The 72089-nt window shown below is 46.4% G+C and overlaps 1 protein-coding gene and 1 long non-coding RNA gene across 3 annotated transcripts; both read left to right on the top strand.

Annotated features, from left to right (window-relative positions):
* Positions 1-32394: 32394 nt before the first annotated feature.
* On the top strand, positions 32395-35172 carry LOC120969585 (homeobox protein knotted-1-like 2). Of its 2 annotated transcripts, XM_073502953.1 has the most exons (3): positions 32395-33479; positions 33578-33711; positions 34559-35172. In XM_073502953.1, exon 1 carries the CDS (start codon positions 32619-32621, stop codon positions 32922-32924), a length of 306 nt encoding a protein of 101 aa, XP_073359054.1. In that variant the 5' UTR covers positions 32395-32618; the 3' UTR covers positions 32925-33479; positions 33578-33711; positions 34559-35172. The 2 variants fall into 2 exon arrangements, with proteins under 2 accessions (XP_073359054.1, XP_073359053.1); XM_073502952.1 differs by having other exon boundaries at positions 33578-35172.
* Positions 35173-49564: 14392 nt separating this feature from the next.
* LOC123494738 (uncharacterized) lies at positions 49565-52230 on the top strand. Its single transcript, XR_006666405.2, has 2 exons — positions 49565-49687; positions 50226-52230. It is a non-coding gene; the product is annotated as an uncharacterized lncRNA (long non-coding RNA).
* Positions 52231-72089: the final 19859 nt, after the last annotated feature.

The raw sequence follows: 72089 nt of genomic DNA, 5'->3' as shown, positions 1-72089 counted from the left end.
TTTGCGTAGGTAAGAAACGTTCTTGCTAGAAACCCATAGCAGCCACGTAAAACATGCAACAACAATTAGAAGACGTCTAACTTGTTTTTGCAGGGTATGCTATGTGATGTGATATGGCCAAAAGGATGTGATGAATTATATATGTGATGTATGAGATTGATCATGTTCTTGTAATAGGAATCATGACTTGCATGTGGATGAGTATGACAACCGGCAGGAGCCATAGGAGTTGTCTTAATTTATTGTATGACCTGCGTGTCAATGAAAACGCCATGTAATTACTTTACTTTATTGCTAACTGTTAGCCATAGTAGTAGAAGTAATAGTTGGCGAGACAACTTCATGAAGACACGATGATGGAGATCATGGTGTCATGCCGGTGACGAAGGTGATCATGCCGCGCCTCGAAGATGGAGATCAAAGGCGCAAGATGATATTGGCCATATCATGTCACTTTATGATTTGCATGTGATGTTTGTCATGTTTACATCTTATTTTCTTAGAACGACGGTAGCATAAATAAGATGATCCCTCACTAAAATTTCAAGAGATGTGTTCCCCCTAACTGTGCACCGTTGCGAAGGTTCGTTGTTTCGAAGCACCACGTGATGATCGGGTGTGATAGATTCTAACGTTCGCATACAACGGGTGTTGACGAGCCTAGCATGTACAGACATGGCCTCGGAACACAAGCAAAACACTTAGGTTGACTTGACGAGCCTAGGATGTACAGACATGGCCTCGGAACACAAGAGACCGAAAGGTCAAACATGAGTCGTATAGTAGATACGATCAACATGGAGATGTTCACCGATGATGACTAGTCCGTCTCACGTGATGATCGGACACGGCCTAGTCGATTCGGATCATGTATCACTTAGATGAGTAGAGGGATGTCTATCTAAGTGGGAGTTCATTAAATAATCAGATGAACTTAATTATCATGAACATAGTCAAAAGGTCTTCGCAAATAATGTGGTAGCTTATGCTTTAGTTCTACTAAGATATGTTCCTAGAGAAAATTTAGTTGAAGGTTGATAGTAGCAATTATGCGGACTAGGTCCGTAAACTGAGGATTGTCCTCACTGCTGCATAGAAGGCTTATGTCCTTAATGCACCGCTCGGTGTGCTGAACCTCGAGCGTCGTTTGTGGATGTTGCGAACATCTGACATACACGTTTTGATGACTACGTGATAGTTTAGTGCGTAATGTTGAACGGTTTAAAATTGTGGCACCAAAGACGGTTTTGAAACGTCGCAGAACATATGAGATGTTCCAAAGACTAAAATTGGGATTTCAGACTAGTGCCCACGTCAAGAGGTATGAGACCTCTGACAAGTTTCTTAAGCCTGCAAACTAAGGGAGAAAAGCTCAATCGTTGAGCATGTGCTCAGATTGTCTGAGTACTACAATCACTTGAATCGAGTGGGAGTTAATCTTCCAGATGAGATAGTGATGGTTCTCCATAGTCACTTCCACCAAGCTATTAGAGCTTCGTGATGAACTATGACATATCAGGGATAGACATGATGATCCTTGAGCAACTCGCGATGTTTGACACCGCAAAAGTAGAAATCAAGTAGGAGCATCAATTGTTGATGGTTAGTAAAACCACTAGTTTCTAGAAGGGCAAGGGCAAGAAGGGATACTTCATGAAATGGCAAATCAGTTGCTGCTCTAGTGAAGAAACCCAAGGTTGAAACCAAACCCGAGACTAAGTGCTTCTGAAATGAGGGGAACGGTCACTGAAGCAGAACTACCCTAGATACTTTGTAGATGAGAAGGCTGGCAAGGTCGACAGAAGTATATTGGATATACATTATATTAATGTGTACTTTACTAGTACTCCTAGTAGCACCAGGGTATTAGATACCGGTTCGGTTGCTAAGTGTTAGTAACTCGAAATAAAAGCTGCGTAATAAACGGAGACTAGCTAAAGGTGAGATGACGATATGTGTTGGAAGTGTTTCCAAGGTTGATGTGATCAAGCATCGCATGCTCCCTCTACCATCGAGATTGGGGTTAAACCTGAATAATTGTTATTTGGTGTTTGCGTTGAGCATAGACATGATTGGATTATGTTTATCGCAATACGGTTATTCATTAAAGGAGAATAATGGTTACTCTGTCTATTTGAATAATACCTTCAATGGTCTTGCACCTAAAATGAATGGTTTATTGAATCTCGATCGTAGTGATACACATGTTCATGCCAAAAGATATAAGATAGTAATGATAGTACCACATACTTGTGGCACTGCCACTTGAGTCATATTGGTATAAAACGCATGAAGAAGCTCCATGTTGATGGATCTTTGGACTCACTCGTTTTTGAAAAGATTGAGACATGCGAACCATGTCTATTAGTATATATGCATGAAGAAAGTCCATACAGATGGATCATTTGGACTCACTTGATTTTGAATCACTTGAGACATGCAAATCATACCACATGGGCAAGATGACTGAAAGGCCTCGTTTTCAGTAAGATGGAACAAGAGAGCAACTTGTTGGAAGTAATACATTTGATGTGTGCAGTCCAATGAGTGCTGAGGCACGCAGTGGCGTTATGTTCTTACTTCACAGATGATTTGAGTAGATGCTGAGAATATTTACTTGATGAAACACAAGTCTGAATTATAGAAAGGTTCAAGTAATTTCAGAGTGAAGTTGAAGATCGTCGTGACAAGAGGATAAAATGTCTGTGATATGATCATAGAGATGAATATCTGAGTTACGAGTTTGGCACACAATTAAGAAGTTGTGGAAATTGTTTCACGACTAATACCGCCTGGAACACCATATTGGGATGGTGTGTCCGAACATCATAACTGCTCCCTATTGGATATGGTGCATACCATGATGTCTCTTATCGAATTACAACTATCGTTTATGGGTTAGGCATTAGAGACAACCGCATTCACTTTAAATAGGGCACCACGCAATTCCATTGAGACGACACCGTATGAACTATGGTTTAGAGAAACCTAAGCTGTCGTCTCTTAAAAGTTTGGGGCTGCGACGCTTATGTGAAAAAGTTTCAGGCTGATAAGCTCGAACCCAAAGCGGATAAATGCATCTTCATAGAATACCCAAAACAGTTGGGTATACCTCCTATTTCAGATCTGGAAGCAAAAGTGATTGTTTCTAGAAACGAGTCCATTCTTGAGGAAAAGTTTCTCTCGAAAGAATTGAGTGGGAGGATGGTGGAGACTTGATGAGGTCATTGAACCGTCACTTCAACTAATGTGTAGCAGGGCACAGGAAGTTGTTCCTGTGGCACCTACACCAATTGAAGTGGAAGTTTATGATAGTGATCATGAAGCTTCAGATCAAGTCACTACCAAACCTCATAGGATGACAAGGATGCGTACTACTTTAGAGTGGTACGTAATCCTGTCTTGGAAGTCATGTTGTTGGACAACGATGAACCTATGAGCTGTGGAGAAGCGATGGTGGGCCCGGATTCCGACGAATGGCTCGAGGCCATAAAATCCAAGAGAGGATCCATGTATAAAAACAAAGTGTAGACTTTGGAAGAACTACTTGATGGTCGTAAGGCTGTTGGGTGCAGATGGATTTTAAAAGGAAGACAGACAATGATGGTAAGTGTCACCATTAAGAAAGCTCGACTTGTCGTTAAGATGTTTTCCGGCAAGTTCAAGGAGTTGACTGCGATGAGACTTTCTCACTCGTAGCGATGTTAAGAGTCTGTTGGAATTATATTTAGCAGTTACTGCATTATTTATGAAATCTTGAAGATAGGATGTCAAAACATTGTTTCCTCGACGATTTTCTTGAGGAAAGGTTGTATGTGATACAACCAGAAGGTTTTGTCAATCCTGAAAGATGCTAACAAGTATGCAAAGCTCCAGCAATCCTTCTAAGGATTGGAGTAAGCATCTCGGAGTTGGAATGTACGCTTTCATGAGATGATCAAAGATTTTGGGTTTTTACAAAGTTTATGAGAAACTTGTATTTCCAAAGAAGTGAGTGGGAGCACTATAGAATTTCTGATGAGTATATGTTGTTGACATATTGTTGATCGAAAATGATGTAGAATTTCTGGAAAGCATCCAGGGTTATTTGAAAAGTGTTTTTCAATGGAAAACCTGGATTAAGCTACTTGAACATTGAGCATCAAGATCTATAAGGATAGATCAAAACGCTTGATAGTACTTTCAAATGAATGCATACCGTGATAGGATTTACAAGGAGTTCAAAATAGATCAGCAAAGGAGTTCTTGGCTGTGTTACAAGGTGTGAGTATTGAGTGAGACTCAAGACCTGACCACGGCAGAAGAGAGAGCAAGGACGAAGGTCGTCCCCTATGCTTTAGACGTAGGCTCTACAGTATGCTATCCTGTGTACCGCACCTGAAGTGTGCCTTGCTATGAATTAGTGAAGGGGTACAAGAGTGATCCAGGAATGGATCACATGACAGCGGTCGAACTTATCCTTAGTATCTAGTGGACTAAGGAATTTTCTCGATTATGGTGGTGCTAAAAGAGCTCGTCGTAAAGGGTTATGTCGATGCAAACTATGACACTAATCCGGATGACTCTGAGTAGTAAACCGGATTTGTATAGTAGAGCAGTTATTTGGAATAGCTCCAAGTAGTGCGTGGTAGCTATATCTACAAGATGACATAGAGATTTGTAAAGCACACACGGATCTGAATGTTGCAGACCCGTTGACTAAAACCTCTCTCGTAAGCATAACATGATCAAACCCTAGAACTCATTGAGTGTTAATCACATGGTGATGTGGACTAGATTATTGACTCTAGTAAACTCTTGGGTATTAGTCACATGGCGATGTGAACTTTGAGTGTTAATCACATGGTGATGTGAACTAGATTATTGACTCTAGTGCAAGTGGGAGACTGTTGGACATATGCCCTAGAGGCAATAATAAAATGGTTATTATTGCATTTCCTTGTTCATGATAATTGTCTGTTGTTCATGCTATAATTGTATTAACTGGAAACCGTAATACATGTGTGAATACATAGACCACAACATGTCCCTAGTGAGCCTCTCGTTGACTAGCTCGTTGATCAACAGATAGTCATGGTTTCCTGACTATGGACATTTATGTCATTGATAACGGGATCAAATCATTAGGAGAATGATGTGATGGACAAGACCCAATCCTAAGCATAGCACAAGATCGTGTAGTTCATTTTCTAGAGCTTTTCCAAATGTCAAGTATCATTTCCTTAGACCATGAGATTGTGCAACTCCCGGATACCATAGGAGTGCTTTGGGTGTGCCAAACGTCACAACGTAACTGGGTGGCTATAAAGGTGCACTACGGGTATCTCCAAAAGTGTCTGTTGGGTTGGCACGAATCGAGACTGGGATTTTTCACTCCGTATGACGGAGAGGTATCTGTGGGCCCACTCGGTAATGCATCATCATAATGAGCTCAATGTGACCAAGTGTTTGGTCACGGGATCATGCATTACGATACGAGTAAAGTGACTTGCCGGTAACGAGATTGAACAAGGTATTGGGATACCGACGATCGAATCTCGGGCAAGTAACGTACCGATTGACAAAGGGAATTGTATACGGGATTGATTGAATCCTCGACATCGTGGTTCATCTGATGAGATCATCGTGGAACATGTGGGAGCCAACATGGGTATCCAGATCCCGCTGTTGTTTATTGACCGGAGAGTCGTCTCGGTCATGTCTGCATGTCTCCCGAACCCGTAGGGTCTACACACTTAAGGTTCGGTGACGCTACGGTTGTAGAGATATTAGTATGCGGAAATCCGAAAGTCGTTCGGAGTCCCGGATGAGATCCCGGACGTCACGAGGAGTTCCGGAATGGTCAGGAGGTAAAGATTTATATATGGGAAGTCCTATTTTGGCCACCGGAAAATGTTCGGGATTTTTCGGTATTGTACCGGGAAGGTTCTAGAAGATTCCGAAGTGGGGCCCACCTGCATGGGGGGACCCACATGAACGTGGGTAGTGGGGGCAAGGCCCCACACCCCTGGTCAAGGCGCACCAAGATCCCACCTTGGAAGGAATACGATCATATCCCGAAGGGATAAGATCAAGATCCCTAAAAAGGGGGGATAACAATCGGTGGGGAAGGGAAATGATGGGATTTCTTTCCCCCACCTATTCCAACGCCCCAATGGACTTGGAGGGCAAGAAACCAGCCCCTCCACCCCTTTATATAGTGGGGAGGCGCATGGGAGCAGCACCCCAAGCCCCTGGCGCCTCCCTCTCCCTCCCGTGACACCTCTCCCTCTCGCTGAGCTTGGCGAAGCCCTGCCGAGATCCCCGCTGCTTCCACCACCATGCCGTCGTGCTGCTGGATCTCCATCAACCTCTCCCTCCCCTTGCTGGATCAAGAAGGAGGAGACGTCTTCCCAACCATACGTGTGTTGAACGCGGAGGTGCCGTCCGTTTGGCGCTCGGTCATCGGTGATTTGGATCACGACGAGTACGACTCCATCAACCCCGTTCACTTGAATGCTTCCGCTCGCGATCTACAAGGGTATGTAGATGCACTCTTTTCCATCTCGTTGCTAGAAGACTCCATAGATTGTTCTTGGTGATGCATAGAAAAATTTGAATTATTGCTACGTTCCCCAACAGTCTGCAACCATTACAATGTAAAGAAACAGCTCAAGATACAAACCCTAAGAGGCCCTGAGGAACTAAAGTGGACAAGCGAGAGCCAAAGATGTGACCAAGGCGATGATGCCACTGCTGGAAGGACGCAGACGAAGAGGCAGCAAGAGCATGGGAGCCGGCAGAAGTGGTGGCAGCGGAAGGAACACAAAGCCAGTCAACCTCCCAAAGGCCCTCTGACTCACGGCGCCGTGGGCCAGCACCAACCAAAGCCTTGGTGCGACGATCTTGAATGGAGCAAGACTCGGTATCAAGAATGACACGACAACCAGAATCAGTAAGTTGGGCAGCAGAAAAAAGGTTCATGGTAAGGCGAGGAACATGTGAAACACTAGGAACAGAAAAAGATGGAGTGGAAAGAAGACCACGACTAGCAACAGGAAGAGGTGTGCCATCGGTGGTAAGAACATTAACAAGCGAATCAAGAGGTCGGAGAGAAGACAGCACGGAAGAATCAGAGGACATATGGAAGGAGGCTCCAAAATCCAGAACCCACGAAGATGTACCTGACTATGTAGATGCCTGCGGTGGTGGAGAAGTGGATGCAGTCACAGCAGCAGCGGAACCAGTCGACGAGGAGCCGGAGGAAGCAAGTAAACGATTTAGGCGTACAATGTCCTGGTCAGTGAGTGATGGAGTCGAGGAAGACGTTGGAGTGCTGTTGGAAGAGGAGCGCCTCTGGTCTCGCTTCTTCTGGCGACAATCAGACTCTGGGTGACCTGACCGAGAGCAGTAACCACAGAATGTGCCACAGCGCGACGTACTCTTCTCAGCATAAGGAGGGCGACTCACCCCCCTTGAAGGAGTAGGCGTGAGTGGTGGAGCGGTGAGGCGAGTAGATGACACAGGAGCTCGGGCGGCCAATAGTGAAGGAACCACAAGTAACCCAGCAGAGCGAAGGCGGGTCTCCTCAGCACGAAGCTCAACAAGCACCTCCGAGATAGGAACACGACCACGAGCAAGCAAGTGAGCACGTCGGGGCTCAAAATCGGAGCGGAGACGAGATAAGAAATCATGAACCCTCTGAAACTCCAAGTCAGACCGTGTAGTCTGACAGCAACAGCAAGTGTCACAAACAACTGTCTGCAGTGAGTCAAGAGGACGCCAGATGGCAGAGCACTGAGAATAGAACTCATCAACAGACGAGTCACCCTGCTGAAGAGCATGCTCCTGACGCACCATAGAAAGGTATAGAGCATTGCCAGAGAGCTGATAGCGCTGACAAAGGTAGGACCACATCGCTGCAACAGTGCCAAGGCCCATGAATTCCGAAGCAAACTGAGGGAGGACACTCGCAGTGCCAAGGCCCGAGCATCATCATTGCACCACTGAGTGTAAGCAGACAGATCATCCCGGTAGACAGAAAGAGCATCAGAATATGTGGATACCTGCTGATCATAAGCATCAACTGCAGCATCATCAAGAGCCTTGGCTGCATCCCAATCAGCCTGAGAAGCATCAGCAGCAAGCACCGGCGGTACCGGCGGAACAGGAGCCACCGGAGCAGCAGGGCAGGGCGGACAGGGAACCTCGCCAGAGAGAACGCCCCACAGAAGAAGACCCCGCATATGGATGCGCATGAAGCCCACAAACTCAGCATAGTTGGTGCCGTCGAAGATCACTGAGCACCGAGGAACAACAATATAGCCCGAAGAAGAGATGAGGAGTCTCTGGCCCCCTTTCTTTTGGTCAACCTTCAGAGAGGACCCGATCTGGATCGGGAAAACAACAGCAAACGAGCGACAATGGGCTCAGCTGCGGGAGATCGATGAGGAGGGGCCAGGGGCGGCCTGAGCACAAGAGTTGCCGGAGGTAGCCGGGCTGAGGAGGGGCCGGAGCGGCTGGGCGGAGGAGTGGCCGGGGGCGGCCGGGCGGAGGAGGGCCCGAGGGTAGCCAGGCGGAGCAGGCTGCAACGGAGGCGGCCAGGCAGAGCAACGGCGGCCGGGAGAGGCAGGCAGCCAGGGAAGGCAGACGGCCGGGCCGCCGGCAGCTCGCTCGTGCAGCCTGGACAAGGCGGCCAGCGAAGCTAGCTGAAGGAGTGGCAGCGAACCAGCAGCAGGAACCAGCTACGCGAGGAGGAGCTCGTTAGAGAGCGTCAGATCCGGGCGGGAGCGACCGGCGACGAGCAGAATCGAGAGCACGCACGGAGTTGCATCGTGCGGGAACGAGAGGCTAACCTAATATCTGATACCATGTTAGATGAACAACAACTAGTATTCACCGAGGGCCAAAGGCCATTACATATACATGTGTGTTAAAATGCAGGAAACCCCTTATACAATGGGGATATACCAAAAAGGGACTACACACATCTAACACAGGGACGGGGGCATGCAGATTTGCGGTTGCTTGATTGCCTCATGGTACGTAAACTGGTTTACTATTTGCATGCTTTGGATGGTGTCCATGCGTGCAGCTTTTGGGAGCTCCACATATCCCGCATTTCATGGTTTTTCTTTTGACTTCCAAATTTGAATCTAATATACCTTTTGAACTGAAAATTCTATTTATATTCCATTCGTATACTCTTCTTTTTGTGATGAGAGCTTTCAAATAAGATCCATTTTTAATACATTTTGACGAGTTCTTAAAATTTTTTAAGTTTAACTGCTGAAACTCGGTATGAGCGAACGATGAAATTGTAATTTTTATAAACCGGGACTTAAAACTTGGTGTGCCCTTGTGCGGAATCCAACGATTTTGCGGATCACGAGGCAAATCGAGGGGTTCGGCAAGTTTTAACTACTAAAACTTGATAGGAACGATGATACATTTAGCAAATTTCAAAAACTTAAACTTAAACCCTAATGCGTAAATTGTAAACCCTAAGCCTTACACTGATAACCCTAAAGTCCTAAAAGCATATGAAACTTGGTAACACTTAGTACAGCTTAATGTTAGGACTATCATGTTTCAATATTTGAAACTTGAAATTTAGAAGTCCTCGTCGTGACGAACACAAATATGCAAACGAAATTACTTTGGACTTTCGGTTAAAAAGATATAGTAGATTGAATTAAAAGATTAAATGAAAAAGGCGTGAGAGGTTAGCTGGATGGCACATGTAGGTATGACAAAAGATGCTAAAACCATGTATGAATGGACCCCAGCCTACAGTAATCAGATGCTTTGAAGCAAACATGTTCAAAGAATTTGAAGCAATTCGGCAACTGCATGCATGCGTTCGTCTGTCCTTGCTTGCTTCTGAGAGTTTCCGCTACTTCAAGGGTATCAACGTTGTGTCATGTGTATTCATCTGCATGTCCCAATACCTCCCATTTCTACCGCTCGCACAAATGGTTAGGCCAAGGAGCTAAAATACAGATGATAAAGTGGTGAGAGATCCGGGACGGCAATGAAGCTAGATGGACAACTTATAAATAAACGTGAGGAAAACATGAAAAAAGAGTAGTTGAAAGTTTAATAAGAGAGTAAAGAAGGAAGGGATTACGTATTTGAGTAAGTATTGAGGAGTACCAAGTAGGACATTGCGATATAATGTAAGACTAACCGGCGCCAAACCCCTGGCCGGTCTCATCCCATATGTACCATTCGTTGCCTCCCAGCCGTCAGATCAAGCCTCCAAGTCATTTTTTTTCTTTCCCCAATAGATTCGCGATTCACACGCGCACAAGACCGTTCGCCCCACGTCTGTCAAGAATAAAAAAGACTGTTCACCCCACGCACAGTGTGGTTGCTCTTTTGTCGCCCTCCCCCACCTGGTGTCCTCCACGCACTAGTAGAAAAAGGGGCTTTCGTTCGGGCCTGGCCAGCCCATTAGTCCCGGTTCTGCCATGAACTGGGACCAATGGAGGCATTTGTCCCGGTTCGTGAGCCCAGGGGGCCGGCCGGGGCCTCGTGGGCATTGGTCCCGGTTCGTCTGGGCCCATTTGTCCCGGCTCTTGGCACGAACCGGGACCAACGAGCCTCGCTCCTGGCCCACAAACATTGGTCCCGATTCGTGGAAGGAACCGGAACAGAAGGATGGCCTTTAGTCCCGGTTCTAGCCACGAACCGGGACAAATGAGTTGCCTATATATACCCCATCGCCGGCGAGCAGAGCACTCCACAGTGCTCTGTTTTTTGCTGGCCGACGAGGAAGGGCATTTGGGTGCTCTAGCTCACCTCTTATGCATGTGAGGTGTTCGATGAAATGCCCGAGCCACACTAGTTAAGCTTTCTCCTCTCGAAGCTCGACCCCCGACGACCATTTTTTCCGAGATTTGTCTAGGTTTAGCGGTCTGTCACGCCCCGTCCTCGTCTTCACCGCCGTCGATCGGCCGCGCCGATCTCGTCGCCGGCACCACCGTGGTGAGCCTCTTGTTCTTATCTTCTTTCTGAAAGAAAAAATATCTTACTTTAAATAGATACTTGTCTAATTTTCTTACTTTTGACACACATAGTTATATATAATGCACGCAGATGAACCGGCAATGGATGTACGGTGACAGACACACCTCTGAGTACATTAAGGGCGTGCATAATTTTCACGAAGTGGCTGAGGCAAACAAGCAGAATGGTTTTATGTGTTGTCCATGCCCTAATTGTGGGAAAACGAGGTCTTACTTTGACAAGAAAATCCTTCACACCCACCTGCTTTATAAGGGTTTCATGCCACACTATAATGTTTGGATGAAGCTGGAGAAATAGGGGTTATGATGGAAGACAGCGAAGAAGAAGAGGACGATGACAACTATGTGCCCCCTGAATACGATGATGCTGCAACGGGGGAAGCTGAAGATCAAGAGGAAGCTGAAGATCCAGAGGAACCAAACGATGTGCCCGATGATGATCTCCGCCGGGTCATTGTTGATGCAAGGGAAAAGTGCGAAAGTGAAAAGGAGAAGCTGAAGTTCGATCGCATGTTAGAGGATCACAAAAAAGGGTTGTACCCCAATTGCGAACATGTCAACACAAAGCTCGGTATCATACTTGAATTGCTGCAGTGGAAGGCAGAGAATGCTGTGCCTGGCAAAGGATTTGAGAAGCTACTGAAAATATTGAAGAAGAAGCTTCCAAAGGATAACGAATTGCCCGACAATACGTACGCAGCAAAGAAGGTCGTATGCCCTCTAGGATTGGAGGTGGAGAAGATACATGCATGCCCTAATGGCTGCATCCTCTACCGCGGTGCGTACAAGGATTTGAATGCATGCCCGGTATGCGGTGCATTGCGGTATAAGATTAGACGAGATGACCCTGGTGATGTTGAGGGCGAGCCCCGCAGGAAGAGGGTTCCTGCGAAGGTGATGTGGTATGCTCCTATAATACCACGGTTGAAATGACTGTTCAGAAACAAAGGACATGTCAAGTTGATGCGATGGCACAGTGAGGGCCGTAAGAAAGACGGGGAGTTGAGAGCACCCGCTGACGGGTCACAATGGAGAAAAATCGAGAGAAAGTTCTGGGCTGAGTTTGCAAGTGACCCAAGGAACGTATGGTTTACTTTAAGCGCGGATGGCATTAACCCTTTCGGGGAGCAGAGCAGCAATCACAGCACCTGGCCCGTGACTCTATGTATGTATAACCTTCCTCCTTGGATGTGCATGAAGCGAAAGTTCATTATGATGACAATTCTCATCCAAGGCCCTAAGCAACCCGGCAATGACATTGATGTGTACCTAAGGCCATTAGTTGAAGAACTCTTACAGCTGTGGAATAGAACAGGTGTACGTGTGTGGGATGAGCACATGGGAGAAGAATTTGACCTAAAGGTGTTGCTGTTCGTGACCATCAATGATTGGCCCACTCTCGGTAACCTTTCAGGACAGACAAACAAGGGATACCACGCATGCACGCGCTGTTTAGCTGACACCGAAAGTATATACCTGGACAGATGCAGGAAGAATGTGTACCTGGGCCATTGTCGATTTCTCCCGACCAACCATCAATGTCAAAAGAAAGGCAAGCATTTCAAAGGCGAGGCAGATCACCGGAAGAAGCCCGCCATGCGTACCGGTGATCACGTACTTGCTATGGTCTCTAATTTACACGTAATATTTGGAAAGGGTCCCGGCGGACTAGCAGTTCCGAATGACACTGAGGGATGCGCACCCATGTGGAAGAAGAAATCTATATTTTGGGACCTACCCTACTGGAAAGAGCTAGAGGTACGCTCTTCAATCAACGTGATGCACGTGACGAAGAACCTTTGCGTGAACCTGTTAGGCTTCTTGGGCGTGTATGGGAAGACAAAAGATACACCTGAGGCACGGGAGGACCTGCAACGTTTGCACGAAAAAGACTGCATGCCTCCAAAGCAGTATGAAGGTCCTGCCAGCTACGCTCTTACCAAAAAAGAGAAGGAAATATTTTTTGAATGCCTGCTCAGTATGAAGGTCCCGACTGGCTTCTCGTCGAATATAAAGGGAATAATAAATATTCCAGAGAAAAAGTTCCAGAACCTAAAGTCTCATGACTGCCACGTGATTATGAAGCATCTGCTTTCGGTTGCATTGAGGGGGCTTCTACCGGAAAACGTCCGATTAGCCATTGTGAAGCTATGTGCATTCCTCAATGCAATCTCTCAGAAGGTGATCGATCCATAAATCATATCAAGGCTAAGCAGTGATGTGGCGCAATGTCTTGTCAGTTTCGAGCTGGTGTTCCCACCATCCTTCTTCAATATCATGACGCACATCCTAGTTCGTCTAGTCAACGAGATTGTCATTCTGGGCCCCGTATTTCTACACAATATGTTCCCCTTTGAGAGGTTCATGGGAGTCCTAAAGAAATATGTTCGTAACTGTGCTAGGCCAGAAGGAAGCATCTCCATGGGCCATCAAACAAAGGATGTCATTGGGTTTTGTGTTGACTTCATTCCTGGCCTTAAGAAGATAGGTCTTCCTAAATCGCGGTATGATGGGAGACTGACTGGAAAAGGCACGCTAGGAGCGGACTCAATAATATGCAGGGACGGGCATTCTTGGTCTCAAGCACACTACACAGTTCTACAGAACTTTACCTTGGTGACCCCGTATGTCGATGAACACAAGAACAGTCTGCGCTCCAAACACCCGGAGCAGTGTGACGACTGAATTACATGTGAACACAGCAGGACTTTCAGCAGTTGGTTGGAAACACGTCTCAGAGGTGACACCACTGTTTTTGATGAGCTGTACTCGTTGTCCAGGGGACCATCTTCGACTATATTGACTTACAAAGTATATGAGATAAATGGGAATACATTTTACACGATCGCCCAAGATCAAAAGAGCACCAACCAAAACAGTGGTGTCCGCTTTGATGCAGCAACCGAGAGGGGAAAGGACACATATTATGGTTACATAATGGACATATGGGAACTTGACTACGGACATGATTTTAAGGTCCCTTTGTTTAAGTGCAAATGGGTCAATCTGTCAGGAGGCGGGGTACAGGTAGACCCACAGTACGGAATGACAACAGTGGATCTGAACAATCTTGGGTACACTGACGAACCGTTCGTCCTAGCCAGTGATGTGGCACAGGTTATCTATGTGAAGGACATGTCTACCAAACCAAGAAAAAGAAAAGATAAGGAAGCGAATACATCATACGATGAGCCAAAGTGCCACATAGTTCTTTCAGGAAAAAGGGACATCGTGGGAGTGGAGGGCAAGACAGACATGTCTGAAGATTATGAAAAGTTTCATGAAATTCCTCCCTTCAAAGTCAAGGCTGACCCAAGCATCCTGATAAACGATGAAAATTATCCATGGTTACGGCAAAATAAGCAATTCACACAAGCGAAAAAAAGTGAAGACTTTCTCTCCACAACTATTATGATAATACCATGCCAACTTTTAACCTTTTCGTAGTTCATTTGAAATGCCTGTTGTAACAGACGAGTTTCCGTATGAAATCCTGATACTTCGAAACAGATTGTCCGTTTTGTACATGAAGTGCATCCAGTTTTTGCCGTAACCCTCTCTACTTTCTTGCACATGCTATGTGGGTGAAATGATGATACCATGCCAACTTTCAACCTTTTTAGAGTTCATTTGTAGTGCTTTTCAATTTTAGGGTCTTATAGCTCAAAATAATCGGTAAATGCATAGAAAATAACAAATATCATAAAATAAAATAAATAAGTAATTAGAAACAGAATAAAATAAACTTTAATAAAATATATAAGTAGAAACAAAATAAAATAAACTTTAATAACATAAATAAAATTTATGAAACTAAAATTATCAACATATTTTCTGTTCAAAACATTATAAGCAACCTCTTGTATTATTGAAACTAAAATTATATAAAATTGATGCAACTAAAATTATCAAAGTTTGTTCTGTTCAAAATCATTTAAAGCAAAAAGAATTTTCATAAAGAACTTTTTTTGTTAGAAACTTTAATAGCAAAAAGAATTATCATAAAATAGAATAAATAAGTAATTAGAAACAAAATAAAATAATAAAATAAGTATTTTGTTGTAAGTAGAAACAAAATAAAATAAATAAAGCAAAAAAGAAAAGAAATAAACTGGGAAAAAATAAAAAAACAACCTACTGGGCCACCACGGCCTGAATACGACTAGAAACCCACCCATGGGCCTGGATTCAGGCCCGTAGAAGGCCCAATATAGATAGAGTGTGTTTAGGCCCGAAAGCCTGCATTTGAGAGGAGCTCGAGAGGGCAGCGGGAGTGGGGCTTATTGTTGGGAAACGTAGTAATTTCAAAAAAATTCCTACGCACACGCAAGATCATGGTGATGCATAGCAACGAGAGGGGAGAGTGTTGTCCACGTACCCTCGTAGTCCGACAGCGGAAGCGTTATTACAACACGGTTGATGTAGTCGTACGTCTTCACGATCCGACCGATCAAGTACCGAACGCACGGCACCTCCGAGTTCTACACACGTTCAGCTCGATGACGTCCCTCGAACTCCGATCCAGCCGAGTGTTGAGGGAGAGTTTCGTCAGCACGACGGCGTGGTGACGATGATGATGTTCCACCGACGAAGGGCTTCGCCTAAGCTCCGCAATGGTATTATCGAGGTGTAATATGGTGGAGGGGGGCACCGCACACGGCTAAGAGATCTCAAGGATCAATTGTTGTGTCTCTGGGGTGCCCCCCTGCCCCCGTATATAAAGGAGCAAGGGAGGAGGAGGCCGGCCCTAGGAGGGGGCGCACCAAGTGTGGAGTCCTACTAGGACTCCCTAGTCCTAGTAGGATTCCACCTCCCATATGGAATAGGAAAAGAGGAAGGGAAAAAGAGAAGGAAGGAAGGGGGCGCCCCCCTTCCCTAGTCCAATTCGGACCAGACCAAGGGGAGGGGTGCGGCCACCCTTGAGGCCTTTTTTCTTCTTTCCCGTATGGCCCAATAAGGCCCAATACGTATTCCCGTAACTCTCCGGTACTCCGAAAAATACCCGAATCACTCGGAATCTTTCCGAAGTCCGAATATAGTCGTCCAATATATCGATCTTTACGTCTCGACCATTTCGAGACTCCTCGTCATGTCCCCGATCTCATCCGGGACTCCGAACTCCTTCGGTACATCAACATACATAAACTCATAATAAAATTGTCATCGTAACTTTAAGCGTGCGGACCCTACGGGTTCGAGAACTATGTAGACATGACCGAGACACGTCTCCGGTCAATAACCAATAGCGGGACCTGGATGCCCATATTGGCTCCCACATATTCTACGAAGATCTTTATCGGTCAGACCGCATAACAACATACGTTGTTCCCTTTGTCATCTGTATGTTACTTGCCCGAGATTCGATCGTCGGTATCTCGATACCTAGTTCAATCTCGTTACCGGCAAGTCTCTTTACTCGTTCCGTAATACATCATCCCACAACTAACTCATTAGTCACAATGCTTGCAAGGCTTATAGTGATGTGCATTACCGAGTGGGCCCAGAGATACCTCTCCGACAATCGGAGTGACAAATCCTAATCTCGAAATACGCCAACCCAACAAGTACCTTTGGAGACACCTGTAGAGCACCTTTATAATCACCTAGTTACGTTGTGACGTTTGGTAGCACACAAAGTGTTCCTCCGGTAAACGGGAGTTGCATAATCTCATAGTCATAGGAACATGTATAAGTCATGAAGAAAGCAATAGCAACATACTAATGAGGTGATCTCGTTAATCAAATGACAACTCATGTCTATGGCTAGGAAACATAACCATCTTTGATTAACGAGCTAGTCAAGTAGAGGCATACTAGTGACACTCTGTTTGTCTATGTTTTCACACATGTATTATGTTTCCGGTTAATACAATTCTAGCATGAATAATAAACATTTATCATGATATAAGGAAATAAATAAAGCAAAAAAGAAAAGAAATAAACTGGGAAAAAAATAAAAAAAACAACCTATTGGGCCACCACGGCCTGAATACGACTAGAAACTCACCCATGGGCCTGGATTCAGGTCCGTAGAAGGCCCAATATAGATAGAGTGTGTTTAGGCCCGAAAGCCTGCATTTGAGAGGAGCTCGAGAGGGCAGCGGGAGTGGGGCTTATAAACCACTCTCGAGCTCCCTTAGCTAGCAAGGTGGGACTAAACTTTCGTGCCGCGATGCGGGGAGCACAAGGCCTTTAGTCTCGGTTGGCGCCACCAACCGGTACTAAAGGCGTACATTGGTACAGGTTCATGCCAACAACCGGTACCAATGCGCACCCTTTAGTCCCGATTTGTGCCACCAACCGGGACCAAAGGCCTCTGCTTCCCGCCCTTTGGGCTGCTGAAAAGCGACCTTTGGTCTCAGTTGGCGGCTACAACCGGGACTAAAGGGGTGCTTTGGTCCCGGTTGCTGCCACGAACCGGGACCAAAAGTCTGTCTTTATAAGCCACACTTGTGAAATTTTCGGTTCAGTTCTTCTTCCCACTGCCCCGACGCCATCGCCGCATGCTCCCCTGCCCCGACGCCGTCGCCGCAAGCGCCCCTGCCCCGACGCTGCCGCCCCCTGCCCGAACGCCGTCGCCGCGCGCCGCCCCTGCCCCGACGCCGTCGCCACACCGCCCCACGTCGTCACCGCCCCGGTCCGCGCCGCCCTGCCCCGACGCCGCCCCCAGTGAGCCCCGGCCCCCGCTCCCCTGCCCTGCCCCCCGCCGCCGCCGCCGCCGTGGCCGCCGTAAAAAATATATGATTAGATGATTTTTTTTTATTCATAGATGTGATTTTTTTGTTCATATATCATATGATGTTTTTATATTGTTCATAGATGATCAATCATATTTGTTCATATGTATGCAAGCGAAGTCGTTGTAGTTAGGGTTAGGGTCGTCGAGAGGGTTAGGGTTGTCGAGGAAAGAAATTAAGGACAGAAGAAAAGAGGAAGAAGGAAGAAGAAGAAAAATAAGAAGAGGACGAAGAAGAAGAAAAAAAGAGGAGAAGGAGAAGGAATAGAGGAGAAGAAAAAAATAGATTAAAATCTATTTTTTCTTCTTCTCCTCTGTTCCTTCTTCTTCTCCTTTTTTCTCTTCTTCTCCTCGGACATGTGATGAGGGGGGAGAGGAAAAGGGAAAATAAGAAGAGGAAAAGGAGAAGAAGAAGGAGAAGAAGAGGAGAGGAAGAAGTGGAGAAATAAATAAGAAGAGGAAAAAAGAAGAAGGAAAAGAGGAGAAGAAAAAGAGGAGAAGAAGAAAGGAATAGAGGAGAGTTCTTCTCCTCTATTCCTTTCTTCTTCTCCTCTTTTTTCTTCTTCTTTTTTTCTTCGATCTTCTCCTCTATTTCTTTCTTCTTCTCCTCTTTTTTTCTTCTTCTTCCTCTTCTTATTTTTTATCGGGTATGTCGTTGTCGATATACCCCCTCCCCGATAACTTCGACATGAGGGGGGGTCGATAAATAATAGAACTAGTTAAACAAGTTTATTTTTAGTAAGTACTACTTTATTTTATTTATAGTAAGTGCTTAGTAGTTGAACAAGTTGATTTAATAAAACTACTTTATTTTACTATAGAAGTAGTTTATTTTTAGTAAGTACTACTTTATTTTATTTATAGTAAGTGCTTAGTAGTTGAACTAGTTGATTTAATAAAACTACTTTATTTTACTATATATAGAAGTAGTTTATTTTTAGTAATTACTACTTTATTTTATTTATAGTAAGTGCTTAATTAGTAGTTGAACTAGTTGATTTAATAAAACTACTTTATTTTACTATAGAAGTAGTTTATTTTTAGCAAGAAAATTAATCGAACTAGTTTATTTTTTTTGTTCAAGCAATTATTCCCGCATCGACGTTGACGATGCCTATCCCACATCCTCATCGTTGACTCGGCGGGGAGGCCGGCTTGATCAGAGGGGCCATGTCCGGGACTGGGCTCCGCCGGGCTGGTATTGGGAGATGCTACCTTCCGGGGGGCGTAGGTTGGTGAGGAGTCAGCCCGTCGTTGACCCGATCCTTGTTTGGTGACGGTCGCGTGGGCCAGTGACGGTGCCTAGGCGTCCGGACACCGCGGAGGTGGTACGTCACCGTGTCAGCGAGGAGGACGAGCACGTTCGTCACTACATGGTTGCGTTGGAGGGCAGGTTCGACAATACCTGGCAGGTTCTTCAGGGATCTCACTGGAGCTATGATCCTGTGATGGTTCCTTTCCTTTGGGTGTCCACCGCCCGCGCCGATACCCGTCGGGCGCTACGGTTCTAGCTGTACTAGCGATGCTATATATATGTATGATAGTATTCGAGGTGTATTAGTGATAATATTCGACGATGTATGGACGGAAGAGATGATGTAGTTTTGCTTATAATTGAATGCATGCTAATTTGAATACTACTTTATTTTACGATTTGGTTTTGCTTATTGAATGCTCAAATTGGAAAACTACTCCTACTTTGAATGCTAAAATTGGAGAGCACTATGCAAGGCGTATGCATATGATTAGTTGATAGCTTATAGGGTTTTTGTTGTCGTAGAAATCTAGGAGCCCCCCTCCATCATCCCCGCCGTCGTGCCCGTCCCCGACCCCCTCCGACCTCGAGGTGAGACCAGCCAAATCCTTTTTTAGAAAGATAATTAAACGATATTTCGGGTTGACTTTAAGTCTGTCGAGTTTCCACCATATATGAGAGGACGAAGAATCCCGACTGTTGTCGTGGGGTAGCTTCTCCTTCGTTCCCGTGTGCTAGACAATTTGGTGTAATGCACTCGGGAACAAAAGGAGGAGCTACCATCACCGACGGTCACAAATGTCAGAGAGGAATCAGTGAGGGAGAGTTTCACCATATATATATGAGAGGACGAAGAATCCCGACTGTTGTCGTGGGGTAGCTTCTCCTTCGTTCCCGTGTGCTAGAAATTTTGGTGTAATGCACTCGGGGACAAATGGAGGAGCGACCATCACCAACGGTCGAATGTATACACCACATGAGCTGAGAGTTTTCAAGAAAAGACTCGACAAACTGATAGTCAACCCGTGATAAATAATAATGATCTAATTTAGTTTTTGTAGTACATATATTTAATTGTACAAGTTTAATCTTTGAATTATGAACGTAGGAAATGTCATCATCGGACGACGAAAGTCTCCCGGGGGAGTCCGGCTGGTGCCACAACGATCGAGGTTTGTGCAACAGGCCTCACTTGGACGATGATCGGCGCTTCAACATTAAGCTCGAGGAGACCTTCGATGTTGAAACGGTACGCAATGGCGACAAGTGTTTTTTCGTAATTAAGCATGACTTCAACTATTTCAACGTGTAATTTTCATCTTTCACAATTCGAGTACAGCTTATCCCATGCCATGCAAGACGCTATGTCTTTGAGAGTATGGATTTTGAAGACCATGAAAATTTTGAAACGAAGAAAATTCACATAAGGACCCATCATGATGTGGATTTTGAAGTAAATCTGTATAATGCTGAGAGCGTAACCCATTCTGGTTGCAAAAGTTGGGAAGCATTTTGCAAGATGTATGGTTTTGATGAGGGTATGCTTGTCACCATGGATCTTGGTGATCCTGACATCGACGGAGACAATATGGACATTTGGGTCCTTGTTGACACGCCTCAGTTCTGCCGCTATGTGAATTTCTCAAACATAGTTAATCATTAACTAATTTATATTGTTTATTTCAAAATAGTTGACAGCTTATTTCCATTGACAGCTTATTTTGATTGTTCAAACAATGTGCAGAACATGGTAGACAAAACCCACTACACCGATGGCTCCGAGTTAACTTATCAGGAGAAAAATCATCTGGTCGTATTTTGTACTGATCTTGAGAATTACAATATCTACAATCAAACTCCTCAACATTATGGTCAATACATGCCACTAGTGCACGTGTTGAACTACGGTAACTACCATGGAGATACCATGGTAAGATTTTTTACTATTACGACATCCGTGCATCTGTTGCATACTTCTAAAACTAGTACATCATTGCTAACTATGAAGTTATTACTATGTTTTTCAACAGAGAATCCCAGAGGATTGTGTGCCTCATTTGATGTATCAGAATGGCAGCCTTCGTGTTTTGAACATATATCCAGGTCATCCTACGAATCTCAACAGTCCTTACCGGATTTCTAAAAGAAATGGAGACATGCTAATCAGAGAATGGAAAAAATGTATGGACAGTCGTAAGGAGGTTCTTGGAAGCAAAAGGAAGCGCCGCGCAAGAATTGGAGACAGGATGATCTCCATTCTCCATAATGGAGAGTCGGGGTCTATATTGTTTTATGCTATTTTACCTTAAATAGGGTATTTAGGTCCTTTATAATACTGATGATCATGTGCTAAAAACAATTAAGTAGGGTTAGTTCCATGACTATCAGGATGATGATCATATGACTTGTTATTAATAACGAGTAGAAGTTGTATGATGATGATTAGTAGGACTTGTTATTATGATGATGCATGATGCGAGCATGAAGAGTTATTATATATCTGTGGGTGAAATGAACATGGATTGGATTGAAGTGAAGGCAACATGCATGTGGTGCATGTCGAAAGTAGTACAATCCAAACTTGATCAAGTTAGGATTAGTATTACTTTCGACATGCACCACATGTTGCCTCACTTCAATCTAAGTTATGTTTAGGCATAGCAGTAGCAGTAGCACGGAGATAAGAGAAGACACATCTCTCTATTAGCTACCTATAACAACCTAAATTAACCCCCAAAACCCCTAAACCAACTCCTTTCAGAAAAAAAAACAGCCCCTGAAATGCTGACGCGTGGAAGCTTATTGGTCCCGGTTGGTGCTACCAACCGGGACCAAAGGCCCTCCTACCTGGGCTCGCCGGAGCGGCCACGTGGAGGCCCATCTGTCCCAGTTGGTATAAGAACCGGCACTAAAGGCCTAGGGCATTAGTAACGACCCTTTAGTCCCGGTTCCCCAACCGGGACAGATGGGCCTTATGAACCGAGACAAATGGCCCTTTTCTACTAGTGACGACAACCACGCTCACCGCCGCCGCCATCATCACAACTCTTGCACCACCATCGCAGCTTCTCACCTCACCCTTCATAGCATCGCGCCACACCAGTCATAGCTTTTCACCGACACACATACACAGCACCACTAACTCGCTGTCCCGTGGCCTCTCGGCATCCACCGGGGCCGGTCGAACCATCACCGTGTATGGTAACAAATAACCGTCGCCATCGGCGCACCGATCGCGATCACTTGTAGAAAACGTCGTTGCATCTCCGTGCATTGGCAGTAGCAGCCTGCTGACTCAAGTAGCAGCCTCGTCGCAACTCTGTCTCTGCTGGGTCCAGCAAATAAGCTTGTTGGTTCTAGCATGTGGTCACTAAGCTTGCAACATCTCGTGTGTCGATCCAGATCTGCAGTGCGCTAGTTGCAACCCAATAAAATCTAGCTCATTGTAGCTTCATCTGCCACTGGTCACAGCTTTCCTCGTGGACGGTTGCAACTTTTGTCAATGCCGGTTACAACCGTTGGAGAATATATCTGTCATTCCATCGCATTAGTCGCATCTCCCCATGTTACCGGTTCGTAGCTTTCCTCTGGTGCCATATGTAGCTTTCAACAACACCTGTTGCAGCTTTATTGACACAATCAGGCATCAGCCCTGGTTTGTAGCTCCGCTTGTTGCCGGGTTGAGGCATGGGACGTCGCCATTATCAGCACGTCCTCTATAATTGTAGCAGGTGACCGTCGCTGTTACAGCACCACTCGGCTGTCACGGCCGACATCGGGGCGAGGGCGATGCACAAGAGCTCGAACGGCAGCTCGTCCAATGTCTTCACAGAGCCAAAGGTAGAAGGCTACATTCCAATGACCTAGCCACGTTTAGGGAGGAGAAGGAGGAGGACGGAGACGTCGACTAACTACTTGCACTCTATGGTGCGAATGACGGTAGGAGATGAGAGATGGTACGATATGCTCGGGGGCAACCGTTAGGAGATGAGAGATCGTACGATATGCTCGGGGACAACTGATGGCTGCGCCTGCATTAATGAACACAAGGAAAGGGGATGGCTGCATGGGGAACGAGTGGATGAAAGCACCGTTGAGATAGAAGGATAAGTGCATCTTCAACACTGACCCGCAAATTCTCTCTCGCATCTGTCCGCGGACAGCCCACGAACAAGAATGCGGGAGCCGGTCATCCAACGCTGCCGGCATACAATAAGCCGGGTTTCAATTAACACGACAAAATTCATGCAAGCACGGTGGGTTTCCATATAAACCGGAGCACACTCATTATAATTCAAACACTTTTCATATAAATCAGACAAAATTCATTACAATTTGGACCATTTGTAACTAAACCCTACTCTAAAACTAATCTAAGTGATCGTTGGTGCCCGTTCGCCTCCTTCCCCTAGTGTTACCAAAAGGTCTAGCACAAGAAAAAGAAGGAGAAACGACCCCCCCCAGGACAACAGTCGGGATCGTTCCACCAAGAACATCGATCTACCACACAGGGAGTCCCATCAGACTGGAATTTAACCCTAAGCATCGATCAACGTTATATATAACAGGATGCACACAAAACAAATGGACCATGATTTTTCATACATGTGGCAGCATTTTCATAGATCATCTCTTTTCGCTGTTGTGGCAATGTTTTCTTTCTGTTATCGTTTTCCCAGTATAGGTACTCCTAGTTACTCCTAGGGTAGGGCACTTGATAGCACAAGTCGTGCATAAAAAATTTCGGCACGACCTTCGCTAAAATAAAACATATCGAGTGCTTTAAATTTGCCGAAACGGAAATGAATCAACATTCCGGCAAAACATAGGCCTCTCCCTCGCTAAAAAAAACCAACTGTGAATTACTAACGGTTGCGTTAGTGTGCTGCTGCTCCGAGGATCGATATAGGAGCCCTCTCATTTATTGATGCAGCCTAATGCTATGATCCACGTGGTAGGGGAGTGCAAGAGACGGGCCCCTACTCGCTCTCATCATTCATCCGACCACCTCACAACTAGAAAAAAAACCTATTGGCAGCCACCTAATAGCAGCGCCGCATAAAGGGTCTGCGCTATTAGTAAGTAGTAGTAGCGCGGGGTGAAATACCGCGATGCAGGTAAACTTTAGCAGTAGCGCTGGCACAGTGACCCCGCGCTACTTCTAAGCGGTCCCCACAGTGCCCCAGGGGGCTGCAGCGTTGGGTCTAAAACCTGCGCTACAGCTAATAAGATAGTAGCAGCGCGGGGCATAGGTCCGGCACTACTGCTATGGATACACGAGTTTAGCTGGTGGGCCCCACTTAGTAGCAGCGCTAGCAACACGCCCCACGCTACAACTAATGGGCTAGTAGTAGCGCTGGCCAGTGCCCAGCACTACTACTAAGCCCAGCACCCTCTTATACTCTTACTGCCCGTTCCTCACTCCCCTCTCCTCACTCTTTCTCTCTCGCCGTCACTCCTCCTCCCGCCGCCACAGTCGCCCGTCGTCGGTCCACCTCCTGCCGTTGCCCCCTCCTCCCTCCTTCCTCCGCTTCCTCCCCTTCCTCCACTCCTCTTGCCCACACTCCCTCCCACATCGCCGCCGCTGCCGTCTTCCTCCCTCCCACGTCGCCTCTGCCCGCTCCCTCCCTCCCACGTTGCCGCCGCCGGAGAGTAGCAGCTTCATTTTTTTTCAAATGTTGGCTTGTAGTATTGATTTTATTTTTTCAAATGTTGGCTTGTAGTAATTTTTTTCAAATGTTGGCATGCAGTAGTATTAATATGTGACCATACCATGTGAATTCATTGTTAAACATGAGGATAGAAGAAAGAACTACCAAAATATGCGAGTTTGGATAGAGTACATATACTTCGTACACTAGTGTGTACAATTTGGTAAAAAAAATGTGTGTCCGAGGTGCGATTCAGTCGGTCGGTTGTTCGTTAGGTAGGTTGTGTTGCATGCATGGGTACTGTCAGCTACCGCCAAGTTGAAGTGAGCTTTGGTGGCAATAAAGAGATCACGGTTCAGCTGGGCCGGGATGATGTACCGATGAATGTGTGTGGTCATTGATGTAGCGATGAATGTGTGTGCCCATGATACATGATTTTGCGTGGAACACCTCCGAGTGGCCTATGTTTTGCCGGCATGTTGATTCATTTCCGTTTCGGCAAATTTAAAGCACTCGATATGTTTTATTTTAGCTAAGTACCAACTGTGAATGCTTAGTTTTAGATTTTCGATCTCGTGCTCTTGGCTACATCAAGGACACCATATGGGAGGAGAGCGTGTTCCTGACCATCATGGACGCCATTGCGTCGTGTCGCTATGAGCTGTAGAGGTTCAAAAGCAAGGAGGGAGGGACCGAGGGAGCGAATTATAGCAGCGTTCCTTCCCAACGACCTACCTCGGCATGCCGATTAGTGATGTCCGCCTTCAAGTGAAGGATCTCCGTCCCGTAGTTTCCAAGCTCCAGCACAGGGTGGAGCCTTGGTAGGGGCGGTGGCTCTCCAAGGCGGCCAGGGTGGTTCTTATGAACTCCTCCCTTACCAGTTTACTGATGTACCTCATGGGATTCTATAGTTTGTAGGAATCCCTTCATCAGGAGATCGCGAAATACCTATCCCGGTTCTTCCACTACTAGGAAAAGGCTTATTAGTGGCGCACCAGTTTTGGCCATTAATGGCGCAATACAGGTGCGCCACTATCATCATGCCACTAGTAACATATACTAATGGCGCACCCGTGCACCATTAGTATACCATACTATAGTGGCGCACCAGGCAGTGCGCCATTAGTAAGTCACACGGTGCGCCATTAGTATGCCTCCCAGGGGGCCATATTTACCTTGTGCTCTGGGTTACTAATGGCGCACTAACAGATAATGCACCACTAGTATTTTTTATAGCAGTGTGCCACTAATGTGCTGTATGGTGCGCCACTAGTATGAATATTAGGAATTATTTTTTTTCTTTTCTGATATTTGCACAGGTTACAAAATATATTACTGCACAGAATATAGACAGCACAACATATAAACAGCAGATTCATCAAATACAATAGAAGATTAGTCTCCGAATACAATTCATCATATTAGTCTCTGAATTCAAAAGACCGAACAAAGTTAGAACGTTACAAGTCTCGAGACCGCGAGTAGCGAGTTTGTCGAAAGTAATACTAATCCTAACAAGTCGTACTAATCATCATCATACAACTTGTACTCGTTATTAATAACAAGTCATACGATCATCATCCTGATAGTCATCGAACCAACCCTACTTAATTGTTCTTAGCACATGATCATCAGTATTAGGCAGGACCTAAATACCCTATTTAAGGTAAAATAGCATAAAACAATATAGACCCTGACTCTCTATTATGGAGAATGGAGATCATCCTGTCTCCAATTCTTGCGCGGCGCTTCCTTTTGCTTCCAAGAACCTCCTTACGACTGTCCATACCTTTTTTCCATTCTCTGATTAGCATGTCTCCACTTCTTTTAGAAATCCGGTATGGACAGTTGAGATTCGTAGGATGACCTGGTTGTATGTTCAAAATATGAAGGCTACCATACTCATACATCAAATGAGGCACACAATCCGTCGGGATTCTCTGTTGAAAAACATAGTAATAACTTCATAGTTAGCAATGATGTACTAGTTGTAGAAGTATGCAAAAGATGCACGAATGTCGTAATAGTAGAAAATCTTACTAGGGTATCTCCATAGTAGTTACCGTAGTTCAACACGTGCACTAGTGGCACGTATTGCCCATAATGTTGAGGGGTTTTACAATAGATATTGTAATTCTCAAGATCAGTAAAAAATCCGACCAGATGATTTTTCTCCTGATAAGTTAACTCGGAGCCATCGGTGTAGTGGGTTTTGTCTACCATGTTCCGCACATTGTTCGAACAATCAAAATAAGCTGTCAATGGAAATAAGCTGTCAACTATTTTGAAATGAACAATATAAATTAGTTAATAATTAACTATGTTTGAGAAACTCACATAGCGGTAGAACTGGAGGCGTATCAACAAGGACCAAATGTCCATATTGTCTTGGTCGATGTCAGGATCACCAAGATCCATGGTGACAAGCATACCCTCATCAAAACCATACATCTTGCAAAATGCTTCCCAATTTTTGCAACCAAAATGGGTTACGCTCCCAGAATTATACAGATTTACTTCAAAATCCACATCATGATGAGTCCTTAGGTGAATTTTGTTTGTTTCATAATTTTCATGGTCTTCAAAATCCATCCTCTCCAAGACATAGCGTCTTGCATGGCATAGGATAAGCTATACTCGAATTGTAAAAGATGAAAATTACACGTTGAAATAGTTGAAGTCATGCTTAATTATGAAAAAAACACTTGTCGTCGTTGCATACCCTTTCAACTTCGAAGGTCTCCTCGAGCTTAATGCTGAAGCGCCGATCATCGTCCAGGTGAGGCCTGTCGCACAGACCTCGATCGTCGTGGCACCAGCCGCACTCCCCCGGGAGACTTTCGTCGTCCGATGACGACATTTCCTACGTTCATAATTCAAAACTTATGAAAATCCACAGTGTGGTGAAAACACGCCCTTCGAACTGGTTTGAGCTATTGGTGAATGGAGATGGTCTAAGATTTTCAGTAGTAAGAAGTGAAGTGGTAATTTTGAGAGCAAATTGTTAGGATGAGTGGTTCCTCTTTCCTACCCTATTAGGGTTTATCGATGACGAGCAACTGACATTAGTAATAACTATGAGTTGATATCACACTTCTATATGTATAACACAAGAGGTAGTTGATCCTACTTAATTAAGTACTTAGATACCCCAGCCCATGCATTAGTCACAAGTACCCCATATGTCCTATTTTTAGCAAAATCATGCTAAAATTCACGGAAAATTTCAGCATGACCTTTGCTAAAAATAGGACATATGGAGTACCCGAATTTGCCGGAACGGAAGTTAATCGACATTCCTGCAAACTCAAGGGCCTCTCGGGGTACCTGCAAAATCATTATCCCAGGTGGACAAGGCAATGTGCTACTTGCTTAAATCTCTGTCCAATGCTATTTACAAGACAAACAACAGGTGGCAAAGCCCAGTGTTAAAAAAAAGGCCTCCATCAGAACATGGAAAATACGTTGGCCTGTGAAGAGGTGAAACAATATATGCATCTCCAGGCAGTATCATTCAACATTTTGGACAAACCACTACAAGCAATACTGGATCAGGTACAAGAAGAATGTGAGAAAATGCAGACAAATACTAACAGATTGAGGTGTTTAACTTGTGGTGCTCTCTGTGCTATACAGACCTGTATTCTTGACAAACTAGTACAAGCAATGGTGGATCAGATACATGAACAATGTGGGAAAATGCAGATAAGGACTAACAACAGATCGAGGAGTTCACCAGCCAATGCAAGATGGAGTCTGGTCTGTTCTATGGTGGATCCTATTCTAGTGTCTGGAACGCATCAAGGAACATTTTTTTTCTTTCGATCGAACAAACAACAAAACAGCCCGTATGCAAAACAGAGTCACGGGCAGAGACATAAGTCAACAATACCAAACGCAAGAGTTGTCATGAACTAAAACAATAGGACCCCGGTATTAAACAGTCTCCACCTATTAATGCTATTGTCAGATCAAAAGGGTGCCAATGTGTCAACGCTTATATAGGGAGAGTAGAAGCGTGGCCACTGCGCTGTCACTAGCTTCAGATTTTTTCCTCAGGTATAAGTTGATGCTTTTCTTCATTTTTTCCATATGAAAAAATTAGGATGCTATCATCCTATATTTTGCCATGCTGAAAGATTGTGCCATGTAGAAAATTTCCATGCTAATCTTTAGATAAATACAAATAGAACAAACTCTTAGATAAAAATTTGCCATGCTATTTTACAGAACAAACAAACATTTTGCCACCTTGATACATAACTGAATTTTTGTGCAGTAGGTTCAGATCTCATTTTTTGAGCTATCACACTTTTTTTTGTTTACACAGCTACAATCTTTTGCCATGGCAAATCTTGGGACCATGGTCACATGGCAAATGTAGGATTGCTCTTAGCTAAAAACACGGCAAATGTAAAACATGGCAAATTCTGAAATTTCCACAACATGTCAAACTTATTTCAAGTACCATGGCAAACTGAATGTTTTTATGTTGCCATGGCAGACTTTGCTATGAGTAGTTGCCATGGATAGAATCTCTATGAGTTTTTGACATGGCCAAATTCTGGAGTAATTGCCATGGCAAAATTCTGTAGTAGTTGCCATGGCAGTATTTTCTATGAGTAGTTTGCGATGGATAGAATTGCTATGAGTACTTGTCATGGCGAATTTCTGGAGCAATTGCCATGGCAATTTCTAAAAGTTTCTATAACATGGGAAACTTGTCATCCTCCAAATAGTTCGGGAGCGGCAGGGTGGACGCGGCCAGCGCGGGCGGTACGCGCAGGCGAGCGGGTGCGCGAGGGGTCTACAGCGCTCGGGACGAGGGAAAACAAAAGAGGGGAAGCGAGGGGAGCTCACCGCGGAGGCACACGAAGGCCCGGCGGTGGATTAGGAGCAGCAGGCCGGACGGACTTGAAGGAGAGGCGGCGGAATCCGAGGTGGAAGAAGGGCTCGGTGGCGGGTTTGCGGTGCTCCTCGGCTCGGCTCCGGTCCGGTTCGTCGACGTATCCGACGGAGACGACGTAGACGCTCGTGCTGGACTTCTCCGGCCTGCTTCGGTGCTCGACGGCATGGAGACGGAGACGTGTCGGGGTGGGGTCGGGGGCGGAAGGGGGAGGAACGGGAGGATGGGGAGAGGGACGCGGCGGGGGCGCGGGGGCGGGGGCGCAGTGGGTCGGGGCAGCGGCGCGCAGTGGGGGGCTGAGAGAGATGTGAGATTGGGGATTGGGGATTTTAGTGGGGGGGATAGCAATGGCGCACCACCTAGCGGTGCGCCATTAGTAACTTTTTTTTATAGCAATGGCGCACCACCTAGCGGTGCGCCATTAGTAATTTTTAGTTACATCTAATAATTATTTAGAAAATGACGATCAAATTTAAAAACATTTATGAATGTGGAAAAATATCATCAGATTTCAAAACATTCATGAAAAAATATGAATATGAAAAAATATCATCAAATTTGTTATTTGATTTTTTTTTTGGATTTTTAGTTGCATCTAATAATTTTTTAGAAAACATTTATGAATATGAAAACTACAATTTAAATACAATCGAGAAATGAAGACTATGATTTGAAAAAATATTCATGAATTCAAAAAGTGCCCATGAAATTTAAAAATATTCATGAGTTCAAAAAATATTAACAAATTCAATACGTTTTGTGAGTTAGAAATTCAATACCAGAATAAACACATAAATAAATATTCATGAGGACTAGAACAGAAGAAATATCATTACTAGTTTTGCAAAACAAACAAAAAATATAATTGTTAGTAGTGGCGCACCTTGATTGTCGTGCGCCATTACTTGTTTGAACTAGTAATGGCGCACTGTACCCTGGTGTGCCATTACTAGTTTTGAAAAAATAAAGAAAATTGCTATTAATGGCGCACTGTGCCCTGATGCGCTATTAATAGTTTTGGAAAAATAAAAAAAATTGCTAGTAATGACACACTGTATGTCTGGTGCGCCATTAGTAATGAGAACACTAATGGTGCGTCATTAATGTCCATATCAGCTATAGCCTTTTTCCTAGTAGTGTTCTAGGCTGGAGAAGATGGTAAATAGAAATACCACATGGTCAAGTGATCTGAGATCTGCAAACCCAAGGACCAAAGTGGCCTTCGGGTAATCTCCATCAAACGGATGAACATCACCCTCCTTGCGAAATGGTTATGGCGTATTGGAACGGGTAATGGAGGGCTATAGCTAGATATCATTCGTGCGAAATATCTTCGCGGGCAACCGCTGGCGTTCGCCACTAGAGTGGGAGGATCCCGGTTTTGGCAGTCCATAACCCAATTGATGCCGGTCCTTCGGATTGGAACATCAATTACCGTGGGATCCGGTAGCAACACTCTATTTGGGTGGATTGATGGTCTGGAGCAAGACCGTTCGCCGAGCGGTTCTTTGTGCTGTTTTTGATTTGCACTCGCCCTCACCTGACGATGAGCGCCGCTTTGGATAATTTGGGCGCTATTTCTTTCCGCTACACCTTCGAGGTGCGTGAACAGGAGCAATGGGAGGAGCTACCAGAGTGCATAGCCTTGCACACTCCCTCCCTTGAACCAGATTCCATTGCGTCGCACCTCGACCCACACGGCGTGTTTACCATGAAATCTCTATACCACGCCATGGTAGCTACGCCAGGCCCTACCGAGCTCACGGTGCTTTGGGATATTAAACTGCCATTGAAGATCCGTATCTTCTTGTGGCAATGGGTGTGTGGTCGACTGCCCTCGGGCACTGAGATTCTTAAACGTAATGGCCCGGATGATGGCTTATGCCCTCTATGTGGAATCCCGAAGACACCAACCACATCTTCTTCCGATGCCCGGCAGTGGGATTCCTATGGACTTGTTTCCGGGAAGTTGTGGGAGGGACTTGGCGCCATGATAACCTCCCAGACACTTTCCAGGAAATCCTTAGTTTCCCGTGTAGTAGGCGACCCTCCCTTTGGGTTGTGATGGGTGCCCTTGCCTGAACCCTCTGGAACATGCGCAACAAGCTAGTCATAGAGCACATTATCCCCTATCGTGTGACTGACGCCGTCTTCAAATTGTGTGGATTCTTACAGCTATGGAGACCACTTAGCAAGCGGTGCGACCAGGTCAACATTGACGCCATCATCATGGGTCTTCGCTCCACTGTAGCTGCGATGGCTCCACTGCCCCCACCTCATCCTCCGGAGCCGGATTAGTAGTTGTTTTCTTAGTTTGTTTTGGGGCTTGTTCTGTTGTGCCCCCAGCAAAGACCTTCCCTGTTCCCCTTGCTATGAGTTGTGCTCTCTTCCCTTCTTATTTTCAAACCTTGTTGTTGTCGGATGCTTGGTGATGGTGCTTTATAATATAAAGCGGGGGGCAACCCTTTTTGGTAATTATAGCAGCGTTTAGCAGACATAGAGTTTCTCAGCCCGAGCTCAACACTACTAGAAAAAACCTTATACACAGAATCTTAGCAGCAGCGCGGTTAAGAAAAACACGCTACTACTAAGTTGATAGTAGTAGCGCGGGGTATAAAACCACGCTAATACTAAGTGGTTTTCACCGTGCCTACCGGAACAAGCAGTAGTAGTAGCGCGGGATATAAATCCACAATACTACTAACTTGATAGTAGTTACGCGGTGTATGAACCCCACGCTACTGCTATGTAGTCCTCATGGTGCCCTCCCGCGACAGGCCGCAGTAGCAGCGTGGGTATAAACCCAGCGCTACTACTATATAGCTCGCGGAGGCCAAAGCCCAAATTCCCCTCCGCCTCGCCTGACCACTCCGCCTGCTCTTCCTCTCCTTTTTCCCAAGTCCCCGGCGCCGCCGCCCGCCGTCCCCACCAAGCACCACCCGTCCGCCACCGCCACCGCCCTCTCCCTCCTCCACTCGGAGCGAGGCAGCGAATACGAAGCTCCCGCCTCTCCTCTCCTGCGCGCGCGGGGAGGGGATGCCTGCTGAATCATCGGCCGGCCATGGCGTACCAGTACCACCACCAGGACCACACGGCGGCCGCGCTGGGGATGGACCCGGCGGCGGCGGCGGGGAACCCCGGCGGCGGCTTCGCGCCAGGCCTGGGCGCGGGCGCGCCCGGCGGGTGGGAGAGGGAGAAGGCGGCCATCGAAGCGCACCCGCCGTACGAGCGGCTGCTGGAGGCGCACGTCGCCTGCCTGCGCGTCGCCACCCCCGTTGACCAGCTCCTGCGCATCGACACGCAGATCGCCGCGCGCGCCCCGCCGCCGCGCCCTCCGGGGGCGAGGAGCTCGACCTCTTCATGGTGAGCTGCTACTACGAGGCCTCCTCGCCTCACGACGGCCGCGTACGGACGCCCCGCGTCGGCTGGGCCGGGCTGCTCCGCGCGTGCTGTAGTATGTGTAGATTGACGCGGCGTGCGTGCGTGTGCGGTTCGAAAAATTCGGGATTGGATGGGATTCGGCGATGAAATTTCCCTGCTCGTGTTGGGATTGGGATTTCAAACAGGGTAGCCAGATTACCTTTTTTCCGAACGCACACAACATGTTTGATTGGTTGCGCCTGAGCTCGTCTGGGATTAGCACTCGCTAATCCCCGCGGGTGGATTTGGTTAAAGTTAGCTTCTTCAGCTGCGAGTATTACTATGCTAGTTCATCCCTTGATTATTACCCATCCTTGTTATCTCTGAACTTGGCTGAATTTTGTTGGAGCATATTACTGCCATGTTCAGCTACCTAGTGGTCCAATATAAGAACAGAACCAAGGCTTGAGGACAGGGGCCATAGGGTGGGCACAACATCATTGTGGAAGTCTGCAGAATATTGATCTCTTTCTTTCAAACACACCACAATTCTTTACAATAGGTAATGCTACTTGTCTCAAATTATAAGTTGGCTTTTATTTTATTCATACATCATAGCTTGTAGTAGTTTACACCAACAAATATTCATCATGTTGGCAGTTTTGAACTGGCTGGGTAGCAGTGAAAGCCAGGACGCACTATCTGAAGTTCTGGCTGGCATCACGTCTCCCCTTGACACTGAGTTCTTTTGCAGAAGTGCTCATTCTGCAGCTATGTATGCTGTCACCTCCATGGTACGTGCACAGCAAACTATTCTATTTTCCTAAATTGAATTGTTAATGGAGCTGAACAAATACTTTTATCATTTAATTCTCATGTTAAGGTAATCCTGAAATGAGAAAAAGCAATGAGCTATTTGTATTGGTTGACGTTCATGACCTTTTATAAGTTGTGTTGCTAATTATTTACTGTTCCTTGACTGTTACTGGAGGCCAAGTTGGTATTGTTCTAAGACTGAAGCAAGGTTCTTATTTTTGTGGAACAAAACGGATCATGGTTAAATGGCGTTGTCACCTGGTTCAAATTGCCTAGGTTATATTGACAAGGCATTTTGCTTCTATTTCTAAAGAAGTGGATAGAAGGTTTAAACTATGATACATCATATCTGAGTTGGTTCGTACTTGGAGTTGGAGAGATATTTGCAAGTTTTTGAATGGTCCTATCTGTGGCATATTTTTTCCTGCCTACTTCACTTATATCAAGATATTTAGAAGACTCGACAGAAGAATTTCAGCAAGAATCAATAGCTTGTGTGATCCTTATGTCGCTGAGTTCTTTTTATAAACGTTCCATTGATTGAACGGTTGAAGAAGTATCATATGTAGGTAAACTGGTTAGACCTTTTAAAGTCTGCTGCTCTCACAAGTATATTTTGCATTATTTTCCTTCCCTGTGTGTGTGTGTGTGTGTGTGTGTTTATTCTTCTGTTGCTTTGAGTATTAGTACAGGCCTATTGCAAGGTTGGTTTAATGATCTGGTTACTTAATTTGGCTGCTTACATATGGAAGCATAGTCACTCTTTGCAAATGCAGTGCAATTTAGCATCCATCTTATGCTACCTTGCAATCCAAACTCTTGCAGATCTGCTATGCTGATGACCGCTACGTCTGCTTTGCTCGAGACGAGGACAAGTGGGTCATATATGGCTTCGAGACTGTCGAGTTAAGTTACTCGTGACTCCTGGGTGTTGATCAAGGCTCTGCATTCTTTCTTGTAGCCATTTTATTCTTAACTTGCTGATTTGTTGGTGTGAACTCCCTCCATGCAGAGAGAAGATAGTTGGGAGCATTTGCTAGAAAGCTGGTGGCGTGGCACGAGGCCGACATTGACCGGGGCCTGCTTGAGCCGAGGGCTAGGGCGAGGGACGTGATGGCGTCACAACTCAAGGCGGCGGCTGTCATCGGTCAAGTGTGGCTCGTCGAGGCTGCTCGTTGTATTTCGTTGCAGCTGCAGGCCGCGAGATCAGGCCAGGAAGGCGCCATGCATTGACGAGTGAGCCAATTTTTGGATCGGACCATAACAACGTGTCTCAGTCTCTGACTTCTAGAAGTAGTGGTAAAGTTTTGAATTTGCATGGCAAGAACCACTTATGTAGGTAGCTGACACGCTCAACATTGTGTTTACTCTCTTACTTATGTAAAAGATATGAATTATACACGAGTTGCCTTTACAATGAGGAATTGTGATAGTAGATATGGCAATTGTGTGATAGAATGGAATTGATTAATTTTATTTTTTTTAATTTCTAATAAGTTAGTAGTAGCGTGGGAAAAAACTGCTCGCTACTAGTATCTAGGATACTAGTAGCGTTGGTGTTATAGACACGCTACTACTATTTCGTTATAGTAGCGTGGGTACGAAATAGCAGTAGCGTGGGTGGCACACGCTGCTACTAACAAACTTAGTAGCAGCGCGGGTTTAACCCACGCTACTACTAACTATTAGCTGTAGCGCCCGCGCTGCTAGTAGCCATTTTAGCTGCGCTGCTAGTAGCTTTTTTCCTAGTAGTGCAATGAGCTCGGGTGAACAGTAAAATAAAAAACAATTTTTTTTGTGAGAAACATTGACAAAAGTTTTAAGTGCTTATAAAAATTCGTCATGGAATCACATTCCTAGAAGGCGTGGGAAAAAATGGATACTTTGAAAATGCTAATTTCAAAAGCACATTATGGAGCACTGGTTTTGTGTTTTGTTTCCCCGCCTTACGGGGACGTGATTTCATGAATAATTTTTGCAAGCAGTTGAAAATTTGGTCAATGTTTGTCACAAAAAAAAAATCAGATTTCTTTCTTTCGATTTTATTGTTCGCCAAGCTCATTTGAGCTCAGGAGCAGAAGGACACTTTCGCGTTTAGCAAGTGTACCTAGATATTGTGGTGTGGCCACAAGGCAGGAAGAAGAAGATGCATAAGTAGAAGAAGACCTGGTTGAATTCTGGATGTGTTGGAAACTTTATCAGGGAAGGATTTGGGATAGGTTCACGGTGCTTGTAAGGGCTTGGGGGAGAAAATTGCGAACTGGGCCAAAGATGTGCCCTCTTCTTGTGTATAGACCAATTTAGATTTATGGCTGCATATGCATCGTCCAGATGCAGAGGCCGGGGGTACATCCTCCTTTTCTAAAAAAAATAGACCAATTTAGAACCTCACAGATTTTCTTGTATTGGGTTTATGTTGTGGAATTCGTAAGAAAAGACTGTTCCGTGGCTAGATGAATGAATAAATCATACTTCCTCTGCTACGCATACGGCATATCCAAAATATAGGAGTAGTATAGATAGGTTTATCTTTCACTGCAAGACCGTAAAGCTAGCATTAAAGAACTAGTCCCAAAACAAGAAGTTCAAAAGAAAACACATCAGAGGACGACTGCCAGTGAGTCAGTGACAGTGACCAGTGCCGCGTAGCCATAGCCATCGATGGTGTAATGTTGCTGTTTTTTTCTTTCTCGAAAACGAAAAAAAAAAAATGTATCTCCAGCAATCCTATGGACGTGCGGGATGGGATAAAATACGGCCGGACTTTAGCCAATTACGTGCATGCAAGCTCTTTACACTGGTAGAAAAAAGCCCTTTAGTCCCGGTTCGCAACAGCCTTTAGTCCCGGCTGTGCAACCGGGACTAAATATGCGCGACTAAAGACCCTCCTTTAGTCGCGCCTCTTACGGACCGCGGCTAAAGGCTTTATAGTCCCGGTTCTTGTGGCTGACCGGGACTAAAGGCCCGTCCACGTGGGCGCCAGTGGTCCGTCGGGGCGGAGGACCTTTAGTCCCGGTTCTCGTGGCCAACCGGGACTAAAGGCCTCCTCCGCAGGTTTAGGATTTTAGCCCCCCTAAACCTGGTTTCTTTCTAGTTTGGAGTGTTTTATTTCTTTTATATTTTATTTTGTGTTTTATTTTAATTTTGATGAAGTTTCAGTACACATATTCTACGCTACTATATACATGCATATGAAATTTCAAACAAGAAGAATTCAAGAGGAATATATAATATATATTCAATCTCGGGTGACCATATACAACTTCGAACAAGTTTCCATACACAATTAGGATGGATGACCATATACAACTTCGAATAAGTTTCAATCTCGGGTATGCATATAAATTTCTTCGTCCTCGGTATAGTGTTCTCCTTTAGGATTGATGACTTCCCTCATGAAAAATCCTGCTAATTCTTCTTGAATTGGTCGGAAGCGAGCTTCTGGACTAAGCCTCCTCCGCAAGTTATCCGTCGCGTTCCGCACGCTATCCGATGCCTTCCGCTCAGAGGTGTGTCTCCGGATGTTCTCACAAACATAGTATCCACATAGATTGGTCCCCGGTGGCTACTTATCCACATTAACTAACCTTCTGAAATCTAGCTCATGTTTGAATTCACCGACAATTTCTTCTGAGAACCGTCTCCAAACCCTACAGGGCAAAGAAAATTAAATGAACAAGGGAGTTATTAGTTACTTGATATTAGGAAATGAACGAAAGAGACCGATCGATATAGAGCTCAAATGATTGAAAATAATTACTTTTGCAGCATTTTTCTCATGTCGGCCCAACGCTTTGGATCCGAATCCATAGAGTCCATGATTAGAACTCTGGAGGTGTGAAGTTCAATATTTAGCAGAATTCAGTGGAACCTGCGGACACGTTACATGCACAGTCATGCATAACTCATCGATTAGACATACCATGCATGGAGTAAACAAAAGAGAATGGGCACAAGAGAGAAACACTCACCCAAAATGGTAAGGAAATAGAATATGACTTTTGAGTTGATGCTTTCTAAGAAACTTGTACAAGTCTTTCTCCACGTCTTCGGGGTGATGTTGTAACACATGTCCATTAACGATATGTGGGTCAATGAACCCAACATCATGGATGTTTCTTATTTTGCATTCCCAAATCTTCAATCTGCATAATAGCGTACGCAACAATATAGTTAGGACAATATATATATATATAGTGCAGGCAATGAAGAACGAGATGAGGTAGAAATAAATCACTTACAGAACGTAGCAACTCAGCATAGATTTGTCGAGGTCGCGCAGATTGAACAGCTGGAACAATTCACTCATATGAACTTGTACAGAGTACCGTTTGGTGTGATGCTCATCTGTAACATCCGCATAAACATATTCTTTGTCGGCCCATGTTATGAATTGCTTGTACCAACGTAGCAGATTTCGCATTTGTGGTGGTAGACTCTTTTCCCGCGCAGGCTCGACGAGAGGCCCATTCCGCACATATTGTAATGCTATCTCACATACTGGCGCATCCTCAAGGCCTAAGAAGGCACGAAGAGTCAAACCCATCTCGGACGCTTGTTTCATGGCACTCGCTACAGTCAATCCAAGTGCTGCCGCAGCTGCTATGATCTCGGGGTCCTCTTCCGGACCGGCTTTCACTATGAGCGGGGGATCGATTGTTTCTTCTGCATCCCGAGCTGGTCAACTTGTTTCCCGCTTTTTTTACTTTTTTCTTTCTCCTCCTTCAATATTTTTGCTTGCCTACGAAGTTCATGTCCATAGTCGTCAGGCATATTCAGCTCGGCTTGGGACGGTGTCGTCAAAAAATCCTTAGCCCACTTCTTTTGCTTCTCAGTGAATACTTGCTTGGGCTCAGGCTCTTTTATCGCCTTCATATCCGCCTTCCATTTCTCATAATCAGCAGACGCGGCCAATTTGGTTTCAGCTTCGCTAAGTTCCCCAGGCCTTGGGAGGAGAGGCTTCAGTGATGGCTCCGGTACCCTTGTGGTCTTAGGTACATAAGGGTCCGGGTTAATAGTCCAGGAGCGGGTTTCCTTGTTGTCCGCCTGCTTCTGCTTCTTCGCCGGAGGTGGATTGGGGGGCGTCGTACCCGCCGGAGGAGGATTGGGGGGCGTCGTACCCGCCGGAGGTTGTGGATCGGGGGACGGCGTCGAATGGCGTGAAGGAGGTGTAGGTGAACCACCACGACCACCACCACCGCCACCACCGCCACCACCACCACCACCACCACCATCGGAGGGGGGTGGACTTGCTAGCCTTGGCGCCTCGCCTGGAAACACTATGTACTTCTTTTTCCATAGAATGAACTGGCGCTTGACATCTCCAAGTCTTCTCTCCCCTTCGGGTGTAGGTTTGTCAATCTCCAGGTCCTCAAACCCTTGGACTATGTCTTCCACCGTGACACGAGCATAGCCATATGCAATGGGGTTGTTGTGGTGGAGTGCTCCAGGTGTACAGGGTAAAGCACTGCCGCTAGCTACCTTCGTGGAAACGTTCCCCACGGGATAATGCAGATCACATTCTTTCATCTCCTTTACATCATCCACGGGGTAGTGAGGCTCCGGTGCACGAATCTCGATCATCGGTGCACTAGCACCAGGCGGGGCATCCGTGGAAGCCACGCTGCTTCTCCGCTGCTGGCTTCCGCGATCCGCTTCATGATCTTCATGCGGCCCTGCAGCCGATTTTTCTTTTACTAGTTCATGCACGGTCTGCTTCAACTCATGGAGTTCCGATGCAAACTTCGTCATAAGATCTGCATCCCGGTCCGTCTTTCTCTTACGGCTTCTGTAACAGTACGGGTCATTGTCCTGGGAAAACCCTACTTTCCACGGAACTTTTCCTTTGCCTCGTACACGTCCTCCGTGTTCATCATTCCCGAGGGCTGTTGTCAGTGCGTCTTTCTCTCTGTTGAACTTGATCAAGCCCTCTTGAGCTTGGGTCATTGCGTCAATAAGGGCTTGGGTGGGAGCAAACTGTCTCTGCCGGTGAACACACACCCCTGTCTCCGGGTCTAGCGATCCCCCATGCCCGTACCACCAGCTTTTGGCCCTTGGGTCCCATCCCTCTGTACCTAGAGGGATTCCGCGCACCCTCAGGTCCTCCTCCATCTTCTGCCACCTAGGCTCCGAAAGGCGGTATCCTCCTGGCCCCATAATATGATGGAACTTTTTCTTACTCTCATTATCCTTATTTTTTTCGATATTTCCTTGAAATGCTCCGATTGCTTTTGCCTCACAAATTCTGGCCAATCATCTTTCAGTTTCTCATGTTGTCCATTGAAATCCGGAGTCTTGCCCTTGTTGACATAGTCACGGGTTAAATTTTTCTTGAAGTTCCGGAATGCTTCGCCCATCTTCTGAAGAGCGAACTCTTTAACTAGCCTCCTCCTCTGACGTCCACCCGGAACCTCGTTACCGAATTCACCTACTTTGTTGTATTCCGGAGGTAGAATGAAATGTTCCATAAGCTTTCTCCAGCAATCCTTTTTCGTTCTCTTGTCGACAAAACTGAAACCAAGACGTGCCTTCTTTGGCTCCTTCCATTCCTGGACGGTGATCGGGACGTTGTCTCTAACAACGACTCCGCATTGGTTGATAAACTTTGAGGTGTGCTGTAGGGGCTTGCCGGTTTCACTGACAAACTCAATGGCATATGTTTCTCCTGTTTTCATCGCCTTGGATTTGCCACGCTTTGTCGTACTCGATCCGGAGGGCTAAAAAAAGAAAGAGAGTCGCGCGCGTTAATATATATGTATTCACATTTCAGTAAGTTTGTATCACGAGAGGCTCAATGTATATATATACCTCGCCGGAGGTGGTTGCTACTTGCAATTCGAGATCGTCGTTTGTTGACGGTTGACCTCCGTCGACAATGTCCGTTCCTTCACCTTCTTGATCATCGACAATCTCTGTTCCACCGTCAAGGTTCGGAAAAGAAGAGACTACATCCTCTTCTTGCTCATATTCTGAGCCCGGCACATAAGGAATCTCGTTGTTGATGATGCCCATTAAATAACGTTCAGCCTCCGGATCCCTAAGCGGCTCGGCTCTATCGTCCGCCATATGTCACTCCTGCATGTAGTAAAATTTCTTTAAGTATAAAGGAATTAAAAAATAAGATTAAGGGGACATAGAGGAGGAGGAATTAAAAAATAAGATTATTGAGCACTGCCAAGTATTTTGTTTTGTTTTCTTTGTTTTTCTTTTTGGTTTTCATTTGGTTTCTTTCTTCTTCCTTTTTTCTTCTTTTTTCTTCTTCTTCCTTTCTTCTTCCTCTTTCTTCTTTCTTTCTTCTTCTTCTTCCTTTTTCTTTCTTCTTTCTTTCTTCTTCTTCCTTTCTTCTTCCTTTCTTCTTCTTTTTTTCTTCTTCCTTTTTTTCTTCTTCTTCCTTTTTTTTTCTTCTTTCTTTTGGTTTTCATTTGGTTTTCTTTCTTCTTTCTTTTTGGTTTTCATTTGGTTTCTTTTGTTTTGTTTTCTTTTTTTTTCTTCTTCCTTTTTCTTTCTTCTTCCTTTTTTCTTCTTCCTTTTTCTTTCTTCTTTCTTTCTTCTTTCTTTTCTTCTTTTTTCATTTGGTTTCTTTCTTCTTTGTTTCTTCTTCTTCCTTTTTCTTTCTTCTTTCTTTCTTCTTCTTCCTTTCTTCTTCCTTTCTTCTTCTTTTTTTCTTCTTCCTTTTTCTTTCTTCTTTCTTTTGGTTTTCATTTTTTTTCTTCCTTTTTCTTTCTTCTTTTTTTCTTCTTCCTTTTTCTTCTTTCTTTTTTTCTTCTTCCTTTTTTTCTTCTTCCTTTTTTCTTCTTCCTTTTTTTCTTCTTTCTTTTGGTTTTGTTTTGTTTTCATTTTTTTCTTCTTCCTTTTTCTTTCTTCTTTTTTTCTTGTTCCTTTTTCTTTCTTCTTTCTTTCTTCTTTCTTTTTTTCTTCTTCCTTTTTTTCTTCTTCCTTTTTTTCTTCTTTCTTTTGGTTTTGTTTTGTTTTCATTTTTTTCTTCTTCCTTTTTCTTTCTTCTTTTTTTCTTGTTCCTTTTTCTTTCTTCTTTCTTTCTTCTTTCTTTTTTTCTTCTTCCTTTTTTTCTTCTTCCTTTTTTCTTCTTCCTTTTTTACTTCTTCCTTTTTTCTTCTTCTTCCTTTTTTCTTCTTCTTTCTTTTGGTCTTGTTTTGTTTTTTTTTTTTCTTCTTTCTTTTGGTTTTGTTTTGTTTTCTTTTTTTTTTCTTCTTCTTTCTTTCTTCTTTCTTTTTGGTTTCTTTTGGCAGAGCAGCGGGCGGCGGGCGGCGGGCAGGGGCAGCGGGCGGGCGGCGGCGGGCGGCAGGGCACGGGCGGCGGCGGCGCTCACTGGGGACGGGGGCGGCGACGCGCAGGGCGTCGGGCGGCGGGCAAGGGCAGGGGCTGCGGCAGGCAAGGGCAGGGGCACGCTGCGGCGGCGGCGGAGCGCTAAGGGCAGGGCTCGGGCGGCGGCGGCGCTCACTGGGGATGGGGGCGGCGGCGCGCAGGGCGTCGGCGTCGGCGTCGGGGCAGGGCTTCGGCGTCGGCGTCGGGGCAGGGCTTCGGCGTCGATCGGCGTCGGGGCAGGGCTTCGGCGTCGAGAGAGGAGAATGGGAAGTGGCGGAAACTGCTAAGTGCAGTATATATACACATACCTTTAGTCCCGGTTGGGGAGGCGGACCGCGACTAAAGGTACCCTTTAGTCGCGGTTGGCCACACCAACCGCGACTAAAGGGTACCTTTAGTCGCGGTCCGCCTCCCCAACCGGGACTAAAGGGTTTTGGCGCCGCTTTCGTTCCCGCGCAGAAAGAGCCTTTAGTCGCGGTTGGGGACAACAACCGCGACTAAAGGGTACCCTTTAGTCCCGGTCCGCCTCCCCAACCGGGACTAAAGGCATTGTGCTGCTACGCCCGCGTCGAAAGTTTAGTCCCACCTCGCTAGTTGAGAGGGGCGCGCAGTGGTTTATAAGCCCCACTGCCGCTCCCCTCTTGAGCCCCTCTCCATTGCAGGCTTACGGGCCTAATTGTCACTGCTATGCCTGATGGGCCTACTAGGCCTTCTGCGGGCCTGAATCCTGGCCCGTCGATGGGTTTCTAGTCGTATTCAGGCCGTGGTCACCCAGTAGGTGGCATATTTTTTATTTTTTGCCTGTTTTTTGTTTTTTTTTTGCTTTATTTATTTTGTTTTGTTTCTACTTACAACAAAAAACTTATTTATTTTATTTTATTTTGTTTCTAATTACTTATTTATTTTACTTTATGATAATTATTTTTGTTATTAAAGTTTCTAACAAAAAAAGTTCTTTATGAAAATTCTTTTAGCTTTCAATGATTTTGAACAGAAAATACTTCGATAATTTTAGTTGAATCAATTTTATATAATTTTAGTTTCAAAAATACTAGAGGTTGCTTATAATGTTTTGAACAGAAAATACTTTGATAATTTTAGTTTCATAAATTTTATTTATGTTATTAAAATTTATTTTATTTTGTTTGTACTTATATATTTTATTAAAGTTTATATTATTTTGTTTCTAATTCATTTTAAAATCTTAAAAATACAATTATATATCAAAAAAATAAGAAAATAAAACTAATTCATTTTAAAATCTTAAAAATACAAATAATATATCAAAAAAATCAGAAAAATAAAACTAATTCATTTTAAAATCTTAAAAATACAATTATATATCAAAAAAATCAGAAAAATAAAACTAATTCATTTTAAAATCCCTTGAAGGTTTGACAAAAGGTTTGATACATCATTCAGTTCATCGACCAAATACAAAGTTTGGTACAATAAATTATTACACATCAATTCTTTCCTTGTGTCCCTGCTTGCTTACGATTGTGCCGTATCCATGGAGCATCCTCATCATTTAACTTAATGCTTGGGTCAGTGTTCACTTTGAAGGGCGGAATTTCACCAAACATATTATAATCTTCTGACATGTCTGTCTTGTCCTCCACTCCCACGATGTTTCTTTTCCCTGAAAGAACAATGTGGCGCTTGGATCATCGCATGATGTACTGATCGTTTCTTATCTTTCCGTTTCCTCGGTTTGCTACTCATGTCCTTCAAATAAAAAACCTGAGCGACATCTTTGGCAAGGACGAATGGTTCGTCAAGGTAACCAAGATTGTTGAAATCCACCATTGTCATTCCGTATTGCTCGTCCACCTTTACCCCACCTCCTGTTAGCTTGAACCATTTGCACCGGAACAAAGGGACCTTAAAGGAGGGTCCATAGTCAAGTTCCCATATCTCCTCTATGTAACCATAATATGTGACATTTCGCCCATTCTCGGTTGCTGCATCAAAGCGGACACCACTGTTTTGGTTGGTGCTCTTTTTATCTTGGGCGATGGTGTAAAATGTATTCCCATTTATCTCGTACCCTTGGAAAATCGTTATAGTCGAAGATGGTTTCTTGGCCAACATGTACAGCTGATCTCCAACATCATTGTCATTCATTAAATGTTTTCGCAACCAACTGCCGAAAGTCTCCATGTGGGCCTTTCTAATCCAGGATTCAGGCTTCCCCGGGTTGTCCGAGCGTAAAATATTCTTGTGTTGCTCGAAGTACGGAGCCACAAAGCTGGAATTTTGCAGAACTGTGTGGTGTGCTTCAGTCATAGAATGACCGTCCATACATATCGTGGATTTCCTTCCGATCTTGCCTTTTCCACTTAGTCTCCCCTCGTGCCGCGATTGAGGAATACCAATCGACTTAAGGTCAGGAACATAGTCAATACAGAACTCAATTACCTCCTCATTTCCATAGCCCTTGACGATGCTTCCTTCTGGCCTAGCACGGTTACGAACATATTTCTTTAATACTCCCATGAACCTCTCAAAGGGGAACATATTGTGTAGAAATACAGGACCGAGAATGGAAATCTCTTCGACTAGGTGGAGCAGGAGGTGCGTCATAATATCGAAGAAGGATGGTGGGAACACCAACTCGAAACTGACAAGGCATTGGACCACATCGTTCTGTAACCGTGGTAGATCTTCTGGATTGATTACCTTCTGAGAGATTGCATTGAGGAATGCACATAGCTTCACAATGGCTACTCGAACATTTTCCGGTAGGAGCCCCCTCAAAGCAATCAGAATCAATTGCGTCATAATCACGTGGCAGTCGTGAGACTTCAGGTTTTCGAACTTTTTCTCCGCCATGTTTATTATTCCCTTTATATTCGACGAGAAGCCAGACGGGACCTTCATACTGCTCAGGCATTCAAAAAAATGACTTTCTCTTCTTTGGTAAGAGCGTAGCTGGCACGACCTTGAAACCATTCCGGATGCCGGTCATCTGGGTCTTTCAAAAGTTGTTGGTCCTGCCGTGCTTCCTTTGTATCATTTGTCTTCCCATACACGCCCAAGAAGCTTAGCAGGTTCACGCAAATATTCTTCGTAACATGCATCACGTCGATTGCAGAGCGGACATCTAGGACTTTCCAATATTCTAGCTCCCAAAATATAGATTTCTTCTTCCACATGGGTGCGTGCCCGTCAACTCCCCGCGGAACTGATTGTCCGCCAGGACCCTTTCCAAAGATGACTTTCAAATCCTTGACCATATCAAATATCTCAGCACCAGTACGTTCCGCAGGCTTCGGCCGGTGATCTGCCTTGTCGTTGAAATGCTTGCCTTTCTTTCTTACGTTATGATTTCGGGGAAGAAATCGACGATGACCCAGGTACACGTTCTTCTTACAATTAACCAAACGTACACTTTCAGTCTCATGTAAGCAGTGCGTGCATGCATTGTATCCCTTATTTGTCTGTCCCGAAAGGTTACTGAGAGCAGGCCAATCGTTGATGGTTACAAAAAGCAACGCTCGTAGGTCAAATTCCTCTCCTTTGTGCTCATCCCAGACACGTACACCAGGTCTGGCCCACAACTGTAAAAGTTCATCAACTAATGGCCTTAGGTACACATCGATGTCGTTCCCGGGTTGCTTTGGACCTTGGATGAGCACTGGCATCATAATGAACTTCCGCTTCATGCACAACCAAGGAGGAAGGTTGTAGATGCATAGAGTCACGGGCCAGGTGCTATGGCTGGAGCTCTGCTCGCCAAAAGGATTCATGCCATCAGTACTTAGACCAAATCTTATGTTCCTTGCGTCAGCTGCAAAATCTTTGAACACTCTGTCGATCTTTCTCCATTGCGTTCCATCAGCGGGGTGTCTCAACTCCCCGTCGGACTTACGGTCCTCTTTGTGCCATCACAACGACTTGGCATGCTTTTTGTTCATGAACAGACGTTTCAACCGTGGTATTATAGGAGCATACCACATCACCTTGGCGGGAACCCTCTTCCTGGGTTTCTCGCCCTCAACATCGTCACCAGGGTCATCGCCTCTGATCTTATAACGCAATGCAGTGCATACAGGGCATTCATTCAAATTCTCGTATTCACCACGGTAGAGGATGCAGTCGTTAATGCATGCATGTATCTTCAGAACCTCTAAACCTAGAGGGCAGACAACCTTCTTTGCTTCGTACGTACTGGCGGGCAACTCGTTATTCTTCGGAAACATATTCTTCAACATTTTCAGCAAATTTTCAAATGATGAGTCACCTACACCTTCCTGTGCCTTCCATTTTAGCAAATCCAGTGTGCAGCCCAGCTTTTTCAGACTATTATCGCATCCTGGATACAACGACTTTTTGTGATCCTCTAACATGCGATCCAAATTCTCCCTATCCTTGTGAGTTTCGCAGCGTCTCCGTGCATCAGCAATGGTCCGACCAAGATCATCAGCGGGCTCATCATGTGCCTCTTCTTCACCTTCACCTAACCCTTCCCCACCTTCAGCATCATCCTCCATGAAAGTATCACCGAAATGATCATGATAGTTGTCATCGATATCATCCCCTTCTTCATCTTCTTCCATTCTAACCCCTCTTTCTCCATGCTTGGTCCAACAATTATAGCTTGGCATGAAACCGTGCCGAAGCAGGTGCATGTGAACGTCTCTTGAGGAGGAGTAACCCTTCTGATTCTTACAGACAGCACATGGACAGATAATAAAACCTTGCTGCTTGTTCGCATTTGCCACTACGAGGAAATCTTTCAAACCCGTAGTGAACTCGCCGGAGAGTCGGGGACCGTACATCCATTGCCGATTCATCTGCATTATTATTATATAAAGTATATAATTAACCATCATGCATTTGTTAAACTAACTAGCTAGAAATAATACAAATTAAACAATGAACTACACACATGCGTGTTTTATCAATGACACATGAAAGGTTCAAGTTGCTAACCGCGATCGCGGAGGAAAAATAAATGAGAAAGCTCAAGTGTGGCTCGGACACTTCATATCATGTTTGTTTCAGGCTCTCGGGCATTTCATCTATGTTTCAGGCTCTCGGGCATTTCATCGAACACCTTGTGTGCATAGGAGGAACCAAAAGCAAACCCACCACCCCCTTCTGAAAATTGTGAAGTGAGCTGAGTGAAGTGAAGTGAGCTGAGTCCTATATATAGGGATGGGCCTTTAGTCCCGGTTGGCCTGGCCAACCGCGACTAAAGGCCTTCGGGGACCTTTAGTCCCGGTTGGCCAGGCCAACCGGGACTAAAGCCCCTCCCGTCCGCCAGCTGTCGACCGAGCGCGCTGGGCCCAGATAGTTGGTCGCGGGTCTCCTTCCGAACCGCGACTAAAGGCCCCTTTTGTCGCGGTTCGATTGTTTTGGGGACTAATGGGGGCGTATGGAAGCCTCTTTTTCTACTAGTGTTATCATTGATTGATCACATATAAAACGGCAAGCACATGCTCAAGTTCATATAACCAGGACAGCAAACGTTCTCAGTGGCAGGACATTCAGTCATAACAAGCTAGCTACTACGTAATAGTATGAAGGAAGGATGGTCTGGCATTATTTATTCTACTTAGTTAATATATATTCTCAGCCTGGGCTGTGGCCGAACATGTCTTGTCCTCCATCATACCACCTTCATCCTCCAGCAGGCAGCAGTCCAGCTCTCATGGAGCGGTTCCCTCTCCGGTGCCGTTGGCCTCGCTGAGGTTGCGACCATCGGCTGCAGCTGCAACGGCCGCACCCATGTCTGCCAAGATTCACCAGAAAGAGGAACAGTCAAAGAAACAGTTAAACTAATTTGCAGAGAACAGATCGCCAAGTAAGCTAGCCTGCGGAGTCGGGCATAAGCTGAAACAAAGACGGGAACGAAGCAGAACTCACCAGCGGGGCCAGCAGGATGCTTGGAGCAAAGCGTCTTGAACTTCTTTATGCAGCCATAGTGGGCTGTCTTGATGCAGGTGAGCTCTCCATTGTGCTGGAGCCCGCACTTGCGGTACTTATTGCAGTAGCAGCGTCCGAACTCCGCAGCAGCTCCAAGCCCAAGCGCCCCTTAGACCAAGAGGAAGGAGATGAGAGCGACCAACGCCAGGGCCCTCAGCCTTCCACCGCGGGCCGCCATTGCCTGCGCGATCGAGCTCGCAACTCACAGCGGGAGTGATGATCGAAGACAAGTCAGAGTGGGAGAGCAGTGGGAATGTGGATGTGTGGAGGTGTGCGGCGGGCGCCTGAATTTGTATAGCCCAGCGGCGTCCCACTGTTCATCCAGCGGACTCTACTCAGTTTCGCAGACTGATCGATCGGTGCGCGTCGGATCCTCGATCAATGGCAAATGCCAGCGATGATGCACCGCACTAGCTTTAATTTGTTACCGCCTGCTATTCTACAGGGTTATTAACAGGCGGGAGAGAGTAGGCGAGACGTCCATTCAACCTGCTCTTCTTGGCAAGGGCATGGCGTCCCGGGTTACCAGTTTTGGCACCACTACACAAGCATGCAGCGTCTGAATGTCACAAGTGAACGCATGAAGTAGACGCGTAACTGAAGCACAGCTCAGGAACGATCAGTTTTAGGTCAGTGCACATTTTAGCAGTATCCCACGGACAGACGTATCCTAAGAGCAGGTGGACGGACAAAATGTCTTGGACGCATCGATGGGTACGAACATGTGATAATGTTCTGCCTAATATATACTGATTGAATCTGCGCGTTACAAGCGATTTCCGGTTTTGGTATGGTAGTGAACTAGTGATCACTGATGCCTTGTGTGGTTCACTGAAATGAGCCGAGTGACGGCGTCAAACGCCTGCAGACAAGGTCGCGATCGGTCAATTTTGTACTACTCCAACATTACACCGTCCTGGTGGGTGCATGTTCTTCGAGGAAGCACTGGTGCTTGTCTTTTGCTGAGTGGTGTCTTCTGTAAATCCAGTTGGTAACTGAGACCATCTCTTGTGCAAGGTCTTACTTTTTCTACTGAAAAAAAAAATACACGTAGTTACTCCCTCCGTCCGGGAAAAGTTGTCTTCGTGGCAATTTTACGAAAACCTCCTCGGTGTATTCCCGACAAACGACGCACTCCCCCACCTCCGCTCCTCTCCCCGCCGGTTCCCCCTGCTTGTCTCCTCCCTTGCCGGAGCCCTCTGCTCGGCTCCCCAAGAAGCTGCTGCTGGCGTCGCCGGAGATTCCCCGCGCAAGAAGCTCCCTGCTCTGCTCCCCCTCCTTGCTCCCCTCCTCCTCCGCCGCGTTGCTTCCCCGGCGAGGAGAAGCATCGATTTTTCCGACCTCCTCCGACAGAAGCCGCAGCTGCCCTGCTCCACCACCGCCACAGCTTGCCACCGCCGTAACTGACTCCTCCGCGGCTCTCTCCTGCTCGCGCAGCTCCAGCTTGCCTTCCTCCCCTAGCTTCCCCCATCCCTAGTGACCGCCGCGCTCTGCTCCGGCTGCTTCAAATCCGGCGTCGGCAAGGCTGATATGGTGGCTGCGAGGCCAGACGGCAGGAGACGTAGCCGACGAGCCCGACGACAGCAAGCTTGATGGCGAGCTCGACGGCGGCGGAGACGTCTTCTGTACTGCGAGCTCCACCATGCCTTCACATACTGTACTGCGAGCTCGACGACGGCGGTGGCGTCTTCTTGGCAGGTTAAGCCTCCCTCCTTCAATTCCCCTCCATGATTTATGTGTCAAAACTGATTTTTTTTTTTACTGAAATTTGCTGCTTCTGACATTTGCTTAAGACTGCGAGGATCACACTTGTTTCTTCAGTTAGCAAAACCTGGTGGACAAATCTCACTAGGGGATCACACTTGGCCATTTGTTTCATGATGTGGCAAGTACTTTAGTCATTGTTTCAGACTGCAATCAAGACTTCTGTCATTGTTTCAAAATTCTTCAGACTGCTAGATTCAAGTTCTGCTATAACTGAAAAAAGGAACAGAACCACACCTGAATAATTTTCGAGTTCAGAACCACACATTTTATCATCCTACTTCCAGGAATTTTTCCTGATGAACCTGAGATTTATTGGTAGGGGTATTCACTAGTCTACTAAGTCCAGGGTATCAGTAGCATTTTCTTATTCTTTGGCAAGCCTTTTCTTGGTTGTGCGGTTAACTGATCTTGTTAACATGCTAACTGAATTTTGCAAGGAAAATTGAACTTTGCATTGTTGGACTGACAGGAGTAGAAAATTTGGAGTACACAGTGTACCGAGTTCTCTTACTCCGTCAAATTACTCTTGGCTGTAACTAGAGGAACATGATGGCCATTCCTTACAGAAACATGGTAACTTCAAAAGAAGAAACATCAATCAACTCTTGTACTGCTCTAGTGTGTCACTTGGACAATTCAAACAGTTAACTGAAAGTGTCTAAAACAGTTAAGTGTTTCTGGGATTTCTTTTTCTTCAGCAAGGCATGATTTCTTCTTTCTTCTTCTTTTTTCTCTAGTGTGTCATGCCTTTTTTTTAGACTAAAAGTGAATCAGAGCAAAAATCTTCTGTGTCAGTGTGCTAGAAATAAGAAGAAGTTACAAATTTTCAATTACATTCATAACACTTTGCTCTAACTAAATTGTTTTGCTCTCAGTTTAAGTTGCAGATTTGACCTGGAATGACCAGTCAGTTTAAGTTACATATTCTAGTAATGTGAGCACAAGCACATTTGTACTGCTCTCAGTTTAAGTTACAGATCACATTCACAACACTTAGTTTGGAAAACTTCAAAGCATCAATATCTATTCCTGCTACCCCTGGTCTTGATCCAACCATTGCAAACTCAGGTAAAGTACCCTGCCCCTGCTCCTTCACATGCTTCCGGTGACTGAAAATGGGAATTAACAGCAATAGTAACTAGCCAATATTGTGTTCTCACTGCTCACAAGCAACAGTAACAGCAAGCATGAAATACTTTGAATTTTGACCCTGACAATGAATTTCGATTGTAATCCAATTAAACTCTTTGTATAACCTGTTAATTTTGATTGCAATCAAGCTTTCGCAGGAACAAATGAACAATTTACTCTAATGTGATCAAGATTTCGCAGGAACAGAGGCGGAGTACCAGAGGCGTCGCGCGTCGGGGTCGGGGGCGGGAAAAAAAGAAGGCTCATTCTAGTTTCTACAACAGGTTATGCTAGTGAATTCAAACTATGCTTTGTTTGATTCAGATTATGCAAGTGAATTCAGTTACTTCACCTCACCTTCACTTCACCAAATTTCTGACACAGGACACTGAATGGAGTATGATTGACAGACACAGAACACTGTAAATTTCAGATAACATCAGCAGTAGATCAGCATTGCAATTGACAATTTTAATACTCCAATTAACACTGCAATTGACGCTGATGGAGTACTTCATTGACAACTGAAATTGATACTGCAATTGGCACTGTACCTGCAGCCAACAGCAGCAGCAGAGGCAATCAGTAGTCGAGGTGATCGAGGGCAGAGGCAATCAACAGACGAGGGCAGGTGGCAGTGGCATCAGCAGGTCTGCGTGGTCATCTCGTCGGCGGGGAAGATCCGCCTGGCCCTGCCTGCCGAATTCTTCAAGAGGGGAGCGGCGACCGGGGTCGGCAGCGGCGGCTGGGGTTGCCTCGGGGGTGAAGAACCGGCGAGCAGGGCCAGGGACGCGAGCAGGGCCACGAGGAGGAGGCGCCCGTCGAGGTGGTCGCCTTGGGGGAGCAGCCTCAGCTGGGCGGCGGGGCAGCTCGCCTCCGTGCGGAAGGCCACGTTCGCAGCGGCGGGGCAGCTCGCCTCCGTGTGGACGACCCACGTTCGCAGCGGCGGAGCAACCGCAGGTGGGCGACGGCGCAGGTGGGCGGCGGCGGAGGTGGTCGCCCGATCTTTCTACGGCGGCTGCTACATTGTGGATTCCAAACCTGCTACATCCTATAACTCTACTCGAATAAGAAAACTAAACCAATCCAGAAAGGATTCCGAATTGAAGATTATGTCTTCCGTATCATCATAATACCCAGATGGTTACAAAAAGGTGAATTGGCGAGGGGAGAAGGTAGGAATCAAGGTGGTTTTAGTTTTCTTGCTAGTATAATTCCTCTGTTCCAAAATATAGTGCACATTAGGTTTTTTGAAAGTCAAACATATCTATGTTTGACTAAGCTTATAGAAAAATAATCAACATCCATATTACAAAATTAGCATCATTAGATTCATCATAAAATTTATTTTTATAATTTATTTATTTAATATTTTATATGTCAATGGTTTATTTTGTAAACTTGGTAAACATAGATATGGTTCACTTTTAAAAAACCTAATATGCACTACATTGTGGTACAAAGGGATTATACTTTTTTTAGCAATACAAAGGGATTGTACATGTCGACGAGCCAGTTTTTCCCCTCCCGCAAGGCTAGGGTTTCTCTTCCTCTCGGGCGATCCGTCGCCCCTGAGTCTCCCATCCCGATTGATCCCCTCCCCGCGAGTGGAACCTCGATTGGCCATCCCTCGATCCTCCCCCCTCCTCGGTAGTGATGGATCCTCTTGCGGACGCCCTGTCGGGCACCAGCGCTGGCGGCGGCTCCCCCGGAACGTCGGACCTTGGAGATTTCATGGAACAACTCAACCTGGAAGAGGAAGATTTTGATGATCTGGTGATAGATGAGGCTGATCCGGAGATGGCTCGCGCTGGCTAGGGTTCATACCGATAAATCCTTCAGCCAAGCGGCCTTCTACAAGGATATGCGTGCAGCTTGGAACCCTGCGCAGCCGGTAAGGTTTCACCCGGTTGGTCCGAAGCTTTTTGTTGTGCAGGCATCATGCTTGGGAGATTGGGAACGCATGATGTATCAAGGGCCTTGGCTCTTCAGGAATTTGCTTGTGTTGATGGTTCCATATGATGGGTTCACAAAGGCAGAGGAAGTGCCCATGGTGTTTATGCCAATTTGGCTACAGATTCACAAGATTCCAGAGGGTTTCTGCAGGAAGAACATTGTGGAAAATCTGCTAAAAAACTCAGGTGAGATCTTGGAGATGAGACTAAATGGAAATACCCGTGGTGACTACATTAGGGTTAGGGTTCGGCATGAGGTTCGCCGGCCTCTCACCAAGTATGTCAGTATTGTAAGGGGGAAAAGCGCCAAGTCTATTTGGTGCGCTATGAGAAATTGGCGCGCTTCTGCAGTGTATGTGGGCTCATTGGTCATGACTGCAAAGAGTGCGGATCAGGTGTGCATGAGGAGAAGGACAAGAAGTATGGCTCTTGTCTCTATGCGGATGGATTGAATAAACCCCCGTCCAATGATAGTTTTGGCCAGGGAAGGAGTCAGAAGCAACCTACACCTCAATCTCAACAGCAGAAGTCGCCTGGAAAGACAGTGGTCGATCCGGACATCCTAGATACGGCTACAAGCCCAGCCAAGGAAGGACACATATCCAAGCATGGAGACCCGGTAGCTCGCAAAAGACTCTCTATGGATGATGTAGCACCAGGGGCCAATGCCTTGGCAAGGCCGAGTGGTCTGTTGACGCTCACACAGGGGAAGGGTGAGGATGGAGAACATGCCTCGCCTACAGTAGCACTAGCAGCAAGAGGGCTCGTGTTGACTCAAGCGGTGTGTCAGGTGATAGATCGGCGGCCTCCTTCGAGGAGGACCGCCGGATGCAATGAATATCCTAGTTTGGAACTGCCGGGGGGGACCGCTGGACATTTCGTGAGGTGTTGCCCTTCTCTAAAGCCAATTCCCCGGGGCTTGTTTTTCTCTCGGAAACAAGACAGGCCTCTTCGAAGATGGAGAAACTAAAGTGGAGATTGCAGATGAAGGGTTTTGCTGGTGTCTCGAGTGATGGTCTCAGTGGAGGACTTGCGCTCTTTTGGGATGAGAAGTTGCAAGTGACAGTGTTGGATTCCTGTGCACGGTACATTGACGTGCGGATTGTAGATGTGGCAAGTGACAAGATTTGGAGAACGACTTTTGTTTATGGTGAACCTCGGGCTGAAAACCGTCATCTCATGTGGAGTTCACTCTCCCAGCTCCGTGCGCTCTCGTCGGAGTCGTGGTTAGTGTGTGGCGACTTCAACGAGGCGATGTGGCAGCATGAGCATATGTCTAGATCCCAGCGCTCTGAAAATCAGATGGGGCTATTCCGGGACTGTTTGTTGGCATGCGAACTGTGGGACCTCGGTTTCTCGGGGTATCCTTTTACATATGATAATGGACAGCTTGGTGAGAGGAACGTGCGAGTTCGCCTTGACCGGGCATGTGCGGATGAGAGTTGGAGGGAGCTTTTCCCTGCCGCGCAAGTTGTTCACCTGGCATCTTCATGTTCTGACCATTGCCCGATCTTGGTTCAGCTTGCTCTCGTGGATCCGAGGAGGACTAGAGCCTCTCCTCGGTATGAGATCATGTGGGAACGCCACCCGGCGCTGTCAGAGGTGGTGGCGAGTAGATGGAGGAAGAGTAAACCAGCCGGCAATCTGGCAGCCGTGCGGGACGCCCTGCATGAAATGATGAATGGCCTTCGGGCGTGGAGTAAGGAGAACTTCGGTCATGCTGCTACAGAATTGGAGAAGTTAAGGGCGGAGCTGGCTGATTTACAACTAAAAGATGCGGACAGAACGTTGATCCGTCAGAAGATGTTTCAGCTTGATGAGCTGGAAGAGATGATGTGGTTACAGAGATCGCGCATTACGTGGCTGAAGGAAGGAGAAAGGAACACGGCATACTTGCATAGGCGAGCTTTGTGGCGTGCGCGAAGGAATTACATATAGAGACTACGGTGCACTGATGGATCGTGGTGCTCCTCTCCATCGGACATGGAACGCATGGCCACTTCCTACTTCAAGGAAGTTTACACCAAAGATCCGACTCTCACACCTGATGTCGTGCTCGAGGCTATTGAACCTAAGGTAACTGAACAGATGAACGCCATGTTGAGGGCGCTATTTTCTGAGGATGAAGTGTTGAACGTCATGTTTCAAATCGGCCCGCTCAAAGCTCCGGGCACGGATGGCTTCCCGGCAAGGTTCTATCAACGGAATTGGGCAGCTCTAAAATCTGAAATCACAGCTGCAGTGTTGGAGTTCTTTGTATCTGGCTCCATGCCAGAAGGGGTTAATGATACAGCGATCGTCCTCATTCCGAAAGTCCCTCATCCCAAGGAGCTCAAAGACTTCAGGCCGATCAGCTTATGCAATGTAATTTACAAACTGGTTTCTAAATGTTTGGTTAATCGTCTCCGTCCCTGTCTGTCGGAGCTGATTTCTGAAAACCAAAGTGCTTTTATTCCGGGCCGGCTCATCTCGGATAATTCTATTATTGCTTTCAAGTGCATCCATCACATACAGTCTCTGAAGAGTAACAGTCGGGCGGCCTGCGCGTACAAACTCGATCTCTCAAAGGCGTACGATCGGGTCGACGCGGACTTTCTGGAGAAGGCGCTTAGCAGATGGGGTTTTTCGGAGCAGTGGATTGCCTGGATAATGACGTGTGTTAAATCAGTCCGATATTCGGTTAAACTTAATGGAAAGCTTTTGGAAGTTTTTTCACCATCGAGAGGCCTTCAACAAGGTGACCCATTGTCTCCGTTTTTGTTTCTCTTTGTTGCTGATGCGTTATCTGCTCTCCTGTCTAAGTCAGTGAATGAAGGAAGCTTAAATGGGGTGAGCATTTGTCGGGGTGCACCGGAGATATCTCACCTCCTCTTTGCGGATGACACCTTGCTATTTTTTGACGCTTCAGGCCAGCAGGCGAATGTTGTTAAAGGCTTGTTGAACACTTATTCCTCGGCGACGGGTCAACTTATAAACCCCGAGAAGTGTTCCATCCTTTTTTCTGACAATTGCGTTGGGTCAGTTGCGGACGAGATCAATAATATATTGGAGGTAACACAGCAGGTGTTTGAACCAAAATACCTTGGACTTCCGGTTCCTGAAGGAAGAGTTCATAAAGGGCAATTTGAGACGCCGCAAGATAGATTGAGGAAAAGACTGATTGATTGGAGTGAACAATACGTTTCGGTTGGAAATAAAGAGATTCTTATTAAAGCCGTGGCTCAGGCGATACCCACCTATGTTATGAGTGTGTTCAAACTACCGGCCTCAGTGTGTGATGATCTAACCAAGATGATGAGGCAATATTGGTGGGGGTGGAAAATGGCAAGAGGAAGATGGCATGGCTAAGCTGGAAGAGGATGATGTTACCCAAGGCCATGGGGGGCATGGGATTCCGAGACATGAGGGCTTTTAATCAAGCTTTGCTTGCCAAGCAGGCCTGGCGCCTACTGGATAGCCCAGACAGCTTATGTGTGAGATTATTGAAGGCTAAATATTACCCAAGGGGAAATTTGCTTGACACTGTTTTTTCATCTAATAGTTCGGCAGTGTGGAAAGGTATCGTTCATGGACTTGAGCTGGTGAAGAAAGGCTTTATATGGCGCGTTGGCAATGGCACAATGATAAAGACTTGGAGAGATTCTTGGATTCCCCGTGGACACAATTTCAGGCCGGTCACTCCTAAAAGAAATTGTTGTTACAATTGGGTGGCTGATTTCTTGAATGAGCATGGTGCATGGAATGTGGAACGGCTTCGGGAGCATTTTTGGGACATGGATGTTAGGGAGATCTTGAAGATTCACACATCTCCAAGGAACGGGCAGGATTTCATCGCTTGGTCTCCGGAGCGGTCTGGACAATTCACTGTCCGTAGCGCATATCATCTAGCTACGGAGGTCCAGTACTCAATGCGACTCAGCTCGTCAAGTAGCAACTCTTCAGGTCGGAGGCCCATTTGGCAGCGGACCTGGAGCGCTCAAGTACCTCTGAAGATGAGAATTATGGCGTGAAAGGCTGTCTCGAGGGCTCTCGCTACAAATGAGTGTAAGAAATACCGGCACATTTCTACTAGAGGTGGTTGTCCGGTGTGCGGCCGAGAAAAGGAGACTAGCTTTCATGCTCTAGTATCCTGTGAGCATGCGAGGAGGATATGGGCTCAGATGAGAACAGTTTGGCGACTGTCGAGCCAAGAGTTTCTTCATGATATAGGGAAGGAGTGGCTCTTAAACGTCCTAGCAAACTGTGATGATCACATGCGGGATTGCACGATTATGTTGATATGGAGGATCTGGTCTCTACGATCGGACCTTACACACGGGAAGGATGCTCCTCCCGTAACGGCAACGTCGGACTACCTTCAAAGCTATATGAATTCCTTGAACCTATGTAGCAGATTCTCCATGGAAGAAATTCTCAAAAGGAAAATGCCAATGGTCCGGGAAGCAACCGTCGAGGTCCCTAACCCTCGAACCCCTCTTCACTGGCCGCGGCCGCCGACGGACTGGGCTGCGCTCTCGGTGGATGGGGCTTTCATGCAAGAGGACGGATCGGCGGTGGCGGGCATGATACTATGGCGTCATGATGGTAGTGTGATCTTCGCGGCGTACAGGTGCATCTTCAACTGTAATGACGCGTTGGAGGCGGAATTACATGCAATAATGCAGGGTATGGCCTTGGCCCTGCAGCTTTCGTCCTTGCCAATTGTAGTTCAGTCAGACTCATCCATGGCACTAGCTGCAATGACCGGGGACAGCTTGTCCAGGTCTGCTTATGGGCATTTGGTAGCAGAGATGAGGCTTCATCTAGAGGCTCGAGAGCTTGTTCCATCAAAAATCAAGTGTCAGCAAAATAGGGTAGCACATCAGTTGGCGTTGTATAGTCGTACAGAGTCTACTACTGCTGCATGGCTGGGGAGGAGCCCACCTTGTATTGAGGATTTGGTGCCTCTCGATTGTAACCCTATGCATATGGAATAAAACTCTCTTTCTATCGCAAAAAAAAAAAAAAACAAAGGGATTGTACATGGCAAGAGCACAACTAAGTGGGTTAAGGTGAGATGTGGCCCATCTCCAACTAAGTCAAAAAGAGAGGCTTACTTTTTTTTGAGAAACAAAGAGAGGCTTACTTGGGCTTAAAGCGCGTGTAGCAGGCAAGCTAGGTTGGCTCATAGCGAGATGCGGCCCAGCTCCGTAACTGTGTTCTTTTTCTTTTTGACTACCCAGTTTTTTCATCCATCTCGGAACGGCGGTGCCTCCGGTAGCTGGCCTTCTCCAACGGCTTGCTGCAGCACGGCAAGTCGGCACCGAGATGTGTCTGCAGGGGAAGAATAGGTACCTGACGCTGCAGATGACGAGGTCGGTCAACGTCTTGATCCGCATTCAAAACTTCCACTTACCTGATGCGTTTGTCGAATTATTAGTGTGAGTACTCAAGTTCCATTGTCGAAGGAACTAATGTGTCATGAACTCATGATATTATCTCGGTTGCATGATAATCTGTCGAATTGTTTTGGGCTGCAACTGTATCAGACTGCTATTATGTCTTACTTGGCTCGTTTTATCTCCAAGGAGAACATTAACCATTGGGCTTTATTTTCTTGTATGAACGTGTGATATAAAATATGGATTACCTAAATGCATCATCTTAATTAATGCAGACCTCGGAAGTTCGATATAATTTATTCCCTTTCAAAAACAAAGGACTAAGAAAAATATAGTTCTTGATTGATCGAGCTCTAGTACGTACTTCCTACCCAAGGATCAAAGTCATAATGAACGGATTCTAGAAGTTATCCACCAGTGGACCAAACAACTTCATAGTAATGGCTGCCACTCAAGACTTCTATAAGAGCAAAGCTTCGTCAAGCAAAAGATGAAAAATCTTGCCACATTTTGCTTCTCTTCCTTAGAATTATCTAGTGCCATTTTGTGAATGATTTGTTGAATCTCTACACATTATACTTTTTGATTTTATAGAGATATAAGCATAGGAGGCGCCAGGAATTAGGAATAGATTACCATAATTACAACTTGTACAATTTCCCATTCTTTATCGTGGAACCTCTCCCCCCTACTCTGTGCCTGGGCTATTCCCTGTCCGCATGAAACCGTAGATATAGCCATCAAATCACTGCTTCGCGGCTTTGTAATGCATTCACGTTTTGTAAAAAAATCATCACTTCTAGACACCGGGGACGACCTAATAGTCCCATGTTAGCTATTCAGCCCATCCCTGCAATCTGAGCTATTCCATAACGCCATATTCAGCAGGAAACTTCACCGACTACAACATGTGTTGGAAAGCTGGCTTAACCTGATCAAAGCATTTCGAGGAATGTTTTTTTTCTTTTTAGTTGGATTTTATCTTCCTCTGCCTTACCGCTCGTGACACATCTCCATATTTCCTTTTTATAGAATGTGACAGGTCATAGAATATACGGGGCATGAGAAAATACGATGCTTCCAAATTCATTTGTGTGTTCCATCCAAAGAAATGAAATATTTTGCATTGATGTTGGATACTCCATACTCCCACTCATTGCAATGTGGCGGCTAGCCAAAAGATCATACATATGGGGCCCGCCTTGATTCCACGGAGATGGAAGCGATGACGCCTTCTGATGCAGCATATAGCTCAGGGTCAGTGCACTCCCTCCATGATTGAGGAAAACCTATGAATCCACCACCCACCAATCGATGCCAAGCTCTATTCTACTTTCTGCACTATGGTACTTCCAAAGTTCTAAATAGCCTGCTATAGTGTTGCAGCTTTTGGAGAGCCCTCCCGCTAAAGCTATGCACTTTTAACACTAAACTGCAAATAACGCTAATTACTCGCTAATTCCCACTATAGTGCTAAATTTAGAGTCATTTAGGGCCGTAAGTCGCTGCAGCCAGAGGAGGGATTCAAGTAAGTTCCACACAGCCATCAATTTGCCTTATTCTTCCTACTTGTTTTTGATATATATTGTGCATTGATGCAAAGCTTAGTTATTGAATTAGGATGTCTGATAAGTTCTCGGTTTTTTATGCCTGAACATGTATATGTCAAGTATATGTCATACATAATATATGATGCGAGATTGTATGTTTTTCCCCATTTTTCAAGCTTTAAGCAAAAAAATGCTAAATGGGGCTTAGCTTTGCTATAGATCCTCTATAGCATTTCATAACATATGGCCAAGGCGCAGCTAAATGGGATAGCCCGCTAATTTAAACATTGGCCATGTCCGGTGGATTTGTCTGATGCCCCTACTTTCTGCTATGATGCTTTGGGTGCAATAACAAACCGGGTCAGATAAGTTCCATGATAGCTTATAAGTGTTGGCATCTGAATTTAAAATTTCTGAATTACTTCAACGTAAAGCCAGGAGATGTTAAAAAGCTAAAGACAAATCACCTTTTTTTTGTTAATGTGAGTTTAAGTTTCCCAGTTCTTTTTTCGACAAATGGTGGTTTTATTGGCTCAAAATGGAGCATCAAGAGGATACAAACACAATGAGCACACACCCGCCCTTTGTATAGATATGATGCACACAGCTAACATCAACACACACACACAAAACAAGCCAACAAATAGCTACGTCATATAAGACCAAAGCTATGCGTCGGCGGGGAAAAACAAAAAGCGATTAGATCCGCGATGAGCAAACTACAATTATGACCATATCCACTCCAAGCATCTCATAACACCGCATGGGGCAAGATGTTCTTTAACAGCAACACCTTCAAAAGGGAGCGACCCTCAAGCTCCACCGTCAAGATCCAACCACCAAGGCAGAAATCTAAGGTTTCACCCTGAAGAGCCAGTCTGAGAATATCCAAGCAATGTCATCAATAAGGTAACGATGTAAAACGTCACCATTGCCAGGCATAACCATCTCCAGTCAGACCTTTCACCCCGGAGCTCGAGACCGGGCGCTCGAGTAGCACCCCCATCGACATCAATTGTGTTGTAGCCACAACCTTTTCACAATCCTAGCAGCTAACTGTGCCGCCGCCGCTATGCAACCGTTCCTCTGCGTCAAGCCATCGTCTATAGTTTGCATCTCATCACCAAAATCAAACATCAGTTATGAAGGGAGGAACCCTCAAGAAGATCTTATGATGGCCATTGCAATCAGCCACGAAGCCGCCACTGCATGCTAGTGTGGTCACCCCAAGACCTATCACCGACGAAGGCGGGGCAGGCACGACGCTCCTGGCCACGACCCTTGCCGAATCTGAGCATAGACTAGCCCATAATTGTGCCCTAAGCCATGGCCTAGAGGAGTCCGAGCCCCTCGACGTCGGTGTCGGCGAGAAGAGACTGCTTCGCCGCCTCTGCCTTCTGCGGCTTCGTGCACTCGCGTCGGAAGTGCCCGCGCTAGCCGCAATTGTAGTAGCGACCGCGCCACTTCCCTCCGCCGCCTGACACCGTGCTGCCGCCGTAATCGTCGTGGTCGAATCCACCATTCTGCTGTCATCGCCGAGCCGCCCACAGCGCCGCCGTGAGCATCAACTGCTCGTCCGCCCGCTCACCAGCGGCTTGTGCACGGCCGCGATCTCTCCTCAAACATCTTTAACCGCCCGAGTGCCTCCTCAAACGACATGGTCTCCACGTCGCAGAATTGTTCTATCCCGCGATGGCGGCGTACAGGCGATCCGGGACGGAGTCCAGGAGCTTTTTCACCACCGCCGGGTTGTCCAGCGTCGATCCTAGCCACGCATAGCGTGCCGCCATCCCATCAATTTTTCCAGCGAAGGAGTCCAATGACTCGCCGTCCGCCATGCGCAGCCGGTCGAAATCGCCACGGAGGGTGGCCAGCCGCGCCGCCCTGACCCGATCCGCGTCAACGAATCGTGCCTTGAGACTGCCCCACACCTCCGCTGCCGTCTTCTTTGACGACACCTGCAGCAGAATGTCCTCGACGAGCGCTACCAACAAGCACACCCTCGCCGTCTTGTTCTTCTTCGGGTCGACCGCTGTCGCGCCATCCCCCGGAGCCACTGCCTCCCACAACCCCTGTGCATCAAGGTTAGCCTCCACGTTGATCGCCCACATGGTGTAATTGTCACTGGTGAGCAGCACTGCAGGGACATCGGACTCCCCGCTCCGCCGGTGTACGGCACAAGCGACATTGTCGGCGATCACCCCCGCAACCGCAGCTCTGATGCCAATTGTTGGTGTCAAAGCCCTAGCCCTAACTCTCTCACTCTCTCTGCTCACTTCTCTCTGGGACAAACCAAACAAAGGAAGAAGAAAATGGAGAAGACAAGGGGCACGGTGGTAGTTTTCTGGCGCACGAACGCCCGCCGCAACGCCGGCCAATTTACTTCCGAGAGCACGAACTCTGTCGCCACAACTATTATAACATTCACCGCACAGGTTTTATACCCCTGGCACGCACCCATGCCTCCACTCTCTGATCATGCGCCTGTTCCGCCAGCTCTAGCCACGCCTGCGACGTGTTCCGATGCGCGCAGCTCATGATGAGCTCCAACATAAACTCCCACGATCACCCCGTGCAGCTCGCCAACAACCTTGGCCTACACAGGCGCGCATACCCTGCCACACACGCACACACTTACATTCGCCCTGGCACGGACCCGACGTGGCCCGACACGCCCGGCCCGCGCATGCACACGCACCAGACGCGGTCGCCGTGGCTTATTATCTACCAAAATCCTCTTCTCCTAAAAACATGCATGCATGTACGCTTTGGTGAAAAAGGAAGCTAGCTCTTAAGAGAAGTGAAGTTGTAATTTTGAACTACTCATATTTTAAACCTGCAAAGAATAACTCTCGGCACCTAACATCGTACGTAATCTATGGTATCCATGTCATGCAATATCTCACCTTTATTACAGAAATTTTCGAGTTCTACTACTGCCTACATATTTACACACCCTCACTTCCCTTCGACCATATCTTTGAGATGTCACTTTCCCAGCGTTGGAAGAAGTAGCACTTTTCGCTCGCTATCTCGGCAGAATAGCCATTGGGTAGGAGTGATAGGTATCGGGAGAGAGTCAGAGTGGTAAACAGTTATGACATGCGTCTGATTGTGGTTCACTCACAGTATACACGTCTCAAGTCGCAATGAATAACCTTGGACGATTGGAAACAATCAAGAGCGACCACGAGGCTGAGCACTACTACATTCTCCATGACTCCCGCCTCCTCCTCATCGTGTCATGAATACAGTGATAGGGTAGAGATGAAGTACTGGAAGGACCAGAATGAGTACGACCAGCCGACCAGAGGGCTGGAGGGTCCCTGTCACGTGCGCGTGTCAAGTGTCAACACCAACGAGCAATATGGGGCCATGCAACAAGGACCTCTATCATAGGACGGCGGCGACGGTCGAGCCGGACACCAGGACAACAATGCTAGAGGTGAGGGCATTGGACACAGACACGCAATGGAGTTGTGGCGCGAGACAAGAGAGCGTGGCACCGCACCTACGCTCGAGCTACATTTCCGTGGACAAGTAGTCATCCAGGTCTTCATCGGCGGCCGCTAATATAAAATTTTATGAGTTAGCTTGCGGCGCCAGTGACGTGCCCTTTGTTTTCTTTCTCAAAAAAGAGTAATTAACAGCAGCAATTTTAACATGTTAAAAAACCTCAATTGACAGGGTAAAATGAACTTGTGTTTGAGTATCATCTGAGTTATCTCTGCTTGTTTGTTGAAACAACAAAAAGGATAAAGAAAAATCCTTGCCACAATAATATGGGCATAATACGGCGTAGCATGGGCGGGCAACAATTGGCATCTTGGAAAGCCGCAAAAATTCTAACATCTTGCAAATGGGTACAAGTTGCATGATAGTTCCTTGCCTCACAAGAGACATTAGGATAACCTGAAAACCCCTAAGACAAAGTAGTCAATTAGTTGCAAGATATCAAAATCCAAAAGAACTGCCAAAAGCAAGCCTTAAACAAGAACAACTGCATTAGGATAACCTGATATCACTTAGGGCCTTTTCTGATATCCTACAGCTTCTCAAAAACTTATCAGATTCAGCTTCTTGCTTGGATTCTCGCTTCACCTGGCGGTAGGAAACTGTTTTTTTTAGGGGTATCACCAAGCTTTATTAATCAAACTCCTGATGGAGAGGGATACAAAAAGGATCATGCGGTTGGATTAACCAAACATGTCTACCTTGATCAAGTGAATGCAAAAACTTGGCTAACCTATCAGCGTCTACATTAGTAGAACGACCTTCAAAAGTGAAAAGACAATTAAAAGACAATGCCCGCTGTTTGATTTCCTGTATGATGACTCCATATCCTCCCTGGCTCCCCCTCTCAATATCAATAATAACTTGTTTTGAATCCGAAGCAACAATGAAGTCCTGCAGCTGTAGATCCTCCGCCAAAAATAATGCCTCCCTGCATGCTATTGATTCAAGAGTAACAACATCTGTTATGCCATTGACGACTAGTGCTGAGCTACCTAAAAAAATTCCCTTCTCATCTCTGCACACTGCAGCTGCTGCTCCTCTAGCTCGTTCTCTTGCAAAGCCAGCGTCCACATGGATTTTGGAGTAACCTTGTGGTGGAGCTTTTGGTTTGGTTGTGCTGCTTGCCTGCTGTTTCAGAGCACTTGGTACTTTCTTTGGCAAAAAATCAAGATCTAAAATGAATCTGTTTATGAATTGGTGTGTGGCTGAAGGACTTTGGAATATCTCTTCATGGATTGCCTTCCTTCTCGCCCACCATATCGCCCACAACGTTACAACAAACTTTAGAAAAGCATCATGTGATAGTGTATCTATCATCGAAAATATCCACTGTTTGGCACTTGGCTCCGTGGTCTCGCACAGATGTTCTGCTAGCTCTCCGTCCACCAAAGCAGAAATGCATCTAGCCATCGAACACTCAAGAAGCGAATGACACCATGAGTCCTCAGCTCCACATAACCCGCACAGACTTGATGCTGACATGTTCCTGTTTTCTCTAAATATCCTCTGTTGGAAGCGAATGTTTGGCAAGACGCCATAAAAACATCCGAATCTTGCTGGGCACCGGTGTGTTCCATAGCAGTTTCCAAGACTCTCCGTCACGATCTGTACTTGATGAACCCGTTGATCCATCAATCCAGGCCCCCCTTCGGAACTTGGTCTCTACCATCATTCTGTATGCTGATCTTACAGTGTACTTACCACTTCTTTCAAAGTTCCATGCCCACGTGTCCTCCATCTCGGTGGTACTCAATGGGATGCTCAATATAGATGGTATGTCAATCGGGAGGCACACCTCTTCTAATTTCGCCATATTCCATGTGGCTGCAGTTTTATCAATCAACTCTGGAAACATTTTCTGCATTGCTACCGCCACGCCTCCCATAAGGGCGCATCATCACAGCTCTAGGTAAGCAATTGTCTTGCCATATGTTTGTTGCTGCTCTGTTACCAATCTGTCTAATAAGACCCAACTTAAGTATGTCCCGGCCTTCTATGACAGCTCGCCATATCTGGCTAGGCCGGCTCCCAAACTCAGCATTCAGAATAGTTCTGTTTGGGAAGTAAGCCCCCTTTAGAATTCTAGCACCTAAAGATTCAGGATTTTGTAAAATTCTCCATGCCTGCTTAGCTAGCAAGGCCAAGTTAAACAACTCAAAATCTTTAAAACCCAAACCTCCCAATCTTTTGGGTTGGGTCATAGCTTCCCAAGACACCCAGGCTGGCTTCCTTTTTCCTTCCTTAGATCCCCACCAAAACTTCCGTGTCAACATATTAAGGTGCTCATACAATCCTCTTGGAAGCTTAAAACATGACATAGAAAACACTAGAACTGCCTGTGCAACGGCCTTTGCACCTGCCGTTGACATTGTTTGTTCAATCCACCCTTGCACTTTACTCCATAAATAATCCTTGAGATATTTGAAAGAACCGTTCTTTGATGAACCCACTTCTATTGGTAGGCCCAAATATTTAGCACTCAAAGACTCATTTGGAACATGTAGCTGATTCTTGACCTCCAACCTTACACTTTCTGGACAACCCTTATTGAAATGAATAGATGATTTATCATTGTTTATTCGTTGCCCAGACGCCTGACAATACTTGTTCAACAACTGGTTGACCTCGTTTGCTCCATCAATACTAGCTTTAAAAAACAGCAGGCTGTCATCAGCAAATAATAAATGGTTAACCGGTGGCACCGAAGGGGCCACTTGGATGCCATTAAGGTTGGATGACTCATCAACAGATTTAAGGAGGCACGAAAGGGCTTCTGCTGCAATCAAGAATAGATATGGAGAAATTGGGTCTCCCTGTCGAATGCCACGTGGCGGTAGAAAACTGTTGGGCAACTGCAACTCCTCCGAGCGCTACAGTATGTTGGCAGCCCAGCTAGTGGGACTGCGGGCCTCTTCACTCCCAACTTGGGCCAGCTGGAAGCAGCCCATTGCGGGAGAGAGGGCTCGGTCGTTAGGATGCTGCTCCAAGCTCGGGAGGGGTTCTCGGAAATCAATGGCGTGCAAGTGAGCTCTTGGTTCCCATGGTGTCCCTGCTCCTCGCTAACGGCCATCTCTAGTCGAACCCCTGAAAGTCTAAAGGAGTAAAATTTTGGTTTTACTTCTCCATACAGTACCTACCTATCTCCTAAATCTGTTAGAGGAGTGAAAATTTTCATTACTCGACCTGGAGCTGGCCGAGTAAAATCCCCTCACCCTCTGCAACACTCTTACCTCAAATCCACCGCTGCCCTGGGCCACCGCCGCCACTGGCCCCAATCGGGCCCACCACCGTTTCCCCATCGTCCCCGTCCCTGCCGTCATCGTCTCGTGGCCTCACCGGGGTCAAACCCAGCGGTAGCTGTGAGCCACGACGGAGAGATCCGGGGCGCCATTTGGCGTCGCCCACCCCCACCTCAGCGAGACACTGTGCAAGGCCGCGCGCGGCCTCCTTGTCTGACGCCCTGGAGCCGTCACAGCAGGAGGTGCTGAAGCCTTTCCCCGACCAACGGCCGCATTCGCTACCGCTCGCCCCTCCGTCATCGATGCCGCTGCGGCTTGCGGCTTGCGGTAGCCGCCAGGAAGCGCTCCTTCTCTCGGCCGTGGACGCGCGGCAGCAGCAAGGGGAGGTCGTCTCCGACCGCCTGCACCGCTACCGTGGGCTGCTGATGGTGGTGCTCTCGCCGGTGCTCCTCCTCATGCCGTGCTTCCCCGGCCGTCTGTGACTCTAAGCAATTGGGCTTGCTGTTTGTTCTGTCGTCCGCGGTGTACAAAGATTCAGTCAATCCATGTGTGTTCCGTAGGCTGCATGACAAGTGTTCGATGAAATGTGAGCCCAGGGACTGAAGAAGCGCCGTGGCCAACCACTAACTTACCACCACGGGGGTGGGGCACCAAGTGAAGGCTTGGCTCCTTTGTAGACAGCAAGGATCTGACCGTCTTCGAGCTGCTTCGTAAATAGAGATGCTCATTCCATTACACATATGTAGAATTTCATAAAGAAATAAATTTATTTATAGTCTACAAAGATGTGAAGCTTTTGAAATGGCATGATTCCTGCATTCATTAAAAAGAAAAGAGTTGCTCGGTTAATACAGAAAAACCCAAAGAAAACTAGATTGTCCAGTTAATTATGGAAAACCGGGCAAAAATCATCACAACCGTTGAACTAATTTTCTTGTTCCCTGATGGCACTACTAGGAAAAGGGTTATAGATGATATGGCCACTAATGGCGCACCAGACATGTGGTGCGCCACTACTATATACTAATGGCGCATCATGTGTCGGTGCGCCATTAGTGTCCAAATACTAATGGCGCACCACATCCACGGTGCGCCATTAGTAACAATTTTTATTTTTCATTTTCTTTGCAGAACTAGTAATGGCACATCCACGGTGCGCCACTAGTAATTTTTTTTCAATTTTTTTTTTCAAAACTAGTAATGGCGCACCAGTGCATAGTGCGCCATTACTAGTTAAACTAGTAATGGCGCACCACATCCACGGTGCGCCACTAGTAATTTTTTTTCCAAAAAAAATTTCAATTTTTTTAATTTTTTTCAAAACTAGTAATGGCGCACCGTGTGTGTGGTGCGCCATTCCCACGGTGCGCCATTACTAACTTGGCCCAAAAATTCCACCGAATGCACCCCCCGACCGCCTTTTCAGTTTAAAAAATAAAAGAAAATGATGGAAACGTCAAAAAAAAATAAAAGAAAATAAGTTTCCCATGTGATATGTGGTCTACTTGTTGGGAAAATTTACAAATATGAATTTTGACTTTATTTGCAAAATCTCTCTGGAATTTGTAAAATGGGCATAACTTTTGCATACGAACTCGGATTAAAAAGTTTTTTATATGAAAAATCATCTACTCGAAAAGTTACATCCGAATTTAACGGGGGGAACCCCGGTAAACATTTTCAAAAACCTAACAGAAAAAAGTTACAGGGCTTTTAAGATCTAGAGTGGAAAAAAATGGAAAAAATTTCAAACTTGGTCAAATCTGGTCAAACTGTGGTCAAACTAATTATTCTAGAATATTAGTGTTACTAAATAATTATTTCAGTTTTTTTGAATTTTGGTCAAATCTGGTCAAACTGTGGTCAAACAATGGTCAAACTAATTATTTTAGAATATTAGTGTTACTAAATAATTATTTCAGTTTTTTTAAATTTTGGTCAAATCTGGTCAAACTGTGGTCAAATTGTGGTCAAACTGTGGTCAAACTAATTATTCAAGAAATATTAGTGTTACTAAATAATTATTGTTTTTAAAACAATAGTTTCAAACTCAAACAGTGAAATGTGTGACGGGGCTTCCACTAGTAACAGAAAAAAATTGGTTTCGAAAAAAAAATTTGGAATTTTTTTTCAAAATATGATACGTAATATGACCGGGAAGTTTGAAATATTTTTTCAAAATTTGATCATACTCATGAACATGAACAAAGTCCTAAACATCAACAAGGTTTAATAGGATTGATATGATAGATATATCAACAAGTGCCTGTGAAGTGAGCTGGTGCTGGGGTTGGATAGAATTGCGAAGTTAAGCGTGCTCCTGAGCTATACTAATGGCGCACCTGTGGTGCGCCATTAGTATTTAATACTAGTGGCGTGGTACTAGTGGCGCACCAGTAGTGCGCCATTAATAGGCAAAACTGGTGCGCCACTAGTAGGCCTTTTCCTAGTAGTGTGGGGTTGAATGGGCTGCAATTAGTGTGGCCAAATAGAAAAATAGGAACAATTTATTCTTCCAATTATTCACAAATCTAAAATATATACATTATATTACACAATTATATTTTATCTATTTAATAATAAAATAATTAAAAGTATTCACAGATATAAAATTGTTGACTATATTGATTATTAGGAAGTATAGGATATGCTAGGATTTCATCCGGTCTTCTCTTGTACTCCAAGTTGATCTTCGTACTCTTATATATATATATCCACGGGGCTCAAGCAATATATCGAACAATTCCATCAATCCTCTCTCTCCTTTTTAACATGGTATCAGCCTAATTGATCCTAAACCCTAGCCGCCGCCGCTTCCGCACCCGCGCGCCGCCCCCGGGGTGGTTGGCCTCCATACCGCCGCCGGGGACCGCGCCGCCCGTACCTAGTGTTCGTCCGCCGGTCGTGTTGACCGGCTGCCCTAGAGAGTTTTTTTTCCAAGTCCTTGCTCTGGGTTTTTTCGCTCTCTCGCCGGTCGTTTTGATCGGCGTTTTCTTTTTTATCTTCCGATCTATAATCGATTTGCGTCGCCCGCCGCCGCCGCACCCCTCTACTCCGACATCGGCACGACTACACGGCTTTTTCTCCGACACGACGGTCTGGCGCGACATGCAGCGGCCCGGAACGGCCGCCGTCCGCACATCAGTCGCCCGCGTCGTTCTCCGCCAACCATCGTCGCCTTGGATCGGGATCCTCCTTCCACATCGTCTCCATCCAGCTCGATTGCAACCGGGTGCATCTTTTTCTCGGAGGATGATGCGTCTCGTGTGGCGTGTACTAGTGCAACACATTGGCCGTGCCTTGCATGGCTAGCTTGGCCACCAGCACCACACAGCGCGACCCAGGTGCTGTGCACGCCGGATGTGTTGTGCCACGCAACCCACTTCCCCGCCCCATGCAGCGATTGAGTGCGTGCCCGCGCCTGCTGTACGCCTTTCTGTGCGCGTCCGAATCGGTCTCCCTGCCCGGCGTGTGTCCTCGGTGGCCGGCTGCACTATCACGTCTCGTTGCATTTCGTCGTCTCCAATCGAGCTCCACTTCATCTTTGTGAGTGATCGGATTGATCACCTGACCGCCCGCGAATCGCCTCATCTACGTCGTGCTACCGACCTGGCCCATCGGTCGCGCGCACGTCTGCAGGTCCCGTGAAGATCGTCCTCGAGTTCAGCGCGCCCCTCCACCGATCGAGCAACGGGCTGACGCTGCGTCGCCCCGTCGGGCCGCAGCGCCGCCGCCTCGTGGTTCTTCTCCCGGCTGCACCGACCCGCGTCACCGCTACGTCGCCCCTTCGGGCCGTAGTGTTGCGGCCCGCGGTCCATCGCTGCCCTGAGGCCGTCCGCTCCCGGCCGTCCTGTGGCTGCACCGACCATCGCGTCGCCGCTGCGTCGCCCCATCGGGCCGTAGCGAGAATGGCATGCGGTCACGCTGCCGTCCTGAGTCGTTCCCGCGGTTGCACCGACCCGGGTTCCGTTGCTGCACCGCCCCTCCGGGCCATCGCGTAGCGGCCCGCGGTCACCGTTGCCGCCCTGAGGTCTTCTCGCCGTCGCCCCGACCTGCCCGCCGCCGCTGCGTCGTCCTTCGGGTCGTCGTTGTGCCGTGGCCCGCGGTCCACTTCACCGTCCCCGCGCGTCGACTTTCCGTGGTATACGCTGCGCCGTCTTCCTTGGCGCGGGAACGCCACCGTCCGCGCCGGTCTTCGTCACGTTGTCGGGTTCTTCACCTCCTTCGAGCATCACCACTGCGCTCCTACCTAGCAGCCGCCGTCAGGCTGCCGCGGCCGCTGTTCTTCGGCCACCACCGCCGCAGCCGCCCGTCCACCCCCTTCGTCTTCGTCCAGCACCAGCCCGTCGCCAACGTCGCCGTCTACGCCGACCACTTTGTCTACTTCGACAACCGCGGGCGACATCGGCCCCGCGCCGATTGGCGCCGCAACCGTCGTCGAGTCCTTCTCTGCTGGCTTCTCCGACTTCTTCGACATGGCGTACAGCTCGTGCAGGTCCCAGTCTACGCATGCCCGGTGCTGGCAACACCGAAGCATGCCTTCATCCACGACGTGTCCCCGGGCCTGGCAAGTCTGGTACGGCGCTTCGTCAACTTCGTCTTCGTCCGGCTACGCATGCCCAGTGCTGGCAACACCGGTGCGTGCCTTCGTCTACGATGTGTCCCCGGGCTTGGCAAACCCGCTGCGAAGCATCGTCAACAACATCTTCTTCCCGGTGCACCACTACTTCGACACACTGCGCCCATGACTAACTCGGCGCCTCTTTGCGCCCGCGGCTCCACGGCGACTTTCTCGACACCGGCTACCCCGACTCGACATCGACCACGGCGTTCTTCGCACGGCAACCTCGACCACGGCTACACCACCTACGCTCTCGGCTACTTCGACAAACGGCACAAAGGGCTACCGCCTGCTTGAGCAACCTCGTCGGTTTTTACTCCAGTCACGACTCCGCGATGCATCGACCATTACGACTGTGGGGGGTGTGTCCGTCGGCTTGCCTTCGGATTCTTCTCCAGTCCCACCGTCTGCGTCGCTACCGTTGTGACTGTGGGAGGATGTTGAGTATATTGATTATTAGGAAGTATAGAATATACTAGGATTTGGTCCTGCCTTGTCTTGTACTCCAAGTTGGTCTTTGTACTCCTATATATATGCCCACGGGGCTCAAGCAATATATCGAAAAATTCCATCAATCCTCTTTCTAACAAAAATGCATGTACTTCTACAAACATGTATTCAAAAAATGAGTTCACTTATTTTAAGAAAATGATCATTTAATTTACAAAATGTTCATGTGATTAAAGAAGTGTTCACACATTTTGAAAAATATTTATCTAATTGAAAAAGGTGTTCACATGTTTTAGAAATGGTCATAAATTACAAAAAAGCATTCAGGTCCATTAAAGATAACCAAAGTTGTATAGTTTAAGGCCACTCATATTTTGAACCAACAATTGAAATAACTCTCCTGACCTAATATTGTACGTGACCCATGCTCTCCATGTCATCAAATCTCTCACCTTCATTACATGCTCTCCATGTTTACACAGCCTCCCTT

This window comes from Aegilops tauschii, chromosome 7, assembly GCF_002575655.3.
Source record: "Aegilops tauschii subsp. strangulata cultivar AL8/78 chromosome 7, Aet v6.0, whole genome shotgun sequence".
NCBI lineage: Eukaryota > Viridiplantae > Streptophyta > Magnoliopsida > Poales > Poaceae > Aegilops > Aegilops tauschii.
Note: the sequence above shows the minus strand (reverse complement) of the source record. Positions and strands in the feature narration are given on the sequence as shown.

Coding starts and splice junctions, on each gene's coding strand:
- LOC120969585 (XM_073502953.1), top strand. CDS start 32,619: ATGGCGTACCAGTACCACCACCAGGACCACACGGCGGCCGCGCTGGGG.